The sequence below is a fragment of the Cantharellus anzutake genome, assembly GCF_015039405.1.
Source record: "Cantharellus anzutake strain C23 chromosome Unknown EI90scaffold_112, whole genome shotgun sequence".
Classification (NCBI taxonomy): domain Eukaryota; kingdom Fungi; phylum Basidiomycota; class Agaricomycetes; order Cantharellales; family Hydnaceae; genus Cantharellus; species Cantharellus anzutake.
The window spans coordinates 1-63305 of record NW_024067062.1 but is presented as its reverse complement, the minus strand read 5'-3'; the positions used below and the strand labels follow the sequence as shown (position 1 = coordinate 63305).

The window sequence follows — 63305 nt, the reverse complement described above, 5'->3', positions numbered from 1 at the left end:
AGGGATCAGCAATGACCCTGGACCCTATGCCGGCTGCGCGTATGCGCGTGGGAAGTATGCCGGTAATTCCCGTCTACTCCGCTTACCTAAGCCCCGGTGACCCGGATCATCTCCGGCATTGTTCTGGAACATTCTATGATCACGTGATTCTATCGGCAATCTGTTTGGTTTCCTTATTGCCGGACTCTACATGTATATAGCTGACCCTAAGATGGGGACATCCCTTTCCCCTGGCTTTAATCACAACTAGGTTATCGGAGCACCTTGCGCGAGCACGCGCGTCCCCTGACAGTAACATGAGCCAAGATCAAGCAGCTGGGTGGTGTTTGCCCCGACGCATCGGGGCGCAAGTACAAACAAACCATAATAAAAATCGCCGGTTGTACTTTCTCTCTCCACAATCATCTTGAGAACTCATAAATCGGGTATATGGTGTATATAGTGTATTTCTACAAAACAGACAGAGGAATTTTTATGTATGTCCCTACAAATCAAGATATGGGCAAAATGGACTTGCTTTCTCGATCACAACAAAGCTATTTTTGATTTTCTCAAAAATTCCTCTGTCCGATTTATATTTTAGGTCATTCCGATCAATGTTTACTAGTGAAGCTTCTCTTCATTTGTTGTGTGTGGCAAGAAAGTACACGAGACATTTTGGTGACACTCGACTAATACATTGTCCTTACATAATCAGAACACGGAACTAACCTGGGTTGCCCACCCCCAGTTATGGACATGTAATGAACATGAGGTCATGCACCTCAGGAAGGAAAGACAAACACGTAAGCAAAAGTGGCACAAAAAACGTAATTACGGGAGGTGGAGAGTGACACTGCTGTGCTGGTCTACAATGCAGATGACGTAATGGGATGAGACAGTGCCAACTTACGCAGCCATCTAACGCGTCATCGAGAAGGTTTTTTGCTCCCTCGCGAAACCGACCCCATTGAACTAGTACTACGTGCACGACTCGATGACGCCAGCTTCGACCTGTTCGCAATGGTGCGTGTAGAGATCCCACCGACGATTAGCATTATAGTATAGGGTTCCAGATCATCGGGATCAGGAATGCTCAACCAGTGATGAATGGGAACAAGAAAGCAAATGACTCGGAAGAACGTAAATCGAAGAGTCCTCAAAGTACTACTGCCACCCCATGAAGCGTCAGCTTGAGCAAAAAACATAGAGCATGTGTTCGGCACGATGTGTTACTGACTCAGTGAAGTTACTCATGTCATCATTCCAAGGGTAAATAATTCTGGGTACATCTAAGCGTTTGTGATCGTCATGACTAATGCGGAAAGCATTCAGAAATGTTTCCCCATACCTGGACCCACAAATTCGTGATTAGGTTCTCTTTCCAATCACGCTCGTCATGGTGCGTACACCTGTTGAAGATTTGAATCTCCCCCCGTGCCTGCTCTGTGCCTCTTTGGCTATGGGTTTCTCCTACATGACTCTGACTATGCGGTGGCCGACTTCGTACAGATTCTGGTTGGAATCCTGCGACACTACGTTACCCCCCTCAATTCTCCACCAAAGAAGCAGTCGTTACTTGCCGTTAGGGAGCAGTAAGTATCATCTTGCACCTTTTTCTACTGATCTTGTATGCTTACTCCTTTTTCTTCTACTGCACCCCCACTCGTTACTTCCTGATTGCTCATCGCACAATTACTCGACGGGCCATTTCTTGCTCCCAGATACTTCGAGCCACATCCACGTTCTCCCCTCTTCCACCGCATCTCTATCGCACCATTTCATCACATCTCTACATTGCATTCACCGAAGGAACTTACCTCAAAGACTCTGAATGGTCAGAAGAGGAGAAGAAAGAGAAGGAAGAAAATCCCCCAAATCCACTCGCTGATCCGGGTACCATGGATGGCATGGTGGAAGGGCTGAAGAAGCAAATGGTCATGGGTGCCGCAGATGCTCGTTATGGGATGGATCAATTTCTTCTTTCAGGGTTTCGTTTTGAGTATGTTTCTATCACGCTTTCCCCCTCCCCCGCGCGGAGCGCTCCCTCCCATGGGATGGTCAAGCGGAAGAGTTCTCCTTGTTACTTAGTTAAACTCCCGTTCCCGCTATCTTCTCTTTCATGATATCTTCTCAACTTAATGGACTCATTCGGCTGCTTCTCAGGTCAGAAAATGGTCAGTATATTGATCCGTTCCGATTTTTTTTGTCCGAGCTATTGGCTGAAGGCCCATTGTTTCCTGCCCATTTATGCACTGCCCTTCGTACAGCCGCAGATTCAACGCCAGATATGGCTGCTCAGGCCTCCCCATTCGGCTCCGTGCTGTCCGGAGCTAACGCGCCACCAGTCATTGGACCAGGGGCTCCAGATTACAAGAAACTTTTTGCTCAAGAAAGGATAATCTGCAGTTTGCAGAGGAGCAATATAAGTGGGTTTGCGATGGCGTAGAAACCGGAGTGTTGGAGAAATGGGGCAAGATACGTGCTATAAAGTGACCCTGTAGGTGCATTATTCGGCTGCGGCTCCCCGCGTCTTTCATTTTGCTCCCAAGATAGTAATAACATTTACGCGTGCACATTCCGACAATTGGTGTGCGATGGCGCAAACGCAACTGGTGCTGGAGGCCTAGGCTTACCTTGGGCGTCTGGCTAACAACCTATCACCCATCTTAGTATCTTCCTAGGCAATGGCTGGAGTGCAATAGTCCCCTGGGGTATGAGCGCTTGGTGGTGAAACCCATGCAAAGGCATAGCAGAGTCCCGAACTGAGAGGAGAGGCAATCGCAATGCGACGAACTTCCACCCCATATAGAGAATGGTTTTTGCTCGTTCATGAGGCCGACCTCGTTGAATGACAGGAACAACCCGGCGAGGTTGGTTTCGATGCATCATTGATGCGAAAAGAGATTCCATTAATGATTAGCATCATAGTACGGGATTCCAGACCATTGGGACCAGGAATGCTCAATCAGTAACGAGTGAGGAAAACGAGAAGCAAACAAATCGCCGGGAGAATGCGTATCGAAGAATGCGTATCGCAGAGTGCTCAAGCAGCTGCTTGGTGAGAAGGGGTATATTCTCCTGACACATTTGGGGTTAAGATCGAACTCTGAGCCTTATGTCGTGCTCAACTGAGCCTAGCTGAAGTACTGCCACAAAACCCGCAAAGCGTCAGCTCGAGCTTAGGAAGAGAGCCTGGACGGCTGTTTAACCGACGATCATACGAAAACACGTGGTCGGCGACCCCTGTCGATTTTTCTATTGCAAAAGGTGCAAACTGAGCATATCACTCGAGCATATCACCTGCCTCTGTGCGCGCAGTGGGAGCTTGTAGAGCGGGGAAGATCACATCAACACGCTGGGCGGAGTTAATTCAGACGTTGTAATTCTTGAACAAAGTAAATTGGACGAGACTTGTCCACTCACTGGTGCTGTGCAGTAAACCCACCACATCCAGCTTCTTTCTACAGAAGCATTTCATATGCATCATGTGGGCGCAGCGATTGAGCTGTCTTCCGTTCACTCTTCCACACGGGCATCCTCCCCATGATTACATACGCTCGCAGTGACCGGCCAGACCGCGCTTTCTAGTGACAGCAGTCCGAAGAAATCAGATCTCTTATGGCTTGTGTATTTAGGAGGGCACGTAGGAGACTGAGGCCTGATCGCAGCAAGCCTGATACTCCCAATCTCGTTGGATCCGCTAATGATGTGGCGCCACCCTCATTTTCCCTCGCTCCTGAGGGAAGCATTGACAATCCTCGGGGAACATCCAGTTCATATGCCAACGCCATCAGCCAGCTCAGGCAGTGATCGAAAGAAGGAATCATCGGCGCTACGAGACTAATTCTCCAAAATGGAGCCTCCGCTCTTAAATGTCCCGATTCCGAATCTTCATGGAATCCTAGATTTGCTACTGACTTGGCTCAAACCAGATGAAAGCGTCCGAACCTTATGAGGCCTGAGCCGTCGCCACTGGTGTGAAAGTGCCTGATGGAGGCCCAGGCACGCTCTTGTTCACAGAAATATGAATATACCTAGGTTAACACGCGGGGCCCCTGATATTGCATTGACGCTTGCAGCCCATCGGAAGGTCCAAAACCCAAATCTAACATAGTCTCACAACCATATCGTGCCCCGGGCCGCCCCGACTCTGGTGGGATGTTTTGTCACGTCGGCGCAACTTGCGTGGAGTGAACATGTCGCCGAGTAAAACTGCAATCAAACCCCCCCATCCGAAGTGCACGACGAGATTGTGGATGAACGAACAGCACCCAGGATACCTAAAGAGAAATATACTGCACTTGAGGCAGCATCCCCAGAGCATTCATTGAGAACGAAGAGTACGCCCTAAGATGAATTATCGACTCCCAACAGCTCATTCGCTGAATCCAAACCGATGAGCAAATTATCCAGAAGGCGTTAACCCAAAGGATGAACGAGGGTTTGTTGAATAAGTGGACGCTTCGGGAAAACCACTGGCAGCTGTGCACCCGCTCCATTGGAGAGCAGTGTCAAAGCCGAAAACGTATCAGATTCGGCAGGAGCATGCAGAGTGACCATTGCACTGTAATTATTTGGAGTGGCCAAAAATGCGACGATGAGATTTCCAGTAAGCGCGATAACCGTGCTCAATCAGTTCATGGTTCCAGAATGTATGAATGGTGATAAATATTAGGACGATTGGACAGAAATTTTGTTTGATTGGCGCTAACCATGACGGGGTTGAGGGACTCCTGCGATTGGCAAATGCTTCGTTAACTGAGCAAAGAAATCTGAGGGTGTTGAAGGGCGAGCATATCGTCACTAGGAGCTCGTGTTCGGGCGAAATATGAATCCCAGGGGCCAATGAGGGATGAATGACGCAATGGGGTGAGTCACAGGGTCATCTAGCTCGTTACTGAGAGGGGCTTTCTCCTCACTCGCAAAATCAGCCTTGCATACCAGACTCGTACCCAGTCGGAGGAGCTCCGTGGACGCGCAAAATAATAGCTCTTTACATAAATAGACGTTCTCACGTTCTGTACTCAATGGGAACGTTTATTTACATTGCGTAAAGAGCTATTTTCCAACGACGATGCCAAGCTTGCTGTGTGCGGGTTCGCATAGCTGCGGCCTGCCTTCAATTTCAAGCCTCTAAGTTTCTGCGCTTATCCGGTGAACTTCGGCACAGTAAAATCTGTGGAGAGAAAAAACGTGGATAAACATGGCAAGTAAGAATTTCTAACACTGCAATTTCCAACCTATACAATAGTGCTACTTAACTAGGTACTGCCCCTTCAAATAATGTCGCATATGCATCATGTGCGCGCGGCGATTGAGCTATTCCCCGTTCACTCCACGCGGGCATCCCCCTTACTACCCCAGTGCAATGCCTAGAAAAAATCCGTTCAAAATCATCCCCCAACGTAACAAAGGAAGTCATTCCGCCCCCGGCTCATCTTCACAACCACCGCTCCCCTCGACCTCCTCCGAGTCCCCTCATGTTCCCCAGATCAATATCACTAGTCCCCAGATACCCCGAGATCATGACAACACTCACAGCGATCGACACGGGTTGCCGACGGAGCCTTATCCTGAACCCGAAGTGACCGGCCAGGCCCTGCCTTCTATTGAAAGAGCTTCAAAGAAATCGGAATCTCTTATGGGTCATGTATTCGGGTGGGCCCGTAGGAAATTGAGCCCTAATCGCAGCAGGCCTAGTACTCCCAATCTCGTTGAACCATCCAGACCAGCCACGCCTCTCCAGCTGTCCGCTAATGATGCAGTACTTCCTTCATTTCCCCTCGCCCGTGGGGAAAATATCGATAATCTTCGTGAAACATCTGGCTCGTATGCCACACATGACAATGGCCTGAGCCTTCATGCACAATTGGAACGCGAAGGTATCAACATGCCCTCCTTATTGGAACCCACGATCACACGATCGGCCAGCTCAAGCAGTGATCGGGGGATGTAATCATCGGCGCTACTAGACTCATTCTCCAAAATGCGGCCTCCGCCCTTAAGTTTGCCCCGATTCCGAATCTTGATGCAATCCCGGACTTGCTTTTGAAGTGGCTCGACGTCTACGAGGTGAGATCATCCTTCCGCTTCCGGGGTCGATGAGGATGCTTTTGTTTACTCTCCCAATGTTTGTGACATGATTTGGACAGACTGTCGGTGGAAACGACGAAAGTCTTAAAGGACTGGACGATGACATCCGAAAAGCCTACGACACCATTTTACAGCCACTCGCGCTGTCGACTGACCGTATACCCGATGAAGTGATTTTTTTCATTAAGGGGTTTCACTCGTACGTCCACCTGCCTCCTTTGCCACGCGTTTGATCCAATGTTCCTGCTGACAGGGCCCTGGAAGCACAAATTAAGGAGGTTAATGCGCTCAACAATCAAGGTTCCGTGAAGAGGACGATCTTAGCCACCGAAATCGCCACGAGGATAAACGATGTCAAGGCATGTATAAATGATGCCATTAACAACTTCTCGGTTCGTTTCCATTATGTAGGTTCCCAAATACTCTACGCACTGACTGATTGCGTGCCAACAGACCCAGGCAACTACTTTAACGCTGCTTCGTACAATCGAAGCATCGGTGCAATGTACGTTTCCAAGCTCATTCTTAGGGTCTTTCATCAACCCTTCCTTTAGCTGAACTTAAACGGCTTGGGGAAGTCGCGGCCGAGCACACTTACGTGAAAAGCAAGTCAGAATGCCTTCCAAGCACACGGGACAACATACGGGAATCGATTCTTGGTCATCTGAAAGATGCCAGGAACCGATTTGTCTGGCTACGTGGATCCCCCGGTACCGGGAAGACGGCGATAAGTATGAGCATTGCATCTATGCTTGAGGGGGAAAGCGCTCTCGCAGCCTCATTCTTCTGGGACAAAAACCAAAAGGGAACAGGCCTCGATTCTTTAGAGTTGTTCCCTTGTACCCTTGCACGCCAACTTGCGCTCTTCAGTCCGGACTTCAAGGTGTCACTCGTCAAATGCCTTCGGCGGCCAGACATGAGATTGTTTCTGAAGCTTTCTCTGGAGAAGCAGATGCGGACCCTGATCATTGAACCGATGAATGGTCTTAAGGGAGCGTTGTCTGAAGGTAGCCAACGCTTTTCTATCATCTTGGATGGCTTGGATGAGTGCGGGGGTCCTGAGGAACTTGACTCCCTGATGGAGCTCGTGCTTCTACTTCGCGAGCTGCCCTCGCCCTTTGCTGTACTTGTTAGCTGCCGGCCGGAGTTCACAGTCCTTTCGGCTTGGACCAGAGTGCGAGATCAGGGTCTTATGGTCCCCTTTGAAGATGTGGATCAGATTGAACGGGACACTTTCCACACCATCCGTTGCATGGTGGACGAAGGATTTCACAAATTTATCGAAAACTCCCTATGGAAACCATCTGACGAAGATCTTGATGTCTTTGCGAGAGGTTGCCGTGGATTGCCTATTATGGCTTCAACCCGAATACGTGATGCAAAGGTTCAGATTCGGTACTGCGGTTCGGCTCTTAAATCGGAGTTCGAATATTTCCGTAATCTTATTGAAGTACCTATGGATCTGAAGTCGGAGTACTTGCGGATCATGCGACGAGCCTGCATGCCGAATTCATCCAGTGTCCGTCCACATGTGGCCAAGACCTATCGCGAAGTAGTTGGGATACTTGTTGCCGCAAGTTGGAGTGGTCTTGGCACTAACGACATATCGCAACTCCTAGGAATTGCTGAAGATGAAGTGCACTCAATACTAAAACCCATTAGCTCGATCGTTGATCCTATCGGTGAGAAACAAGATGAAGTATTGTGATGTCAAGGGGTGTAGTATTGGATTACGACTTCTTCGATTTGTAAATGATGTCATTCAGAAGAACGAGTTTGGCATCGGTACTGGGCCTGTTGGTGTGGACCTATCCACTGGTCGGGGTGTAGGCGTAACGAGCCTCTTCCAGGCTCGCTATCAGGAGGGCAGACCAGTATGTACGTGAGCGTGAGAGTAGCAAGTATTTGCTGCGTTAGATGCCCACTGAACTTCCTTTGGGAGATAGAAAGAAGTGGGCTCGCCCAGTTCTTCTTTCACTTGGACCTTTTTGCACAAGAAAATAATGAATTGCAACGAGAATATGAACAATTCCTTGCAAAAAACATCCTCTTACCCTTGTCATGGCCCCGGGATGACCTGGAGCCGGAGTTAACGATATTTGAGAAATGGAAGTCGAGGGCACATGTGGGTTCTAAATTAATTGTATTCGTGTATCTCAATTATATGACATCAGTCTTTGCATCAGAAACCCAAATCACTAGCGCTGGTAGGGTGGGGTCCCAACACCGATCCTTGGCATGTTTACCGATCGGATCCAAATACATCTCATGTTTGTTAGAGCGTTCCCCCCAAACTGGACGGCCGAGCTTGCAGGACCTTCGGTGCTGTGCTGCAAGCCCAGCCATCCAGTTTGGGGGGATCCCTCATAACAAAAGCAGCCTGGTTAGCATCTCCTTTCAGCGTCATTTTTTATCACCTGTACATCACCTTCCCTTTGGCCACCTGTATATTGTAGAGACTGAAGTTTCAGCCTAGCGCAGCCTCGCTGTTACTATATGGCCGCGTAATACAGATGTCGACAACGGCATTATATAGGGCTAGCATACCATACAGCAAAGGTGCAAGGAATCAGGCTATTGACCCCCTAATATACTCGTGAGTGTGTGGCCGCATTTCCCTCGGCTCCGGACCCGACGTACCTACCACTCCCCGATTAAGACCTCAGCCTCTCGCCACGACTCCTGTTCCTCTGGCCAATGCTATTGTATTCCCCTGCGATACTTATATTACTATGTCTCCTTACGCGTTGGAATACGGGTCACCTTCAGAATCAAGGGGTAAGTGCGAGTTTGCAGGATTCTTCTCAGCAACTCAGCTAAACAGCGCAAGGTGGATCACACCCAACCTAGTGGGATTGAGTACGTCCCACGGTCCACTGGTACCATACGCTATTTTCCGATGCTCGCTAAGTCCAGAGCATAATTGTAACTGATGGATGTCCTTTTGATTGCAGGCTTCAACGACCACATGGTTATCTTTGTTCATGCGGTCCACCACACGTGAGTTCACAAGGCTGCAACTGCTATTCTCAGGATCAACCCACCTCTATGATGTTTCAATCAAGATGCTAGCATTAACCCTGAACACTTCCGGCCAGCATCTCTATCACCAGTTTGCGACGACACTCCGAGCCCAGAACCATTCTGCCTTCGCGCTACGGTCAGAGGTGTGCTGAAAGCACAAGTCCTGTGGCTGCGCAATCGACAAAAACCCCGGGACTCCTAGCATGAACCCATCGGATAGCGTAGCTCTTCGTGTCGACCTAAGCGCCCACCTCAGTCTCTGAAAGAGGAAAAGTGTGTAAACAACGGGTAACTTTTGCAATTCCGTGAATCTTGTTGGAAGTTTAGGTGGTCACAAGACCTAAAAGTCTGGACGTTCTGGGAATCGAAGCGCAGAACTCCGCATTGGTCCAAGCTGGTGTGTTACCATTACACCAAACGCCCACTATAGGCCGAGGTGGTTTCCAACAAATCTGACAGCACTGCTTGATTAGGTGTTGTCCCATCGAGCTTCTCTATACAGGCATTCTCATATACATCCCATACGCACGGGGATTGGACTGGCTTCTGTTCACTCTTCTACGTAGCCTCAGGCCCTATCTACACTAGTGTAATGTTTGGGAAAGACGGTGCCTCCCTTCAACGCCCCAACGCTCCTGGAACGTCTTCCAGTCTTTCGAAATCCTCACTCCCGCTTGTCCCCCTATCCAGCGCTCCGCAGGCCCACACCACTAGCCCCCAAATACCCCCACATCCCAACAACACTCACCATGGTCAACGTGAAGAGCCAACGGGACCGTTGACCTCTCAGAATGTACCCCCTGGTGACCGTGGCCGTCTAAAGAAATGGGCATCTTTCTTCAAACGTGCATTTGGGTGGATCCGCAGAAAGCTAAGCCTTGGTCGCAGTAGGCTCAGCGCCCAAGATCTGACCGAACCAGCCAGGCCAACCAGGCTTCCCCAATTGCCACCCGGCAATGTAGTACCACCCGAATCCTCTGTCACCCCTGGAGGAAATATTGATAATCCTCGTGAACCATCCACAACGCACACCAATCGCGAGAATGGCCTGAGCATCGACGCACAATTGGAGCGCGAGGGCATCAATGTACCTCGCTCATCAGGACCCACGGTCACGTCATCGGACAGTCCAGACAGTAATCGAAAGGAAGTAACCATCGGCGCTACTAGATTCATTCTCCAAAATGCGGCCTCCGCCCTTAAGTTTGCCCCGATTCCGAATCTTGATGCAATCCCAGACTTGCTTTTGAAGTGGCTCGACGTCTACGAGGTAAGTTCATCTGGGATCAATGAGGATATTGTGTTCACTCTCCCAATGTTTGTGTGGCATGATTTGCACAGACCGTCGGTGGAAACGACCAAAGTCTTAAAGGATTGGACGATGACATCCGAAAGGCCTACGACACCGTTTTGGAGCCACTCGTGCTATCGACTGACCCTATACCCGATGAAGTCGTTGTTTTAATTGAGCGGTTCCACTCGTGCGTCCACCTGGCTCCTTTGCCACGCATATGATTCAATATTCCTGCTGACAGGGCCCTGGAAGAACAAAAAAAAAGGATCGACGCACTCAACAATCAAGGTTCCGTGAAGAGGACGATCTTAGCACCCGAAATCAGCACGAGGATAAGTGATGTGAAGGCGTGCATAAATGACGCTGTTAACAACTTCTCGGTCCGTTCCCATGGGGGTCCCAAGTGCTCTATGTACTGACTGAGTATGTGCCAACAGACCCAGACAGGTACATTAACGCTGCTTCTTACAATCAAAGCATCGGTGCAATGTACGTTTCCAAATCATTCTTGGGGTTTTTCGTCAACTCTTCCTTTTAGCTGAACTTAAACGACTTGGGGAAGTCGCGGCCGAGCACACCTACGTGACGAGCAAGTCAGAATGCCTTCCAAGCACACGGGACGGCATACGGGAATCGATTCTCAATCACCTCAAAGATGCTAAAAACCGGTTTGTCTGGCTTCGCGGATCTCCTGGGACCGGAAAGACGGCGATCAGTTTGAGTATCGCATCCACACTCAAGGCCGAAGGCACTCTTGCAGCCTCCTTCTTTTGGGACAAAAACCAAATGGGGACGGGCCTAGATTCTTTGGGGCAGTTCCCTTCTACCCTTGCTCGCCAACTTGCGCTCTTCAGTGCGGACTTCAAGGTATCACTTGTCAAATGTCTTCGGCGGCCAGAAATGGGATTATTCCTGAAGCTTTCCCTGGAGGAGCAGATGCGGATTCTGGTCATTGAGCCAATGGGTGGTCTCAAGGGTGTGTTTTCCGGTGGTGACAAACGTTTTGCTATTATCTTAGATGGCTTGGATGAGTGCGGGGGTCCAGAGGAGCTTGACTCCCTGACGAAGCTCATGCTTCTACTTCGCGAGCTGCCTTCGCCTTTTGCTGTGTTCTTTAGCTGTCGGCCGGAGTCTACAGTTCTTTCGGCTAGGACTAGAGCGCAAGATCAGGGTCTTGTGATCCCCTGTGAAGATGTGGATCAGATTGAACAGGACACTCTCCGCACCATCCGTTGCATGGTGGACAAAGGATTTCACGATTTTATCAAGGACTCCCCAGCGTGGAAACCATCTGACAAAGATCTTGAAGTCTTTGCGAGAGGTTGCCGTGGATTGCCTATTATGGCTTCAATCCGAATACGTGAAGCGCAGTCCGAGATTCGGTACCACGGTTCTTCTCTTAAATCGGAGTTTGAATATTTCCGTAAACTTAGAGAACTACCCGAGGATCTGAACTGGGAGTACTTGCGAATCATGCGACGAGCCTACATGCGGAATTCCTCCAGTATTCGTCAACATGTGGTCAAGAATTATCGCGAAGTAGTCGGGATACTTGTTGCCGCAAGCTGGAGTGATCTTGGCACAGACGACATATCACAACTCCTGGGAATTGCTGAGGATGAAGTACGCTCAACACTCAAACCCATCAGCTCGATAGTTCATCTTCCCTCCGACATTGAGCAGAGCGTCAAGTTCTACCACGCGACGGCAAAGGAGTTCATTATAGGAAATCCCATCGGCGAGAAACAAGATGAAGTATTCTTTATTCATGATGACAAGGGGAAGGGGTATAGCATTGGATTACGACTTCTTCGAATTGTAAATGATGTCCTTCAGAAGAATGAGTTTGGCATCCCCACCGAACTTCCCTTGGGAGATAGGAAGAAGTGGGAGCTCTTTCAGAGCAAGCAGAAACCTAGAGTTGTCGAAAATGTGCTCAGGCGCTTGTTCTCTCACTTGGACCCTTCGCTGCTCTTTTCACCGGAATTCAATGAATTGCAAAGAGAGTTTGAACAATTCTTTTCAAAAAACCTACTCTCATTCTTGTCATGGCCCCGCTTGAAAGGGACACTTAATATATGGTCAAAATGGAAGTCGAGTGCACATGTGGGTTCTAAATCGATTGTACTTCGTGTATCTCAATTATAACCATTCTCTGCATTACAGAATCACAAATCAATAGCGCTGGTAGAGGAGACATATGATCTGATACGGAAGTTGGGTTTCTACTTCTACCCTTGGGGTCTTTATCGATCAGGCCTTCCATTCACTCCATCGTCATCACGCCTCTATCAACTCTATGGCCATCTCTCAGATCCCGTTCGAGTCTTCAGTGTATCTGGCGAGTTTTCCGGTGGTTTTATTCCTTTGAGCGAGGATGCACGGGTGGCTCAAGAGGTCATGAAGGCAAAACAGACTGAACTGCCAAAGAAGTTGAATGAACACGGCAGGGAAGAAACTAATTACGAAGCCGAGTTCGCTGAACATGATGTTCGCAACGGAATCGTGACCTGTGCAGCGATCTCTCAAAATGGTTCTCATGTTGCCCTTGGCTTTGGAAACGGTGTCATTGAGGTTGCTGACATCGACCACCAGCATATAATTTCTCGATTTCAATGCAATCCTCCCAAGCCTCCCGTTTGGATCGAGTTTATCTTTGGTGGCAGTGTTCAGATTGCCACTGAGGATGCTGATGGAAACATCACTATTCTTGGTCCTGGAACGAGTTCGGCCACGCTTGGTACTCTCCCCAGTGGTTGTTTCCCTGCTGTAACTGCAGTGTCGAACGATGGATCTTTCATCATACGAGCCCCACAAAATTTCGGCCAGGCTTGGTACAAGAACATGGCACTCATACGTTTTTCCGGCGAGCCATCCGTTCAGCTCCTTGCATCTCCTTCCACCCCCTCTCCTACTCAGTCTACCCAATCTCACTCTGATCTGTCCATTCCTCAACGTCACACAGTTCGATTCTCTCCAAGGGGCCGATATGTCGGTGCTTACGACACAAACCGTGCGTTCGTCTGGTCAACAGATTCACACAACTTGTGCATTGCTCAATATCGCGTGCAAAATTTTAAGACTTGGATTTTCAACATTGGTCTTGAACCCCCTTTCCTGCATGACATCCCTATGCCCGTACTTCGTAACCCCACCTTGCCTTTGATTCCAGGAGATGGTGCAACTCATCCACCAAGTACCGAGCCAGATTTAGGGCACGATGCGGATGAATCCTGGTTGAAGCGCCCTTTTTACGACCTCTCACCCAGCATAAAAACTAGCGAAGACCGCGTTATTAAAGTCTATTCCTTCGCAATGGGAAGGATTCCATTAGCTGCTACCACCCACAGCGGGCTACGCATTTGGTTCAATGGTGAAGTCGAACTCATTGTCTCATTCGACTACTCACCGACCGTACGATCCGGAAATTCTTTCAGTGAGAAAGATCCTTGGTACGGCGATGTGATGCTCAAGGGTGGTGATGGTGAGATAGACTCGGACAGCATATATTTTCCTCGGGCAAGCAAGGATGGAACTCGATTCCTGCTCCAAGGTGGGCTGAAAGCCCCAGTGGTCATCGATATTAGCCAAGTTGTTTAATAATTATATGTATGTTTAATATTGATGTCATTTTCAAAGTTATTACAAGCTTCTAGCATCCTGTTTATAAAATGAATGGAAGTTAAGAGGATATCGATTAAAGAGCTCTAGCATTTTGGTTGGATGAAAATTCCGCAGTCTTTGTGGACAAAATTTCAGTACAAAACAGCGCAGCGGGTTGCCCTCAAATAAAAGACATAAGAATGTGTAGCCAAGCAGCAAAAACGACACATGCGAGAGGTATAAGTATACGGAGCATTGGAGGTTTGTCGTATTCCCTTGAAGAACTTCGGAAACATTAATGATCATCATGAATTATGAACTGAGACCTCACACTTGGATTCGGAGCACGAATAGGATGACCTAAGGGATCGTGCACACGAAAATCTGCGACTCAACACCGTTCGCCCCGCCGTCTACTGAGGAGCTGCAACGCGGATCCGGATTCCTGAAGTGTTTGCATTCTTTGCCCAATTGTTCGCAGTTGTCTTAGAAACCGTGAAATAGACTGGGTCGCATTTGGTTCCAACCATCACCGCTGGGTTGGTGCTCAAGCCTTATTCCGCTCCTGGTTGCATCTCGCTCCTCCCGACTTCCCCACATCCATATCACGAATCCTCGGATCACGACAAACCCCGCAATCGACATGGAGTGTTAACTGCTCAGACTGCATTTTCATATCATTCGAACGACGTTATGCGGCGGTGAGGTGGTGCCTCACTTGTAGGGCAAGCGTATTGATGGCTGAAGTAAGAGATACAATGTTGCCACAATTAAACTTGTCTGCGTCCGGCAGGTTAGGAACTTGGTGGTGGTTCCTTGCTCTGGACGTGAGGTTTTCGACCACAGCCTCCGTCGATTTGACTAGCTCATTGGCCGTAGATAATGGGTCGTTGGAGGCCGGCAACGTGCTGTCTGGGGATTGACGAGGGGTGCAGGTATAGCAGTGTTGACCTGGTTGTGGAAACAGAGACGTTGCGCAGGGTCATGGTTGCACAGAACGTTTAGGGGGCACATCTGGGGAGGCTGGATGGTTGGATCTAGAGGCGGTGTCTCAGTCTCTCCAGCGCTAGTACTTCTTGATATTCTTGCTACCAAGCATCTGCAGTGGTGGGTGGGATTGGCAGCTTGAAGTCTGCACATATTTGTTAGAAGGTGGCCGTAGACGTGCTGATAAGACTAGGGAAAGCCTGCCTCTCGTGAGACAATCGCGAACATACCATATGTAACTTGTAGGAAAGGAGAGCTGTAATACATATGTTGAATCAAGGACTGGCGATAGTGTTGTACCCACAAATTGCGGCTTCGTGAGATACGGCTCAAAGCTGAGAGTTGGGTAGGTTTGACAATGATGACTGAAGAATAGTGGAGAGCTTGGAGACGTGTCATGTTCAGCGGGGCCCGAGAGCGGTGTTGCATTATAATCACCCGAGCGATCCAAAATGTTGTGGATCGATTATGGGATTGCCAAGAAAGTACAACAGTCGTGCCCTGCCAGACAAAGAACACAGATTGTGACGAGATCTGCTTGAAAGTCGCAGGTCATGGTTCAGGGTGTACGAATAGTGGTAGATATTGGAACAATGGGAGATGCGATCAGAAAGGGACCTAGTCTGGTCAGCGCTCACCACGACGGGCTCGAAATACTGGCGGCAGGACCTGAAGTCAACACTGGCCTCCCCACCAAACCGATATCGGTCAATCCAATTCGTCCAAGATTAGCTTCAATCAGCCCGAGCAGAAGAGAGAGGGCCTCGTTTGGTGGCAAGATCGACGGAACAGAATTCCTCGCGCCCGCCTAAGGGACCTAGAAACTGTTGCTTGAAGGTAGGCCCACCTGACCGATCTTCGAGTGAATCTCTACAATCGGATGATGCTTTTCAATTATCCTCGAGAATGTCAGACGCTGGTCCAGGATGCAGATGATGTAATGCGGTGAGATAGAGTGCCAACTCACGCAGCCATCCAACCCGTTATCGAGAGGGTTTTTGCTCCTGCACGAAATCAGCCTCATTGAACTAGATGCACGACTCGGCGTTGCTAGCTTGGACCTGTTTGCAATGGTACGCGTAGAGATCCCACCGACGATCAGCATTATAGTATGAAATTCCAGACCATCGGGATCAGGAACGCTCAACCGGTGATGAATGGGAACAAGAAAGCAAATGATTCGGAAGAGCGCGGAGAACGTAAATCGAAGAATCCTCGAGGGGTGTTCTCCTTAATATTATATATAGACGCGTTCAAGTCGCATTGACTCTGAGCCTCGACGTGTTCTAGCTGAAGTACTACTGCCACGAATGGGTAGGCAGGTTCCCAGCCTCTACTAAAGTAGAACGAATGGTGTGCTATGTCGTTCAGTCCGATTGCGGCTGGCTTACGGATCCAAACATTTTGGTCACGAGTTCAAACCATACATTTGTCGGAAAATCCCGTATATCGTTTAAACGTGACTGCGGAAAGTGCCATTCCAGTGGCCGTTCCAGTCAATCCCCACAGCCGGAAAGGTTTCAAGCCCGGTCTACATATAGGACATATTAACATGTGGCCCTGTATCATCGGCGCTTTGGATTCAACGTCTCTGAGAAACTCACGAAGGCGTGCCCCGATTCACACCCCCTAATAACAAATAACAACTATGAAGATATGGTTCATAACGAGAATCTTACGCCACTGGAGGAGGTTAAGAATTATAGAATCTGCGGACAACCGTCTATATGTTAGATGATAAGACAAAGGGATGAGTGGCGTAAGGACAAAGTTGGGAGGCAAAAAGCGTCGGGGCACAATCCCCAACGCGACAAGGGGGGCGCAAAAGGAGTGGCCAGAATGGGAAAGGTGCCACCCGGCTAAGCGGGACCGGGACCGGATTGAGTCCTTTGAGCGGGTGCATGTTAATGTTTCAACAAGAATCGCGTGGGTTGTTCTTATGTGCGTTTCCTCATTTTTTAATGCAGAGGAATCCTTCGCATTAAACAATTAAAAACTTTCTACTTCTGTGGGTAGCCAAGATCCTCTTTCCCACTTCTCCGACCAAACGTTCGATGTGCTCACAATCTCGCTGTTCAAGCCAGGGATGCGGATAACATTCGTTGGAGTCACATTGATTATGTGGACATCGCTGACGATGGGTTATTTGGAGGAAGGTATCTCTATTTAATTTTATCATACTTAATCCCGCCGTCGCTCACACCCTCACCAATCCAGGGCACCAGTTCTAGTCATTGCGACTGACCGCGGCTTGACGCTCCGATTCTTCAAAATTGGAGCTCCTTCACGGATGAAAAGCCCAGAAGAAATGCGCCACTTTATCATCAGTCGTGAATGGGAGCTAACTGCTCCCTGGTCAATGCCATGGAGCCCCCGAGGAAGTCGGTGAGTTGCGCTTCACATTCGCTGACCCAATTAATTTTTAAAAAAAAGTTCTCAGCTAACGGACACAGTGCCGCCTTCCTTGCCAAATATGCAGAGATATCTACAGTGATTTGCTCCTATGTACTTGAACTCTATGCCCCATTGGCTGCGGCTCCTAGTGACCGCAACGACTGCATCTGCTCTCATGCCGTTGTTACTTGCTAATGATGCCGAAGATGCGAAGGGAAGATCGCCGGCTAGCGTGGTGAAGAATGGCCCGACTGACGAAGAGAAAGGGGAGGAAATAAATATTCATGGTTCTGCACACTACTTGAAGCCTACTTTCCTTCTTGTGAATGGGTTGTTCAACGTGAGACTACAAACAAACGCTTCTGATGCACCCCCTGATATTGCATCACCAGCGCTTGCAGCCTATTGGAAGGTCCGAAACCGAAACCTAAGTACACTATCATAGCCCCACAACCATATCGAAGTTGTTACCGCTGTACCCATCAATCTTTGACAGAAGGCGAATCTTAACGGACGCAAGGATAATCGGGTTGTAAACATCCAGAGCACGCAGTGTATTCCCCGACCCTGGTAGGATGTTTTGTCCCGTCACTATCATTTGCGTTGAGTGAATATGTCGCCGAGTAAAACTGGAGTTAAACCCCCTCATCCAAAGTGCACGACAATACTGTGAATGCCCACTCAACGGACAGCACCCAAGATACGTGAAGTGAGGTTACTGCACTTGAGACAGCATTCCCAGAGCAAATGTGTAGCTTCAATGAGAACGAAGAGGATGCCCTAGGATGAATTATCGACTCCCAACATCCTCAACGGCTCATTCGCTAAATCCCAACTGATGAGCAGATTATCCAGAAGGCGTTAACCCGAGGGGTGGACGAAGGGTTGTTGAATAAGTGGACGCTTTGGGTAAGCCACTGACTCCGTTGGAGAGTGGTGTCAAAGTTGAAAACGTATCAGATTCAGCAGGAGCACACAGAGTGACCATTGCACTGTAATCACTTGGGTGGCCAAGAATGCTATAGATCGACGATGAGATTGCCAGTAGGTGCGATAACCGTGCTCAATCAAACCAAGAACACGATCGAGGTGAGAGTCGTTTGATAGCTGCAGTTCATGGTTCCAGGACGTATGAATAGTGATAAATATTGGACGGAAACTTTGTTTGGTTCCCGAGTTGAGGGACTCCTGCGATTGGCTAATGCTTCGATCTAAAACTGAGCAAAGAAAACCAGAGGACGTTGAAGGGCGAGCATATCGTCACTAGGAGCCCATGTTCGGGCGAAATATGAATCCCAGGGGCGAGTGAGGGATGAATAACGCAATGCGGTGAGACACCGGTCATCCAGCTCATTATTGGGAGGGGTTCTCTCGTCACTCGCAAAACCAGCCTTGCATGCTATGTAACAGGATGGTGTTCTCCCAAGACGTATTGGAGCTTAGAATGACTCTGGCGTGTCCCACTTGAGCCATGGCGGGTTTAACCGAAACACGACGCTCCACAGATCCTACTTGGCCTAGCTGCCACTCGCTCGGCTGCATGCATGCACGTACGGCCTCTGTGTTATATTCACTGCTTGCTTCATTGCCGTTTCTTCCAATGATAATCTCAAGCTTGCTGTGTGCGGGTTCACATAGCTGCGGCCTGCCTTCAATTTCAAGCCACCTCGGAGTTTTTGCTTATCCGGTAATCTGAGCGATTCTTACAGTCTCAACTAGGTACTGCCCCTTCAAATGATGTTCCGTACGCATCATGTGCGTGGCAACTGAGAGACTATCTCCCGTTCACTCCACGCGGACATCCCCCTCATCACTTACTACCCCATGCAATGTCTAGAAAAAATCCGTTCAAAATCTTCCCCCAACGTAACAAAGGAAATCATTCCGCTCCCAGCTCATCTTTACATCAGCCGCTCCCCTCGAGCTCCTCCGAGTCACCTCGTGTTCCCCAGATCAATATCACTGACCCCCCGATACCCCGAGATCACGACAACACTCACAGCGATCGACACGGGACGACCGGCCAGGCCGTTCCCTCTATTGACAGAGATTCGGAATCTCTTATGGGTCGTGTATTCGAGAGGGCCCGTCGGAAATTGAGCCCTAATCGCAGCAGGCCTAGTACCCCCAATCTCGTTGAACCATCCAGGCCAGCCAGGCCTCTCCAGCTGTCCGCTAATGATGCAATACTTCCTTCATTTCCCCTCGCCCGTGGGGAAAATATTGATAATTCTCATGAAACATCTCCCTCGTATGCCACACATGACAATGGCCTCAGCGTTCATGCACAATTGGAACGTGAGGATACCAGTGTGCCCCCCTTATCGGAACACACGGTAACACCATCGGCCAGCTCAGGCAGTGATCGAAAGAATGTAATCATCGGCGCTACTAGACTCGTTCTCCAAAATGCGGCCTCCGCCCTTAAGTTTGCCCCGTTTCCGAATCTTGATGCAATCCCGAACTTGCTTTTGAAGTGGCTCGATGTCTACGAGGTGAGATCATCTTTCCGTTTCTGGGGTCGATGAGGATACTTTGTTCACTCTCCCAATGTTTGTGACATGATTTGGACAGACTGTCGGTGGAAACGACGAAAGTCTTAAAGGATTGGACGATGACATCCGAAAGGCCTACGACACTGTTTTGGAGCCACTCGCGCTGTCGACTGAGCCTATACCCGATGAAGTAGTTGTTTTAATTAAGCGGTTCCACTCGTGCGTCCACTTGGCTCCTTTGCCACGCGTTTGATTCAATATTCCTGCTGTCAGGGCCCTGGAAGAACAAAAACAAAGGATCGACGCACTCAATAATCAAGGTTCCGTGAAGAGGACGATCTTAGCACCCGAAATCAGCACGAGGATAAGTGATGTGAAGGCGTGTATAAATGATGCTGTTAACAACTTCTCGGTCCGTTCCCATGGGGCTCCCAAGTGCTCTATGTACTGACTGAGTGTGTGCCAACAGACCCAGACGAGTACTTTAACGCTGCTGCTTACAATCAAAGCATCGGTGCGATGTACGTTTCCGAACTCATTCTTGGATCTTTCGTCAACTCTTCCTTTTAGCTGAACTTAAACGACTTGGAGGGGTCGCAGCCGGGCACACCTACGTGAAGAGCAAGTCGGAATGTCTTCCGAGCACCCGGGACAGCATACAGAAATTGATTCTCAATCACCTCAGAGATGCCAACAACCAGTTTGTCTGGCTTCGCGGATCTCCCGGGACCGGGAAGACCGCGATAAGTTTAAGTATTGCATCTACACTCAAAGCCGAAGGCACTCTTGCAGCCTCCTTCTTTTGGGACAAAAACCAAAAGGGAACAGGCCTAGATTCTTTGAAGTTGTTCCCTTCTACCCTTGCACGCCAACTTGCGCTCTTCAGTGCAAACTTCAAGGTGTCACTTATCAAATCCCTTCGGCGGCCAGAAATGGAATTGTTCCTGGAGCTTTCCCTGGAGGAGCAGATGCGGACTCTGATCATTGAGCCGATGAGTGATCTCAAGGGGGTGTTGTCTGGTGGTGACAAACGCTTTGCTATCATCTTAGATGGCTTGGATGAGTGCGGGGGTCTAGAGGAGCTTGACTCCCTGATGAAGCTCATGCTTCTACTTCGCGAGCTGCCTTCGCCTTTTGCCGTGCTCTTTAGCTGTCGGCCGGAGTCTATAGTTCTTTCGGCTTGGACTAGAGCACAAGATCAGGGTCTTGTGATCCCCTATGAAGATGTGGATCGGATTGAACTGGACACTCTCCGCACCATCCGTTGCATGGTGGATGAAGGGTTTCACGATTTTATCAAGGACTCCCCAGCGTGGAAACCATCTGATGAAGATCTTGATGTCTTTGCGAGAGGTTGCCGTGGATTGCCTATCATGGCTTCAACCCGAATACGTGAAGCGCAGTCTCAGATTCGGTACTACGGTTCTTCTCTTAAATTAGAGTTTGAATATCTCCGTAATCTTAACGAAATACCTATGGATCTGAAGTCGGAGTACTTGCGAATCATGCGACGAGCCTACATGCGGAATTCCTCCAGTATTCGTCAACAGGTGGCCAAGAACTATCGCAAAGTAGTCGGCATACTTGTTGCTGCAAGCTGGAGTGATCTTGGCACTGACGACATATCGCAACTCCTAGGAATTGCCGAGGATGAAGTGCGCTCAACACTAAGACCCATCAGCTCGATCGTCGATCTTCCTTCAGACAACAAGCAGACTGTCAAGTTCTACCATGCGACGGCAAAGGAGTTCATTACAGGAAATCCCATCGGCGAGAAACAAGATGAAGTATTTTTTATTCATGATGTCAAGGGGCATAGCATTGGATTACGACTTCTTCAATTTATAAATGATGTCATTCAGACGAATGAGTTTGGCATCCCCACCGAACTCCCTTTGGGAGATAGAAAGAAGTGGGAGCTCTTTCAGAGCAAGCAGAAACCTAGAGTTGTCGAAAATGTGTTCTCTCACTTGTTCTCTCACTTGGATCCTTCGCTGCTCTTTTCACAAGAATCAAATGAATTGCAAAGAGGGTTTGAACGATTCCTTTCAAATAACTTACTCTTATTCTACTCATGGCCCCAGAACACGCGGGTGGTGATGTGGTCGGTTCGTGTATGGGTGGAATGGAATTCGAGTGCACATGTGGGTTCTAAATCAATCGTGTTCCATGTATATGACATCATTCTTTGCGTTGCAGAACCACAAATCAATGGCGCTGGTCAGGGAGGCAATCAATCTTATAGGGAGGTTGGGTCTCAACGCTGATCCTTGGCATGTTTATCGATCGGGCCTTCCATTCACCCCATTGTCATCACCCCTCTATGAAATCTATGGCCATCTCTCAGATTCTGTTCGAGTCTTCAGTGTATCCGGCGAGTTTTCCGGTGGATTTATTCCTTTGAGCGAGGGTGCACGTGTGGCTCAAGAGATCATGAAGGCAAAACAGACTGAACTGCCAAAGAAGTTGAATGAACACGATGGGGAAGAAACTAATTACGAAGCAGAGTTCGCTGAACATGGTGTTCGCAACGGAATCGTGACCTCTGCAGCAATCTCTCAAAATGGTTCCTATGTCGCCCTTGGCTTTGGAAACGGGGTCATTGAGGTTGCTAATATAGACGATCAGCACATAATTTCTCGATTCCAATGCAATCCTCCCAAGCATCCAGTTTGGATCGAGTTTATCCACGGCGACAACGTTCAGATTGCCACTGAGGATACTGATGGAAACATCATGATTCTCGGTCCTGGAACAAGTATGACAAAGCTTGGCACCCTTCCCAGCGGTTGTTTCCCTGCTGTAACTGCAGTGTCGAACAATGGATCTTTCATCATACGAGTCCCACAAAATCTCGGCCAGGCTTGGTACGAGAACATGGCACTCATCCGTTTTTCGGGCAAGCCATCCATTCAGCTCCTTGCATCTCCTTCCACCCCTTCCCCTGTTCAGTCTCCCCAATCCCACTCTGATCTATCCATTCCTCAACGTCACACAGTTCGATTCTCTCCAGGGGGCCGATATGTCGGCGCTTACGACAGAAACTGTGCGTTCATCTGGTCAACAGATTCACACAACTTGTGGATTGCTCAATATCGTGTGCAAAATTTTAAGACTTGGATTTTCAACATGGGTCTTGAACCTCCTTGCCTGCATGACATCCCTATGCCTGTACTTCGTAATCCCACGTTGCCTTTGATTCTAGAAGATGGTGCAACTCATCCACCAAGTACCGAGCCAGATTTAGGGCACAATGCGGATGAATCCTGGTTGAAGCACCCTTTTTACGACCTCTCACCCAGCATAAAAAGTAGCGAGGATCGCGTTATTGAATTCTATTCCTCCGCAATGGGAAGGATCCCATTAACTGTTACGCCCCCATGCATTTGGTTCAATGGGGAAGTCGAACTTGTTGTCCCATTTAACTACAGATCAATTGAACGAACCGAAAATTCTTTCAGCGAGAAAGAAGCCTGGTACGGTGATGTGATACTCAAGGGTGGTGATGGTGGGATAGACTCGCACAGCGTATATTTTCCTCGGGCAAGCAAGGATGGAACTCGATTCCTGCTCCAGGGCAAGCTGAAAGCCCCAGTGGTCGTCGATATTAGCCAAGTCGTTTAGTGCGTCTCCAATCATTTCTCTGGTTCCTCTACCAGTCTTTTCCCTTTTCAATGCATTGGATCGGGACTTTTTGTAATTATATGTACGTTTAATATTGATCTCATTTTCAAAGTTTTACAAGCTTCTAGCATCCTGTTTGTGAAATGATAGAACTTAAGAGGATATCGATCAAAGAGCTCTAGCGTTTTGGTGGGGTGAAATTCCGCAGTCTTTGTGGACAAAACCTCAGTACTAAAACATACTAACGGCGCGGCATATTGCCCTCAAATAAAAGTGTAGGAACGTGTGCCAAGCAGCAGAAACGACACATGCGAGATATAAGTATACACGACAGGACAGAGCATTGGAGGTTTGTCCTATTCCCTTGAAGAACTTCGGAAACACTGACGATCATCATGAACTATGAACCGACGTCTCGCACTTGGATTCGGAGCGCAAATAGGATGACCTAAGGGATCATGCATGCGAAAATCTTCGGCTCGACACCGTTCACCCCACTGTCTAATGAGAGAGCTGCAACGTGGATCCGGATTCCTGAAGTGTTTGCATTCCTTTCCCAATTGCTGGCAGTTGAAACTGTGGAACAGCATTTGGCTCCAACCAACACCACTGGGTTGGTGCTCAAGCCTTATTCCACTCCTAGTGCATCTCGCTCCTCCCGACTTCCCCACATCCATATCACGAATCCTCGGATCATGACAAACCCCCCAATCAACACGGAGTGCTAACTGCTCAGACTGCATCTTCTCAGCTTTCTATATCATTCGAACGACGTTCTACGGCGGTGAGGTGATGGCTTACTTGTAGGGAAAGCGTATTGATGGCTGAAGTAATGGAGGACAGAGATACGATGTTGCCACAATTAATCTTGGCCGCATCCGCCAGGTTAGGAACTTGGTGGTTGTTCCTCGCTCTGGGCGTGAAGTTTTCGAGCATAGCCTCCATCAATTTGACTAGCTCGTAGGCCGTAGTGGGTCATTGGAGGCCGGCAGTGTGGTGTCTGGGGATTGACGAGGGATGCAGGCATAGGTAACAGTGTTGACCTGGTTGTAGAGACAGAGACGTTGCGTTGGGTCATGTTCGCGCAGAACGTTTAGGGGGCACGTCTGGGGAGGCAGGATGGTTGGATCTAGAGGCGGTGTCTCAGTCTCTCCAGCGCTAGTACTTCTTGGTATTCTTGCTACCAAGCATTTTCAGTGGGGGGAGGGATTGGCAGTTTGCAGTCTGCGCATATTTGTTAGAACGGGAATGGGAGTGGCCGTAGATGTGCTGACAAGACTAGGGAAAGCCTGCCTCTCGTGAGACAATCGCGAACATACCAGATGTAACTCGTAGGAAAGGAGAGCTGTAATACAGACGTTGAATCAAGGACTGGAAATGGCTGAATGGGTTGTGGGATCACAGATCTAATTGTCACTCTCGGAAGGAAGCAACATCTTGTACTTCGGTGCCGCGTACAGTATTAAGGTGTCTGCTCCCGGTGTCGATGTGGAACGATGACGCAATGTGGTGAGAGTGCCACCCGACACATGCATTTAACTCATTACTGGGAGGGGCATTCTGCACTCACAAACTTACTGGCCTTCCATATTGTGTAACAAGGACAACATGGTGACGTTAGCTTGAATAGCATGTGGAGATCCCACTGATCGATAATCAGCATAGCTAGCTGGACTTGACAAATGTAGCATTATAGTATGGAATCCCTGATCATTGAGCTCAAGAATGCCCACCAGCTTAGGCAGGATACCAGCTTACAACCAGCTTTGGATTAGAAGAATGAGAAGCAATGGAAGCGCCGAGGCGCGGAGGCTGGAAAGCGTCCTCACTGGCACGTGGGCAGAATAAGCGGTGTTCCTCTGTGGAGCTTAGAATATTGGTCGCTTTGGCTCGGAGCCTCAATGACGTGTCCCATCCAATCTTTCCAGAGTACAGGCTACAAGCTATCGACTTGGACTTGAGTTGACAGTCACACTGGTGGGTTTAACCGATGTTTCACTGACAGGGGATTGAATCGACGTCGCTGGTTTCATATGCCTGAATAGGAGGCTGTCACGATCATTCACCTTTGTTCTGTCCCCCGCCACAGGGGCCACTCTATCCACCGTCCGATTCTGTTTGACCCCCCATACTCCCTGACCCCTGTTCTCACCCCACAGGGCTAGCGACAGCTTTATTGACTCTGGAACACTTTCAGATGTGACTGCAACCTAAGCTGATATTAATGGCTTGATGCTATCATGCTCTATCGACCAGCCGGATCATTGTGCACTCACTCAGAAAGCGAGTGTCCCTTCAATTGTCCATCCCACGAATTGAATCCTTCGGTACTCGTCATAACGCACTCTCGATCCCAAATCCACGCTCCCAAATGCCTCCCTGAGTATGCTCCACCAAATGACGTCTATGGAACCACTCTTCCGTCGGAATAGCACTGGGACCATCGCGGCATTAACCAAGCACTGCTTCCTTCCGAATTGTAAACATGCCGCAGCTCGTTCACGATACGAGTGACACAATCTCCAATCGTCACTCACCCATGTAGGCGTGCAAGCGGATTCCACCCCCACTTCTCACTTCAAATCCAGACTGCATGTCATCCCAATATTATCAGGATTAGCGTTGGCAACCGGTCCTCTAAAGTGCGTTGCTAGCTTTCGCCCCGGCCCTGGCTACGCAGCTCATAGGCCTTCCTTCAATGCCACCCAGGTGGCTCCGAACGTACCCTATTGCTCCCCTGTTAGATTGTATACCGGAGGCTAACTTTCCCTTTAGCGGACCGAAGGTCATAGCAGGCGCAATAAGTCCTATGTGTAAGGTTCAGGTTTAGAGACATTACTTATCTTAGCCTCGGACGCGCCAGTTTCGTGACCCTTCTCTCACGCTCTGTTGTAATTAGTGCGTTCTCGCAAACGCACCACCCCTCCCGCACATTCACTCTGCGCCTTCGGTTGAAGAGATTCAAGCAACTGTCTCCCCGACAAAGAATTCTTGTTGTGAAGAGGATGATCAAGTTCTTCTTACTCTTCTCGCCCACCCTTGATCACCGAGCAATGTGACTTTCAGCCAATGATGGCAGCCGTGCAAATCGATGACCAAGTAGACACCATCTCCACTGTGGAAAGTACTATTCGAACTGACCTGAAAGTCGCAGCAGTGAGCTCTCGCAGCCGGAAGGAATCCAAGTTCAGTCCACAAGAAATACTCACATCTGATGCTACGTCTTTGTGCAATAGTTGGCCGAGAAAGCGTACCGCCCGATTTGCGCATGAGATACCTCTGGTAATGATGGGGACATAGTTCGCTATGGGAACTATCACACAAAAAGAGGGCTATTCTTGTGTGTTTCCTTCTATTTTGGGTCCAGAGAATTGTCACAACCACGAAACTAGAAGCCAGCAACGGCGATATGATACCACTCAAGGATGGAACTCGATTTCTGCTCCAGGACAGGCTGAAAGCCCCAGTCTTCATCGACATTAGCCAAGTCGTTTATTGCGTCCAGCGCATGTCTAATCACACCTCCAATTACTCAGCAGCTATTTTTATTTTTCGGTGCATTGGACCGGGAATTACATGGCCTTGTTGTAATTATATCAGAAATAGTGTAACGTTAGGATTGGTATCGCTTGAAAAGTTTCATGAGCCTCTAGCATCCTTCTCGTGAAAAGAATACAGCTTAAAAGGACACCGATTAGGGAGTTCTAGTGTTTTGGCGCATGCGATCTGGTCTTCGAACGGAATTCCGTGATGACAGATCCTTACAAGCAGAAGGTGCTAAGCACAGATTTAAAAAGGTATCAGATTCAGCAGGAGCACGCAGAGTCACCATTTGCACTGTAATTACTTGGGTGGCTAAAAATGCTATAGATCGACGATGAAATTGCCAGTAGGTGCGATAACGGTGCCCAATCAAACGAAGAACACGATCGGGGCGAGAGTCATTCGATAGCTGCAGTTCAAGGTTCCAGAACTTATGAATATTGGACGGGAACTTTGTTTGGTTAGCGCTAACCACGACAGGGTTGAGGGAGTCCTGCGATAGGCTAATGCTTCGATGTAAAACTGAGCAAAGAAAATCCGAGGACGATGAAGGGCGAGCATGTTGTCACTAGGAGCTCGTGTTCGGGCGAAATATGAATCCCAGGGGTCGGTGAGGGATGAATGACGCAATGTGACGAGACACACGGTCATCTAGCTCGTTATTGGGAGGGGCTTTCTCCTCGCTCGCAAAACCAGCCTTGCATGCGGTGTAACAGGAACAACACAGTGGTGTTCTCCGGCCCGAGACGCATTGGAGCGTAGAATGGTTGCGTTGACTATGGGCTTCCATGGTGTGTCCTGCTGGAGCCATGGCGGGTTCAACCGAAACACATGATCGGCATTCATGCCGACACTCCACGAGACTCTCGGGACCCTGACATCTACTAGCTTGGCCTAGCTGCCACTCGCTCGGCTGCAATGGCCTCTGTGTTATATTTACTGCTTGCTTCATTGCCCTTTCTTCCAATGATAATGCCAAGTTTGCTGTGTGCGGGTTCACGCAACTGCGGCCCTGCCTTCAATTTCAAGCCACCTCGGAATTTCTGCGCTTATCCGGTGAACTTCGGAACAGTAAAGTCTGTGGAGAGAGCAAGTCAACGTTGCAATTTCCAATCTGAGTGAATCTTACAATAGTACTGCCCCTTCAAGTGATTCATTTCATACGCATCATGTGCGCGTGGCGACTGAGGTATTCCCCATTCACTCCTCCACGCGGGCATCCCCCTCATCACTTGCTACGCCAGCGCAATGTCTAGAAAAAATCCGTTCAAAATCCTCCCCCAACGTAGTAAAGGAAGTGATTCCGCTTCCGGCTCATCTTCACAACCGCCGCTCTCCTCGACCTCCTCCGAGTCATCCCATGTTCCCCAGATCAATATCACTGGTCCCCAGGTGCCCCGAGATCACGAAAACACTCACAGCGATCGACACGGGTTGCCGACGGAGTCTTATCCTGAGCTCACAGTGACCGGCCAGGCCATGCCTTCTATGAACAGAGATTCGAAGAAATCGGGGTCTCTTATGGGACGTGTATTCGGGAGGGCCCGTAGGAAATTGAGTCCTAACCGCAGCAGGCCTAGTACTCCCAATCTCGTTGAACCATCCACGCTAGCCACGCCACTCCAGCCGTCCGCCAGTGATGCAGTACTTCCTTCATTTCCCTCCGCCCGCGGGGAAAATATTGATAATCTTCGTGAAACATCTGGCTCGTATGTCACACACGACACCGGCCTGAGCGTTCATGCACAATTGGAACGCACAGGTATCAACGTGCCCTCCTTATCAGAACCCACGATCACACGATCGGCCAGCTCAGGCAGCGATCGAAAGGATGTAATCATCGGCGCTACTAGACTCATTCTCCAAAATGCGGCTTCCGCCCTTAAGTTTGCCCCGATTCCGAATCTTGATGCAATCCCGGACTTGCTTTTGAAGTGGCTCGATGTCTACGAGGTGAGATCATCTTTCCGTTTCTGGGATCGATGAGGATATTTTGTTCACTCTCCCAATGTTTGTGTGGCATGATTTGCACAGACCGTTGGTGGAAACGACGAAAGTCTTAAAGGATTGGACGATGACATCCTAAAGGCCTACGACACCGTTTTGGAGCCACTCGCGCTATCGACTGACCCTATACCCGATGAAGTCGTTGTTTTAATTAAGCGGTTCCACTCGTGCGTCCACCTGGCTCCTTTGCCACGCGTTTGATTCAATATTCCTGCTGACAGGGCCCTGGAAGTACAAAGACAAAGGATCGACGCACTCAACAATCAAGGTTCCGTGAAGAGGACGATCTTAGCACCCGAAATCAGCATGAGGATAAGTGATGTGAAGGCGTGCATAAATGATGCTGTTAACAACTTCTCGGTCCGTTCCCATAGGGCTCCCAAGTGCTCTATGTACTGACTGAGTATGTAACAACAGACCCAGACAGGTACTTTGACGCTGCTTCTTACAATCAAAGCATCGGTGCGATGTACGTTTCCAAACTCATTCTTGGGGTTTTTCGTCAACTCTTCCTTTTAGCTGAACTTAAACGACTTGGGGAAGTCGCGGCCGAGCACAACTACGTGACAAGCAAGTCAGAATGCCTTCCAAGCACACGGGACAGCATGCGGGAATCGATTCTCAATCACCTCAAAGATGCTAAGAATCAGTTTGTCTGGGTTCGCGGATCACCCGGGACCGGAAAGACGGCGATCAGTTTGAGTATCGCATCCACACTCAAGGCCGAAGGCACTCTTGCAGCCTCCTTCTTTTGGGACAAAAACCAAAAGGGAACAGGCTTAGATTCTTTGGGGCAGTTCCCTTCTACCCTTGCTCGCCAACTTGCGCTCTTTAGTGCGAACTTCAAGGTATCACTCGTCAAATGTCTTCGGCGGCCAGAAATGGGATTGTTCCTGAAGCTTCCCCTGGAGGAGCAGATGCGGGCTCTGATCATTGAGCCGATGAGTGGTCTCAAGGATGTGTTTTCCGGTGGTGACAAACGCTTTGCTATCATCCTAGATGGCTTGGATGAGTGCGGGGGTCCAGAGGAGCTTGACTCCCTAATGAAGCTCATGCTTCTACTTCGCGAGCTGCCTTCGCCTTTTGCCGTGCTCTTTAGCTGTCGGCCGGAGTCTACAGTCGTTTCGGCTTGGACTAAAGCGCAAGATCAGGGTCTTGTGATCCCCTGTGAAGATGTGAATCAAATTGAACGGGACACTTTCCACACCATCCGTTGCATGGTGGACGAAGGATTTCACGATTTTATCAAGGACTCCCTGGCATGGGAACCATCTGATGAAGATCTTGATGTCTTTGCGACAGGCTGCCGTGGATTGCCTATTATGGCTTCAACTCGAATACGTGAAGCACGGTCCCAGATTCAGTACTACGGTTCTTCTCTTAAATCGGAGTTTGAATATTTCCGTAATCTTAACGAAGTACCTATGGATCTGAAGTCGGAGTACTTGCGAATAATGCGACGAGCCTACATGCGGAGTTCATCCGGTATTCGTCCACATGTGGCCAAGAACTATCGCGAAGTAGTCGGCATACTTGTTGCCGCAAGCTGGAGTGATCTTGGCACTGACGACATGTCACAACTGCTAGGAATTGCCGAGGATGAAGTACGCTCAACACTAAAACCCATCAGCTCGATCGTCGATCTTCCTTCAGACAACGAGCAGACTGTCAAGTTCTACCATGCAACGGCAAAGGAGTTCATTACAGGAAATCCCATCGGCGAGAAACAAGATGAAGTATTTTTTATTCATGATGTCGAGGGGTATAGCATTGGATTACGACTTGTTCGATTTGTAAATGATGTCATTCAGAAGAACGAGTTTGGCATTCCCACCAAACTTCCTTTGGGAGACAGAAGGAAGTGGGAGCTCTTTCAGAGCAAGCAGAAACCTAGAGTTGTCAGAAATGTGCTCGGGCACTTGTTCTCTCACTTGGACCCTTCACTGCTCTTTTCACAAGAATCTAATGAATTGCAAAGAGAGTTTGAACAATTCCTTTCAAATAACTTACTCTCATTCTTCTCATGGCCCCAGGACAGATGGGCGGCGTCAAGGACAATTCCTTTATTGGAGGAATGGAAGTCGAGTGTACATGTGGGTTCTAAATCAATTGTGTTTCATGTATTTCAATTATATGACATCATTCTTTGCGTTGCAGAACCACAAATCAGTGGCGCTGGTAGAGGAGGCATTCGAGCTTACATCGGATCACCCCAATCCTTGGGATGTTTATCGATCAGGCCTTCCATTCACTCCGTCGTCATCACCCCTCCATGAATTCTATGGCCATATCTCAGATCCTGTTCGAGTCTTCAGTGTATCCGGCGAGTTTTCCGGTGCCTTGATTCCTTTGAGCGAGGATGCACGTGTGGCTCAAAGGGTCATGATGTCAAAACTGGTTGAACTGCCAATGGCGTTCGATGAACATGGCTGGGAAAAAACTAATTACGAAGCCGAGTTCGCTGAACATGATGTTCGCAACGGAATCGTGACCTGTGCAGCAATTTCTCAAAATGGTTCTCATGTTGCCCTTGGCTTTGGAAACGGGGCCATTGAGGTTGCTGACATCCACCATCAGCGAATAATTTCTCGATTCCAATGCAATCCTCCCAAACCTCCGGTTTGGATCGAGTTTATCCACGGTGACAACGTTCAGATTGCCACTGAGGATACTGATGGAAACATCACTATTCTCGGTCCTGGAACAAGTATGGCGAAGCTTGGCACTCTCTCCAGTGGTTGTTTCCCTGCTGTGACTGCGGTGTCGAACGATGGATCTTTCATCATACGAGTCCCACACAATCTCGGCCAGGCTTGGTACGAGAACATGGCACTCATATGTTTTTCGGGCAAACCATCCGTTCAGCTCCTTGCATCCCCTCCTTCCCCTTCTCAGTCTCCCCAATCCCACTCTGGTCTATCCATCCCTCAACGTCACACAGTTCGATTCTCTCCAGGGGGCCGATATGTCGGTGCTTACGATACAAAGTGTGCATTCGTCTGGTCAACAGATTCACACAACTTGTGCATTGCTCAATATCGCGTGCAGAATTTCAAGACTTGGATTTTCAACACTGGTCTTGAACCCCCTTGCCTGCATGACATCCCTATGCCTGTGCTTCGTAACCCCACGTTCCCTTTGATTCCGCAAAATGGTGCAAGTCATCCACGGAGTACTGAGACAGATTTAGGACACGATGCGGAAGAATCCTGGTTGAAGCGCCCTTTTTACGACCTCTCACCCAGCATAAAAAGTAGCAGGGACCGCGCTATTAAAGTCTATTCCTCCGCAATGGGAAGGATCCCATTAACTGCTACCACCGGACGCATTTGGTTCAATGGGGAAGACGAGCTTGTTGTCCCATGGTACTACAGACTAATCGGGCGGGCCGGGAATTCTTTCAGTGAGAAAGAAGCCTGGTACGGTGATGCGATACTCGAGGATGTTGATGGTTGGATAGACTCGCACAGCGTATATTTTCCTCGGGCAAGCAAGGATGGAACTCGATTCCTGCTCCAGGGCGGGCTGGAAGCCCCAGTGGTCATTGATATTAGCCAAGTCGTTTAGTGCATCCAGTACGTGTCCGATAATTTCTCTAGTTCCTCCACCACTGTTTTCACTTTTCGATGCATTGGATCGGGAATTATACGACCTTTCTGTGATTATATGTACGTTTAATATTGATGTCATTTTCAAGCTTCTAGCATCCTGTTTGTGAAATGAATGGAATTTAAGAGGATATTGATCAAAGAGCTCTAGCGTTTTGGTGGAATGGAATTCCGCAGTCTTTCTGGACAGAACCTCAGTACTACTAGAACATGGCGCGGCAAATTGGCCTCAAATAAAAGATATATAAATGGGTGCCAGGAAGCAGAAACGACATGTACATGCGGGAGATACAAGCATACACGAGAGGACAGAGCATTGGAGGTTTGTCGTATTCCCATGGAGGACTTCGGAAACATTCCACCCATCAACAATGATGTATGAACTGACCTCTCAGACTTGAATTCGGAGCATGAATAGGATGGCCTAAGCTAAAATTTGCGACTCGACACCGATTGCCCCACCGAGTTGAACTTCCAGTGAGAGCTGCAAGCGGATCCGGATTCCTGAAGTGATTGCATTCCTTGCCCCAGTTGTCTTAGTAACTCGTGGGGGGAGCTGTTATACAGATGTTGCCAGTGATGGCTGAATGGGTCGCAGGATGTAGATCCAGCTGACACTCTAGTTCCGACGGAAGGAAGCAACATCTAGTACTTTGGTGCCACGTACCATGCTCCATTATTGTACCCACAAGTTCCGGCTACGTCAGATATAGCTCACAGCTGAGAGTTGCGTATTCAACCAGCGCCTGTCCACTGTGTCCAGGAAACCCCAACCTTCGAGGGTGCAGTGTAGCATGTCTTTTTCCCCGGAAAAGTCAACATGCAGAGTCTCTTGCAGAAGTACCGCTCCAAACCCATTGGCCCGGCCACAACAGCCAACGGAAATTCTTACCATTATGACTTTGTCGTTCTAGTGTCGTCGGTGGCTCCTATTCAGTTCTCTCGACCTAAATAACGAACAACAAGTTCAACGCTCCAACAGGGCTCATCAAGAGTGCGTTAGCTACTTCTACGCCGTTAGGGCAATACGTGTCCAATGGAGTGAATGGCACCCAGCAGGCAACGGAAGACATACCACTAACAACTGATGGAGTAAGCCCTCCCCCATCTGAGACAGGAGAGAGTGCGTCTCCCGCTTTTGCAGACTCGTACCATGGACTCCTAGTGGAACCCTTCCTACCAGAAGCTGCTGAAATTCTGATGGCTCCAATTGACCCTCTTGACATTGAAATGAAACCAGGTGCGGGCCGTTTCTCAAGAAGTTACGACTTCAGCGAGCGAATGGTTCATGTCGTTCTGTAGACAGCCTCATTTACCTTTTTGAAATTAAATGTCAAATAAACTCTTCGGTCCCGGAGGTTGGGGTCTGACGTCGGCCCAAAGGTGGTCAGTCGCGAATATGCTCTTTTGTGCTCAAGAAGGTATGCACAAGCCTAAATAACTCCTTGCATTGGAATTGTCTCAGGCTAGTAGCGGTTGCGCGAGGCGAGCAAGAATAATGGCGTTCCCGCCGCCATAGAGGCTTACAAGAGCAACACACTTATGCGCCGTTGCAAAGATCTAGGGTGGCGAGCAAACTTTGGTGAATGGTCCACTCATGACCAAAATTGCGGATGTGTGGAAGTTTTTGTGGAGCATGGCCCGACAAAGCGGAAGTGAGTCTACCATTTCCCCACTTCCACCTAGACCACTAACTTACGAACGTTCAATGGTGCTCACAATCTTGCTGTTCAAGCCAGGGATGCGGATAACATTCTTTGGAGTCGCATCGATTATTTGGACGTCACTGACATCACAACTCGATGGGTTATTTAGAAGTAGGGATCTCTATTTAATTTTATCCCGCCGTCGCTCACGCCTTCACCAATACAGGGCACCAGCCCAGTCATTTCGGCTTGACGGTCCGATTCTTCAAAATCGGGGCTCTTTCGCGGGTGGAAAGCGTGCCACTTTACCATTAGTCTGGCAGCTAACTGCTCCCTGGCCGGGCCATGGAGCCCCCCGGGGGGTTGATGAGTTGCTCTCTTCCTGTGTTCTGCTTCATATTCGCGAATACGATTAACAAAAGTATCCCTGACCAACAAAAGTAGTGCTGTCTTCCTTGCTAAATACGCAATGGTATCTACCGTAAATTTCACCTACCTAAATTTGGTGCCCGTTGCTCCTAGTGACTGCGACGACTGCATCTGCTCTCATCCAGTTCCTGCATGCTAATGACGCGCTGAAGAAGTGAAAGCACGAAGGAAGATTGCTTCCATTGTTACTGTTGCGAAGGAGAAAAACAAGAGGAGGATGCCCAAGATCCGAAAGGGAAGACTAGCGTGGTGAAGACCAACAACCCCCTGACGAAGAGGAAGGGGAGGAAGTAAAGATTCAATGCCGATTCCCTTCTGCACACCGGTCCGGTGCTACTGGGATATTGTTTTGTATCTAGTGTACACATATGTGAGTGTGCCTAGCTTTTGTGTGTATCGCTCGGTGTTATGACACATTTTGGGGAATTTCCTTTATCGGCATCTCAGTATCTTCCCGAAGTTTTTTACGGATAAGCTGGTGCAGGTCAAATTGCATAAGTGTTGAACGCACAACAGGATCCCGGTATGCTACAACTGAACCGACGACAGCGTCCTTGGAATCATTATATTCCTCTGCTTGCCTGTTCGGTTCGTGCGTAACATTTTGCTCAACTTGTTTGGCCCCTGTTGCTTGGTGAAGGATCAAAAGCATGTGCGAGTGTTGGCTGGCCCACAGTCGCAACCAATGGGGTCCTTTCATCTTGACGAGCCTTTTGTTGAGGCTTTGAAATCCTTGCTTGCTCGGGTGCCTCAAGTGCTTCTGGTGAACTACGTCTGCACGGCCTACGCTACATGTCTCGCTGCCCTTGCCAAGGTCTCGGTCTCGCCATGGTATGAGAGCTATAGGATGTTTCCTTGCTGCTGGTAATGCGGCTCTTGCGGCGGCACATACCCTTTCTTAGTCCCATCCGGTTGTTGCAGGGTCTCGGCCATGACAGTGTTAGCCACATGTATTTAGATTTTATGGTGGCCTCGTTCCACAGCTGTCAAAGTCGTTGCTTTGTTGTGGAGCATTTGGCAGATCCCAGCTGATTGTGCGGTGGCATAAAAACTAGGCTGAGCTGACACTTGGTGACTTTTCCCATTTCTTGGAGTGTACGAGTATGGACGCTGACAAGCAACCGCTCCAAGTAGGCATTTTTCACTTCTTGTTTATGCCTCTCTGACTGGTGATAGCAGGAAAACCTGGTGGGTGTCCCGTTGGCATGTCCTGCGCCCGTATGGCCAATAGGCATTCAACATGCGCTGGTACTGACACCTGGATTTTCAGTCGTGCTCACACGGAAGTGGCAAGAGGTCGTCAATGAGTTCCTAGATCACGACAGATCCATCCTCCATAGCTGGCTGGGTGCACTGAATAGGTAGCTCGGCTACTCTCCAATGTCACTTCCACGGACGTCGGCTCTGAAGTTGGCGTTTCGGGAGGCGATTTCACCCATTGACTACCGCCATCGTAGTGAAACCCTTATGGTATTCTTCCCTCAGCATTACACTCAGCTCTACTGATATCTTGATGCTCGCTAAATAATGGCCGGAGACATCAGGAATGAGTTTGAAGTTCTTGAACTAAAGGGGACAAACACCAAGCATCTCTTGTGGCATATCGGAGCGCAGGGCTGTCACGGTGGGTTGTTCCTGGAATCATCGGGGGGCTTCCTATTTCATTGCACATCGCGCTGCTTCTCTTCGCAGGTGGACTCATTGGTTACCTCTGGAAAGTGGATCGAGATATTTCGACACTTGGCATTGTTTGCACCGTGCTCGAGGTATGCCCGCAACGTCACTAGTTCCCAAGCTGCCCATACAGAACTCCCATCTCTCATCTCTTTTCGAACATCGAAGGTGCGGTCCTAGTCTTTAGTGTACCGAAGTGGAGACTTTTAGGGATTCTTCCTTCGTTGAACGACACGATATTACTCCTTCCATCGATATTATCTCACACACTTCGTGCAAGGTGAACGCCGCCGTGTATGGGACAGCCTGTCGTTGTATCACAAGGAAGGATACCAGGCAGAGCAAAATGTGGAGTATTGGCAAATCGAGTTTCTCACACTGTTCAAGGAAAGGACAAGACGTCCAGCGATGCGCGAATGGGCCTTGAAGACCGGAGGCATAATTTGGAGCTTCAAACCACCACACTCCAAGACCACTCAATCTTCACTCGTACCTAATGTCGCGGTTACAAGTGCATGATAAGCATCCCGTCCAGAGCGCTTGGCATATTCGGGGTGACTTGGCGATGGGCTACTCAGACACTACACACTCGGGGGACCGGCAATATCCACAGGATCCAGGACTAATCTTCGACACCCGCCTCTTGTATAAATGGATGCACCTAATATTACTTGGAATCCGGCTGTGGGATAATGTTTTTCTTCTTTTTATAGGCTTCACGGCACCACCTGTCCTCAGCTGAACTAGTTAGTATCTCCTTTCAGCGTCATTTTTTTATAACCTGTACATCACCTTCGATCCCTTTGGCCACCTGTATATTATAGAGACTGAAGTTTCAGCCTAGCGCAGCCTTGCTATATGATCGCGTAATACAGGTGTCGACAACGGCATTATATAGGGCTAGCATACCATACAGCAAAGGTGCAAGAGATCAGGCTATTGACTCCCTAATATACTCATGAGTGTGTGGCCGTATTTCCCTCGGCTCCGAACCCAACGTACTCCCAAAGCCTCAGCCTCTCGCCACGACTCCTGTTGCTCTGGCCACTTATCTATTGTATTCCGACCTACGATACTTATATTACTATGTCTCCTTCCGCGTTGAAATGCGGGTCACCTTCAGAATTGAGGAGTAAGTGCGAGTTTGCAGGATTCTTCTCAGCAACTCAGCTAAACAGTGCAAGGTGGATTATATCTAACCTGGTGGGGTTGAGTACGTCCCACGGTCCACTGGCACCATGCGCTATTTTTCGATGCTCGCTAAGCCCAGAGCTTAATTGTAACTGATGGATGTCCTTTTGGTTGCAGCTGCTATTCTCAAGATCAACGATGTTTTAATCAAGACGCTAGCATTATTTAACCCTGAACACTTCCGGCCTAGCATCTCCATCGCCGGTTTGCGACGACACTCCGTTTCAGCTCAGAACCCCCCGAATTCTGCCTTCGCGGGCATTTATCGTTACGGTCGGAGGTGCGCAAGTCCTGTGGCTGCGCAATCGACAAGAACTCGGGCTTTGTTGAGCGAATGTTCAATACGTATCATCCTTGGACTTTATTAGCATGAACCCATCGGATAGCATAGCTCGTCGTGTCGACCTAAGCGCCCACCTCAGTCTCTGAAAGAGGGAAAGTGGGAAGTGTGTAAACAACAGGTAACTTTCAGAGGTTCCAATTTCGTGAATCTAAACAGCACTACTTGATTAGGCATAGTCTTATCGGACAATCAATCTCCTTCCCTATACAGGCATTCTCATATACATCCCATACGCGCGGGGATTGGACTGGCTTCTGTTCACTCTCCTACGTAGCCTCAGGCCCTATCGACAACTAGTGCAATGTTTGGGAAAGCCGGTGCCTCCCTTCAACGCCCCAGTGCTCCTGGAACGTCTTCCAGTCTTTCGAAATCCCCACTCCCGCTTGTCCCCCTATCCAGCGCTCCGCAGGCCCACACCACTAGCCCCCAAATACCCCCACATCCCGACAACATCCACCATGGTCAACATGAAGAGCCAACGGGACCGTTGACCGCTCAGAATGTACCCCCTGGTGACCGTGGCGGTCTAAACAAATGGGCATCTTTCTTAAAACGTGTATTTGGGTGGATCCGCAGAAAGCTAAGCCTTGGTCGCAGTAGGCTCAGCGCCCAAGATCCGACCGAACCAGCCAGGCCAACCACGCCTCCCCAACTGCCACCCGGCAATGCAGTACCACCCGAATCCTCCGTCACCTCGGGAGGAAATATTGATAATCCTCGTGAACCACCCACAACGCACACCAATCGCGAGAACGGCCTGAGCATCGACGCACAATTGGAGCTCGAGGGCATCAATGTACCTCGCTCATCAGGACCCACGGTCACGTCATCGGACAGTCCAGACAGTAATCGAAAGGAAGTAACCATCGGCGCTACTAGATTCATTCTCCAAAATGCAGCCTCCGCGCTTAAGTTTGCTCCGATTCCGAATCTTGATGCAATCCCAGACTTGCTTTTGAAGTGGCTCGACGTCTACGAGGTGTGTTTATCTTTCCATTTCTGGGATCGATGAGGATATTTTGTTCACTCTCCCAATGTTTGTGTGGCATGATTTGCACAGACCGTCGGTGGAAACGACGAAAGTCTTAAAGGATTGGGCGATGATATCTTAAAGGCCTACGACACCGTTTTGGAGCCACTCGCGCTGTCGACCGACCCTATACCCGATGAAGTAGTTGTTTTAATTAGGCGGTTCCACTCGTGCGTCCACTTGGCTCCTTTGCTACGCGTTTGATTCAATATTCCTACTGACAGGGCCCTGGAAGAACAAAAACAAGGGATCGACGCCCTCAACAATCAAGGTTCTGTGAAGAGGACGATCTTAGCACCCGAAATCAGCACGAGGATAAGTGATGTGAAGGCGTGCATAAATGATGCTGTTAACAACTTCTCGGTCCGTTCCCATAGGGCTCCCAAGTGCTCCATGTACTGACCGAGTATGTGACAACAGACCCAGACAGGTACTTTAACGCTGCTTCTTACAATCAAAGCATCGGTGCGATGTACGTTTCCAAACTCATTCTTGGGGTTTTTCGTCAACTCTTCCCTTTAGCTGAACTTAAACGACTTGGGGAAGTCGCGGCCGAGCACAACTACGTGACAAGCAAGTCAGAATGCCTTCCAAGCACACGGGACAGCATGCGGGAATCGATTCTCAATCACCTCAAAGATGCTAAGAATCAGTTTGTCTGGGTTCGCGGATCACCCGGGACCGGAAAGACGGCGATCAGTTTGAGTATCGCATCCACACTCAAGGCCGAAGGCACTCTTGCAGCCTCCTTCTTTTGGGACAAAAACCAAAAGGGAACAGGCTTAGATTCTTTGGGACAGTTCCCTTCTACCCTTGCTCGCCAACTTGCGCTCTTCAGTGCGAACTTCAAGGTATCACTCGTCAAATGTCTTCGGCGGCCAGAAATGGGATTGTTCCTGAAGCTTCCCCTGGAGGAGCAGATGCGGGCTCTGATCATTGAGCCGATGAGTGGTCTCAAGGATGTGTTTTCCGGTGGTGACAAACGCTTTGCTATCATCCTAGATGGCTTGGATGAGTGCGGGGGTCCAGAGGAGCTTGACTCCCTAATGAAGCTCATGCTTCTACTTCGCGAGCTGCCTTCGCCTTTTTCCGTGCTCTTTAGCTGTCGGCCGGAGTCTACAGTCGTTTCGGCTTGGACTAAAGCGCAAGATCAGGGTCTTGTGATCCCCTGTGAAGATGTGAATCAAATTGAACTGGACACTTTCCACACCATCCGTTGCATGGTGGGCGAAGGATTTTCCGATTTTATCAAGGACTCGGGATGGAAACCATCTGATGAAGATCTTGATGTCTTTGCGAGAGGTTGCCGTGGATTGCCTATTATGGCTTCAACCCGAATACGTGAAGTGCAGTCCCAGATTCGGTACTACGGTTCTTCTCTTAAAACAGAGTTTGCATATTTCCGTAATCTTAATGAAGTGCCTATGGATCTGAAGTCGGAGTACTTGCGAATCATGCGACGAGCCTACATGCGGAATTCCTCCAGTATTCGTGAACAGGTGGCCAAGAACTATCGCGAAGTAGTCGGGATACTTGTTGCCGCAAGCTGGAGTAATCTCGGCACTGACGACATATCACAACTCCTAGGAATTGACGAGTATGAAGTACGCTTAACACTAAGTCCCATCAGCTCGATCGTCGATCTTCCTTCAGACAACAAGCAGACTGTCAAGTTCTACCATGCGACGGCAAAGGAGTTCATTACAGGAGATCCTATCGGCAAGAAAAAAGACAAAGTATTTTTTATTCATGATGACAAGGGGTATAGCATTGGATTACGACTTCTTCGATTTGTCAATGATGTCATTCAGAAGAATGAGTTTGGCATCCCCACCGAACTCCCTTTGGGAGATAGAAAGAAGTGGGAGCTCTTTCAGAGCAAGCAGAAACCTAGAGTTGTCGAAAATGTGCTCGGGCACTTGTTCTCTCACTTGGATCCTTCGCTGCTCTTTGCACAAGAATCTAATGAATTGCAAGGAGAATTCAAACAGTTTCTTACAAGAAACTTCCTCTCATCCTTGTCATGGAATGATGGTCGAGAGGGTTTTCAACAACCTCGGACCTCACGCTTACTCTCAGAATGGAGGTTGAATGCACATGTGGGTTCTAAATCAATTGTTTTTCGGTGATATGACATCATTCTTCACGTTACAGAATCACAAATTAATGGTGCTGGTAGAGGAGGCAGACAGTTTTATAGATAGGTTGTTTGCCATCCCCGATCCTTGGGATCATTATCGATCAAGCCTTCCATTCACTCCGTCGTCATCACCCCTCTATGAATTCTATGGCCATCTCTCAGATCCCGTTCAAGTCTTCAGTGTATCCGGCAAGTTTTCCGGTAGCTTGAGTGAGGATAGACGTGTGGGTCAAGAGCTCTTGAGAGCAAAACTGCCGAAGATTTTGGATAAATATGACGTGGCCTGTGCGGCAATATCCCAAGATGGTCGTCAAGTCGCCCTTGCCTTTGGAAGCGGGGTCATTGAGGTTGCCGACATTGACCATCAGCGTATAATTTCTAGATTCCAATGCAGTCCTCCCAAGCCTCCGGTCTGGATCGAGTTTATCCACAGTGGCAATGCCCAGATTGCCACTGAGGATGCTGACGGACACATCACTATTCTTGGTCTCGGAACAAGTTTGGTGAAGCTTGGCACTCTCCCCAGTGGTTATTTCCCTGCTGTAACTGCGGTGTCGAACGATGGATCTTTCATCATACGAGTCCCACAAATCCTTGGCCAGACTTGGTACGAGAACATGGCCCTCATATCTTTTTCGGGCAAACCATCCGTTCAGCTCCTTGCATCCCCTCCTACTCCTTCCCCTTCTCAGTCTCCCCAATCCCACTCTGGTCCATCCATCACGAGGCCGCGGGGTAATAAGAGAGATTTATCATCATCATCATCTGGTCTATCCATCCCTCAACGTCACACAGTTCGATTCTCTCCAGGGGGCCGATATGTCGGTGCTTACGACACAAACCATGCGTTCATTTGGTCAACAGATTCATACAAGTGGATTGCTCAATATCGCGTGCAAAATTTCAAGACTTGGATTTTCAACACTGGTCTTGAACCCCCTTACCCGCATGACATTCCTATGCCTGTACTTCGTAACCCCCTCCTGCCTTTGATTCCAGAAGATGGTGCAACTCGTCCACCAAGTACCGAGCCAGATTTAGGGCATGATGCGGATGAATCTTGGTCGAAGCGCCCTTTTTACGACCTCTCACCCGGCATAGAAACCAGCAAATACTCTGTTATGAAGGTCTATTCTTCCACAATGGGAAGGATACCATTATTACATACAGACGGCAAGTCCATTTGGTTCAATGGGGAAACGGAACTCCATGTCCCATTCCACTACGCCCCACCCCGCTGGACCCTGACCGCACAATCCGGAAATTCTTTCGGTGAGGAGGGAGCCTGGTACGGCGATGTGATGCTCGAAGGTGATGTTATGGATTGGGACATCATATATTTTCCTCGGGCGAGCAAGGGTGGAACTCGATTCCTGCTCCAGGGCCTGCTGAAAGCCCCAGTGGTCGTCGATATTAGCCAAGTCGTTTAGTGCGTCTCCAATCATTCCTCTGGTTCCTCTAGCAGTGTGTTCCCTTTTCAATGCATTGGATCGGGACTTATTGTAATTATATGTACGTTTAATATTGATCTCATTTTCAAAGTTTTACAAGCTTCTGGCATCCTGTTCGTAAAATGATAGAATATCGATCAAAGAGCTCTAGCGTTTTGGTGGGATGAAATTCCGCAGTCATTGTGGACAAAACCTCAGTACTAAAACATACTAACGGCGCGGCATATTGCCCCCAAATAAAAGATATAGGAACGTATGCCAAGCAGCAGAAACGACACATGCGAGAGATATAAGTATACACGACGGACAGAGCATTGGAGGTTTGTCCTATTCCCTTGAAGAACTTCGGAAACACTAACGATCATCATGAACTATGAACCGATGCCTCGCACTTGGATTCGGAGCGCGAATAGGATGACCTAAGGGATCATGCATGCGAAAATCTTCGGCTCGACACCGTTCACCCCACTGGCTAGTGAGAGGGCTGCAAGGCGGATCCGGATTCCTGAAGTATTTGCATTCCTTTCTCAATTGCTGGCAGTTGAAACTGTGGAATAGACCGGGTTACATTTGGCTCCAACCAACACCGCCGGGTTGGTGCTCAAGCCTTATTCCGCTCCTAGTGCATCTCGCTCCTCCCGATTTCCCCGCATCGATATCACGAATCCTCGGATCACGACAAACCCTGCAATCAACACGGAGTGCTAACTGCTCAGACTGCATCTTCTCAGCTTTCCAGATCATTCGAACGACGTTCTACGGCGGTGAGGTGATGGCTTACTTATAGAATAAGCGTATTGATGGCTATGGTAATGGAGGACAGAGATACGATGTTGCCACAGTTAATCTTGGCGACATCCGCCAGGTTAGGAACTTGGAGATGGTTCCTCGCTCTGGGCGTGAGGGTTTCGAGCATTGCCTCCGTCAATTTGACTAGCTCGTCGGCCGTAAATAGTGGGCCGTTAGAGGCGTGCTGTCTGGGGATTGACGGGGGGTGCGGTTATAGGTGGCAGTGTTGACCTGGTTGTGGAGACGGGAGCGTTGCGCGAGGAACATTTGGGGGCACGTCTCGGGAGGCAGGACGGTTGAATCTAGAGGCGGCATCCTCAGTCTCTCCAGTTTTTGGTATTCTTGCTACCGAGCTTGTGCAGTGGGGTGGTCCTGGGTGGAATTGGTCCAAAATTGCAGCTTGAAGTCTTCCCATAGTTGTGGGAAGGGGAAGGGGAGTGGCCGTAGACGTGCTGATAAGACTAGGGAAAGCCTGCCTCTCGTGAGACGATCACGAACATGCCGCGTACAATGCTCCAGTATTGTGCCCACAAATTGCGGCTTCGTGAGATACAGCTTAGCTGAGAGTTGGGTATTCAACCAGCGCCTGTCCAGGATACCCCGAATTAAGGCGTCTGCTCCCTGTAGGGTAGTCTGAGCCTGAGCCATAGCCGGGTACCGTAAAGCAATCGATGGAAGGTTTAGGTTGTGCTTTGCGAGCCAAGCATGTAGGAAAAACTCTGGCTTTTCTCCAGGAAAGTCAACATGCAGAGTCTCTGATGTTGCATCGGCAGAAGCACCGCTCCGAACTCATTGGCTCAGCCGCAACAGCCAACGTAAGTTCTTACCGTTATGACTTGGTAGGTCGTGGCTCCCATTCAGTTCCCTCGACCTAAACAATGAACAATAGCTCCGCAATGGCAGGACGGGGCTCGGTCAAAAGTGCACTGCGCTTGTTCTACACGCCTGCCATTTCAAGGACAGTGCGTGTTCGAGCTGCACGAGCTCGCCCTGCAAGCGTTAGCTACCACCTATCTACGCCGTTAAGGCAATACGTGTCCAATGGAGTGAATGGCGCGAATGGCACCCAGGCAACGGGAGACGTATCACCAACAACCGATGGAGTAAGCCCTCCCCCATCTGAGACGAACGCCACAGGAGAAAGCGCGTCTCCCGCTTTTTCAGACTCGTTGCCTGCTCCTGATGGGAATGGAACGAACTGGTCAACCTCCTACCATGGACTTTCGGTGGAACCCTTCCCGCCAGAAGCTGCTGAAATCCTGATGGCTCCAATTGATCCTCTTGACATCGAAATGAAGCCAGGTGCGAGCCGCTTCTCAAGAAGTTACGACTTCAGCGAGCGAATGGGTCACGTCGTTCCGTAGACGGTCTCATTTACCTTCCCGAAATTAAATATCGCCGAATATTAAATAAAGCTTTCGGACCTGGAGGTTGGGGTCTAGCTCCTCGCGGTCCAACTCACGTCGGCCCAAAGGTGGTTAGTCGCGAATATGCTCTCGTGTGCTTAGGAAGGTTCGCATAAGCCTAAATAGTTCCCAATAACTCCTTACATTGGGATTATCTCAGACTAGTAGCGGTTGCGCGAGGCGAGCAAGAATATTTCGATAAAAATGGCATCCCCACCGCCACAGAGGCTTGCAAAAGCAACGCACTTATGCGCTGTTGTAAAGATCTAGGGGTGGCGAGCGAACTTTGGTGAATGGTCCACTCATAACCAAAACTTCGGACGCTCACCCTAATTGTGATCTAGGGATCCTCGCTTCATCCGAGATTTCAAAGCAAAACATTGTGTTGAAGTTTTTGTGGAGCATATTCCGACAAAGCGGAAGTGAGTCTGCCATTCCCCTACTTTCATCCAGACCACTAACTCATCTGGTAGGAGGAAACTGTGGAGAAGAAGGGATGCGAAATTCGACTACCCGTACAAGGAATAAATGTTGGGACGGTACCTTTCCTCGACCTACAGTAACAAGTATAACGCGAATACAATTACGCCCAGATTGAAATAGGAAGAATTGGGTAGAGATATGTCTAAATCTTTAGCTCCATGTCCATTTCATCGTCATCATCCCCAACATCAAATATCGCTTCCCTCGGTGTTACATTATCATCATGAACGACCTTTGCCTTCCCCTTATTGAGCGGAACCCCCTGGCCGTTGACCTCTTGGGTGCTGACAGGGATATAGTCGTCTATCTCGCCTCCGATATTACGGCTGAGAGGTATCGATTCCTCTTCATCCCGCGCGAGAGCCACACCGGTCTTCGAACCGTTACGCCGTTTCATACGGAAGTAGAAGAAGAGTCCCAGTGCGAGAGCAATCAAAACTAGGACGAGTGCAGCAGAGCCTGCATTATAGTAGGCTAAATATTGCAAGATCGAGATCGAGTGAGTGACACGCCCTTGAATCTCATCCCTTCAACACGTACCTTGCCATAATGCCGGATCATCTTGCGATGGAAGCTTAACATGTTCGTCTCCGTCGCCTTTGTCCAGTGAAGGCTGGATGATTGGTTTAACAGTACCCCCTACCTCGCTCGGGATCGTCGCTGAGCCCTTGAGTAGTGATGTGAAGTCGACCCCCATGAACCTTAATATCATGTCATGTGCCACATGCGGGAGATCAAAGCCAACCATGTGAGAGGCGCCATAAACCTGCCATCATTGACGTCAAGAGTTCGACACTTTCAGGTGAACCATAACAATACTTACCTTCACATACGTCAGGTTTCTATCGGAAGTCCATTCTCCTACTTCTGTGCCATTAAACTTCCATGACTGAGGCTTTGTCGTGTTCTGCAAGGCGAATTTCAACCGGAAGTCAAAAAAGGGCTGATCCTCTCACTCACACTGAATCCCCTCGCCCCATTCCACGTCAAGGCTTCGATTAATCTCTCGGCACCGAGATAATTACAAATCAAATCCTGGTCGCCATGAAAAAGCAGAACAGGAATCCTCTCAAGAATCCCCGGCATAAGACGAATAGAGGGTGGTGACTTCTTCATATAGAGATTACTGCTGACGGTGCCACGACATTCTGTCCATCCCTCCGATGAGCCAGACGCGTGGAATGCGGTTTTGACATCATCACGATGCAAATAAGGCTTGATAAAAGTAAGGTCTGGGGGCCAGTTCATGCCGCAGGCTGGATACGTATCAGACAGTCGAATGTCATATATGTTTAAACATGTCGTTACTCCGTTGACACTGGTCGATGCATGACAGATTATTGCCATGATCAAGGCTAGAAATTCACTTGTAATACTCACGTCTGGTCAAGATGCCGAACCGTCGCTCCCATTACTAACTCACATTCACCATAGTTAGGAGTCGCTTGCTCAGTGCCATTCATTCGTTTTTTACACTGGTCAAGCGCCTGAAGCGCACGTTCGTACTCCTGGAAGTTTCAACCTGTCATCGACAAATACGATGCGATCAGGGTGAAGAAATAATCACCTTTGTCCCTGTTTTGAGAAGCTTTTCCTTTATAGCAAAGTCGACATATGCCGGATACTGTGAAAATGGATCAATCCAGCCATTTCCAATAGCAGCACCCCTAAGGCGGGTCGGAAGCCGAGCGGTTTTCAGTATGGCATCCGCTAAAGAACCCAGCATGTCAGGGCCTAGCATGGTGGATCAAGCTGGGAACCACTGACCAATATATGGAATGTATTGGCCAGCAAAACTCTCGCCAGCGAGGTATGTCTTGGATAGATTAATTAGTATAACATAAATGTGATGGGCCCCTTCACGCTCACATCCATATCTTTATATTCCGGGAACACTTCATACCAATTTTTAAGGAATTCAACGACGTGATTGGCGGCCTGGGGAATGAAATATTACAGCATTGAAGACACCGACCGACAGCCACTGCCTACTTCGTCAAGCTCGTGCACGTATTTGTTAGTGCTGGCATAGGAAAACCCAGTGCCGGGCGGTTGATCCACTGAGAGGTTGAGGCAAGGTCACCGCCATGCAGTTGAAGTCCAGGAAATGAACACATACAGTATAGAACATTAGCATATTCTTCCCAGCCGCCTTCTTTCTGCCGTAGTGAGTCCTTCTTATTCATTCTCCATGGACCTATTTCCATCATAAGTCCATCAAATGATGAACAACCCGGACCTCCCTAGAAAGAAGATTCAATACAAAAAATCATCATATCAGAGAACGTAACTTACATTGAACCATATTATTAGCCTCTCTCTATCGGCAATTCGTCGAGCCTTTGTTAACACAAAGAATATGTGTGCAGAGACCTCATTTGTGGGTTCAGGTTTAGCATTGGGATCAGAATTGAGGTTCCCTGCCCAAACATGCAATGAACTATTTGGATCTCTGGAAAGATTGGGGATATTTGGGACGTAAAAGCTCGCAGCAGAAAGAGGTTTGGATGGCTTTTGACGAGAATCAATAACTGTCGCGGAAACGCCAGTCAAGAGGACCAGAAGCGTAAGGCGAGTCCACATCGCGAAAAGGAGCGGAGTACCCAGTGAAGCTAAAATGACCAACTATTGGTCCCTAGCCAGATTCTGAGCAGTCTATGATGGCGAGCGTAGAGTGTGCACTGGCCACTTGGCCATCAATGCATGGGGTCACCTGACAATGATGGACTGAATTAAAATTTTTGACGCTTGGAGAATGCAAGCAAAATCATCGTTCTTTTTGGGCGAACCGTTGGCCCTTTCGACATTCGCACTACCTAGTGCCTCAAAAGCTGGCTATTCTTCACACGTTTTGGGCTCCTACACAAATGTTCCACGAAATGAAGACGGCTGGCTGACATTGACCTGTCAAGGCGACGGCGTTCATATAGTGGATGTAAGGACCAAGAATTCTCTCATCGTATTTGGAGGTGATGAGGAATATTCCTAGTTATCCACCAATCGGCGCTTTGCCTCCTTTACCCTTGGTCCCTCTACGACCTTTGCGTGCCCTTCCATCACAACTGTGGTGGAGGATCAAGGAATGTTATCAAGGACAACTTATGCGGTCGTCGAAACTTCCCCAAACATAGATTCAGACGGACGGGGTCGTACAATATGGATGTGGCAAGAAACCCATTCTGGAAAATCGCCCAACTTATCGGCTCCCAAACGAATCGACGCCACAGTGCGTTATCGTTTATTCTTCCACCCACATTTCCAGAAAACTGAGCCAATCTGACTTTAGGTAGAACATCGCATATGCTCAATGCATTATGTCCAATCTTCAAATTTATTCATACTCTTTTCGGATGAAAATGAGATTTTGACGGTTGACTCTGGATTCAAACGGTTATACGCCACCAAGCTAGAAATTGAAGACAGTTATGCGGTGTTGCAACGTTGGGTACTTCACGATGTCACATTCATAACATCGCCGGATGCTATGCAGAACTCCATAATTGCGCAGGCAATGCATAACCCTGATGGTCAACCTCTATTGCTGCTCTACTCCTGTGGTCCAGACGGATCACTCACATTTTTAGAGAAGTTACCAATCGATACTAATGCCAAGGTATCTCCTTTAATCGCAATATTGTGTTTGGTGACCCCCCCCCTTATTGTCGTCCACGTAGGAACTTGCGTACTGCACACTCTCACAATCTGGGGATTTCTCAGTGTTATGTAAGATACCTAGCGCCAAGGCCTCCTATTCCGCCTCACTGATTCATTGCTATTAGCCCGACAAGGACAATGGTATCACTATAGACTGCGCCTAGCCCACGATTCATGGAGCTTGACTCAATCCTCGACGCCATTCAGGCTGAAGTCACTTACCCTCTTCGGTTCAACATCAGCTTCTTCCCCAACCACACTTCTGTCCCTCACCGCCTCTCATGTTTTTCTTGCATCAGTTTCGTCCACCTCAGAACTCGTTTTGCAAATATGGGATCTCAAATATTCTCTGTTGATGAGCATTGCAACAGCGCCGATATCCGGTCTCAGCGGCGAGTGGCGGCTACGATTAATTGGTGCCTCTAAGTCCCAGGTTTTCCTCACGGTATCTCCTCCACTTGATGAAACGTCCAAACCTGCCGTGAAAGCTCGGCGTTCGACCGTCTTTTCCGTACCATACGCCGTTCCCCCCTTTTCGACAATCGCGAATGCTATCTGTCAATCCCAGAAAGTCGACCAAGCTCCATGGGCTTACTCCAATAGCACCGTCACACCTACATCTCCAGAGGCATCAGCCCAAAAAGCCGTGGCCACGAACCTACGCCACGTCATGCCTACCGCTTACGGTCCGTCTTCCTGGGCCCTGATACAAGAACAGTCCGAGGCCCGCCATCGCGATTTCGTTGATAAATTCACTTTGGCGCTCAATGATGAAAATTACAGTGGGGCCGCAGCAGCTTTCACAAGCTGGGAGAAAGATGACGCGGGGACAGGGGACGAAGTAGAAGGGTCCCACAAAGAAAAAATGGTATCGATTATAGCGTGGCAAATAGATCATGCTAGGGTGGCTCATTAGTTTTCTCCTAGCCCTACCAATTTGCCGCCACCTTTATCAAAGCGATCCTGAGCCTGCCCAGAATTAACAAGAAACTTTGGACGGTCACACAGACCCTCCTTTCCTCCCGTTCAGTGTTCAACAACATGCTACCTTCCGAGGGTGGGATATTCCGTCGGCTGATGGAACTCGAGGAATGGGTATGTAATTTCTTGCCATTCCGTACTGCCCTCATGACCACCGCTTCTGCAGACTTTTGTGCTACGCTCACTCGAAGTCCTTCCCGACATACCAGAAGATGAACTCGCGCGTGGCCTGAAAACTGTTGTTGATCTAACCCTGAAGGTGCAATCTAAACGCATTACAGCGGTAGGACCAGACGAAGGGGAGGCTACGGAGCCAAATTTAACCCTGCACACCTTACTACCGTCATATCTTGCGCGCATGATCGCTTATCCTTACGCCCCTGCGCTACTTCGAACTGCCTTCCGGAAGCATGTGAATGATCCCAAGCACCTTGTCCACATTCTGCCGATGCTTTCGCAATGGGCACGCACTTACTTGAAACAGGATGACGTCGTTTTTCTGAAGCCGCAGCCCACCGCTTTGATATTCTATCCCTCGTCACCCGAAGCTAATACCCCTCCGATGCCGTCATTCGAGACTGTCAGTATTTTTCTATGCCATTTTACTGTGGACATGATGTTCATTCTTTAACCGCCCGTAGTTATTACTATTCCTCGAGAACTTCCTCGATTCTTCATTCGTCTCTTTGGTCCAGTACGAGGCTGCGCATTCACATCTCGTCGATATTGCGAACAGTATTCGGTTAACAACTAAGCTGTTTGTAGAGTTGGATACGTTGAAGGGTCCCTTGGAGCCCTTTAGCGAGACCGGAAGCTACCGTATAGACAACCTTCCACAGACTACTGCGAGATACACAGTCCAGCGCATCGTATTGTAATTTGACTGGCTAACTTTGTTTGCATTGCGCGCGTGAAGGCGTGATTATTCAATTTCTCGGCAGCGGGACGCTGTCAACATGCCGTTATAGTATACCACAGATGCCAATTATTAATTCCCAACATTGCATTTCGCGGCTAGCTGTGGGAGCCGTGAACCACTCGCCGGTCTGTGAGACACAGCGAGGTGTACGTACTAAAGACAACATCGATCATGCCCCATCGAGATTGAATCGGCGAATCCTAGACTCAATAGACTGACATTCCGTTGTCAAGGTCGGAGGAATTGGACGGTGCCCTTAGCCATTCGAACAGCGGAGCCAAGAAGCGAATACATGTTGTTATGCAGCAGACACGAAAACCATCAGCCTAGCAACAAACAGGAGAGCAGGAACTGGCCGAGGATGGAGATATCCTTGACCCACGTCTCGATCGGGACGTGCGATGTCGTAGAGGAGCTAGTGCGAAGCTACCCGTTGCCAACTCCGGGAACTAGTCCGCGCCAGATTATACATTCCACGGTGTCCAGATGCCCGCGTACGTCACAAGTGTGAGAATTGCACCAGAAAATGCCAAGGGACTGGAACACCATCTTACCAAACCCACATGTGCATCCAAAACAATACGACGAACAAAGGGGGGCTTGGAATGTACTAATCACTTAGCGACGTGCACATGGACTAGCGAGAGCTTCTTGATGAAGAATTTTAGAAGGAAATGAAGTCCAGCTCTAAGCTTGATGCGAGATCGATCATATCAGACGTGACTCGCGAAGAATGTGAGGCTGTGGATCTAATGATCTAATCAAAATTACTTATGTAATACCTGTTCCGAGATTTAGGTTGTTCCTGCACTAGTGCACCGAGTCCCTTTGATTTGTATCTGGCTTCTTTGTTCCTCACGAATTGCGGCCGGAACTAACCGTGACGTGCCGGTTTTCACAAGAGCTCCTGGTTCAGGAACAAATCATATTTAGCCAAGCGTGTCAACGACTTTACCTTTGATTGATCGGGTTCTAGCTGCTGATAGTGGATACGTTAGAGTGATGCCTGAAACAACATATGGTGTGGGGGAGCCAACATTGTGAGCCATGAGCCGGCCACGTATTAACACTCAGAATGAGAATGAAATTCAGTCACTTCACTGCAATGCAGCTCAGGCGTAACTTACAAAGGGGCCAGAAAAAAGGAAGAAGCCAAAAAATTCTTTTCTTTTCCTTCCCCCCTCTTCCTCTCCCACTGTTTCCCCTCTTTTTTCTTTATTCAATGTTAAAATATTCAAAGGTAAGACGAACCCTGATGAATGAAACATGGATACCACACGCGTCCCAACGCAGACACAGTGCGAGAAGACAACGATGGGAAGTGGCGACGACGGATGAATGGCGCATGTCTCAAATACCATATATTCAAACTATGCGGCTAGGCCTACGGAGACGAAGCTGAAAGCAAAGTACGGACGAGACCCAGAATCACAGTACGACCAACGACGGAACGTCATCCAACAACAAAATCACCTGAAAATTGACAGAATGAGAAGAGATTATCATGGGACTCCACAGCCCAACGACCAAAAGCGACAGCGAGCTGATGTCGCGAGCACTCTGCTGACCCATCCGAGGGAAAAATTGAACACAACCGGAACAGTTGGCATTCGTTCATATGGAAAAGAGAGGCAGGGAAACGCTGACATTCCACGCAACCATCGGCGTGGCCTCCAGAGCAGGCGTTTTCGCCGTCTTCTCAGCAAACCGAGAGGACAGGAACGACAGGAAACGGCCAAAAAGACAATTCGCCATGAGTGAAAGCACGAAAAATGTGGGGCATTGGGGACTGAGGCATCAACAGGAGAGTCACAGGAAGCCTCCGTAGTTCGCAAGCCAATGTCAGCAGCGAGCGGATCCGACAAATGGCCAATGGAGCAAAGAAACTTCACAGAGGCTCCAGAAGTGACAGGAGAAAAATGTCATGGAGCCAACGCCATGATTGGTCCTCGATGCGTTTGGAGCGCGCCTTCAGTGCAGTAACAGAATATGCACGCGATATTGATCGGATCGATGACAGGCTCAGCGATGAGAAATCTGGGATCCCAGAGCTTCCTAACAATCCAGAGGGACCGACGACACCAATGGCAATGATGGGTTACACATTATTAGTGCGGACTTACTATATGATGGTGCGACCTTGTCGGTCGTGCCTCAAGCCGCGTACCAGAACCATCATTCCCTAAGTCCCGTGAGGACGTCGAAATCCCCAGCAAATCTGAAGCGATCGCCACGTTACTCCAGCCATCAGTTATAAGAGGCCGGACCAATGAGGAGAGAGCCAACGCAAGAAGATCTCGCCCCGCCTCCTGGCCATCACTCAATTCGACGTGCAGGCTATTTGGAACTGGAGTTGACAGACAAACCACGAAGCCCCTTACACGTCGGGGTGCGCAGCCCGGTCAAAAACCAAGATCAGGCAGTCCAGGGAGAATGCATTGAGGGCGTTAGGGGTGCGGATACAAGAGCGGAGACAGGCAGAGCAGCCAAAAAGACGCAAACGCGAGAAAGCAAGAGGCATATGGTCTTGCGGCACATGGAAGCGATTCACAGATTGGGCGGTGCAGCGCAAATGATGCATGGGTAGCTTCGAATGACACTCTACTGGCAGGAAGAATGGCGAGGAAACTATTAAGCATGACGGTTGGAAGATGGATTTCTTCCGGAAGACGGAGAAGCAAGCAGCCCGATGCCGCATGAGAAAGTGAGGAGGAATGGGCAGTGGCATGTGTAATGTTGGGAGGCAGTGTAGAGGCAAATAGCTTGTCATCGGAGACACCACAAAATTGACAAAGCCTCGCACAGAACCCTAGGAGCGAAAAGCTTGCGGAATGCGGGCACCACAGGTTCACGGCAGATCGCTCGTGTGTCAATTTTTCATGGTGAACGTCGATGGTTGAGGATGACGTAAGACTCACTGACCTCTCCAAAGAATGAATTGTCAGGTTCGTGTCAAGGTGTCGGCGATCCCTTGCGTGTGTGTCGCAGCCAGTGGAAATCACCGCGTAACTGTAAGTTGTGGTTATTCCCAACACAGTATTGACGCGATTAAGCGCCGCTATACCTATACCATTCTTTCAATTTGACTGATGGGAGTTCATTGTCGGCTTGACCTATACCCGCGCGCTGTCACAGACGAAGCTTTCCGTGACTTTCCCCCCTCACTCATTTCCGAGGTCCTATTTCTCATCCAGCGTTTGTGTCGTAATTGTATTTGATTCTATCCAGGCACGTGCCTGCACAGCATAGTCGAAGCGAACGAATAATCGGTCCCTACATCAAATAGACAAATAGGCGAATAAATTCATCAAAAATAATTCCAGCAGGGTTTGTCACCTGGCTTTCTGTAAGTTGAAGCGAGACCGCATCTTTTCTGGTGTCTCAATGCAGTTTAGCGCTAACCCACAACGCCAACCACACCTTACAGGGAAAATTAGCTGTTTTAGTGCGATATTTGTCCCGGCATCTTCGGTGCTCAGACTCACCAATGTCCGAGACATCCAATTCACGCTATGGCACTCGGATTTTCCCATATGAATGTTATCATCAAACCGCCCCGGAAATTCTCTCTCTGTTGCCACCGTACTGGGGAATCAACAACAAGCCACATGGCCTAGATGAGTTACCGAAAAGTACAGAAGCTTTCGACAGTCTCTATCAGAACGGAGTGTAGACACTTGCCGACACCGCACGGTACTAGTTACCAAAGGTGCACTTTGAAACTTGAGAAATGACACGGTCGAAAAATGACTCCAATTATTGCTGTCAAATTTTGCCAAAAATCAGGAACGTTCAGCCTTTTTTTGAAGGCCGTTGGGAAGCTTGATTTCGGAGACAAAGCTACGCTGTAGGCTCAATATCTTCAAGATGATTCTGCCATATACATTCCGGGGGCTCCTGCGTTCGCCTTGCCCCATATCTTTAACACCTTTGGTGTTCAGCCAAGACGATTGTGTGTCCAATGCCTCATTCTCCAACCAAACCATAGTATGTGTCATGGATTCATATTTCCGCGAGCCAGCGAAGCGGAGACCCCAGTTAGGACGTTCGTGGCTCAAGAACATTCATGACCTCCAAAAAGGGACAAAGGCGTTGGGTTCCCCATGAAAGGGATAATTATTAAACTCATTTTTCTCCATTCAGCCATTCCGAGTTGCCATGCGCTTCCACTATTCTCTGCAATTTCATAAATCGTGATGATAACCATGTGTCGCCTACATTTCCCTGGTATGATCGACTCAATTTTCATTTGAGTACTCATTGATTACTCGCTATCGCATGCATCTGCACAGCAAAATACTAGCCGCGAAGTTGATGACGACTAAACACCGCTGGCTCACAGCCCTTGTGAGGGATGTTGAATACTATTCAATTCAAACCAAAACGGGAAATTTGGTTGGCTGACAGTTGTGCCCGAACTTTGTTGTTACTAGACTTCAAGACTTTAGCCAAACATAAGTCATCCAGTGTCGGGTCTCGCGGCGTCCTAAAACCCCAACCTCACTTTCCTGATCGGGCCCGTTGCGCGCGGAGTCGATCGAGCTTCGCGCAATCGGTGGTGGTCCGCAGTTCAACCAAGTGCGGCCCAACAACTCTTCTCCGAGTGCGAGGCGAATACTGGTTTAGGCAGGATCCTAGCCTCTACTAAAGTCGAATACTAGTTCCTGAGATCGGCGCATCATTGCCACGGTTCCCAAGTCCCGGCACAAGACCAAATGGTAGCACCTCCACCAGCTCTAACATCACAGTTCAGATTGGATTGGATTGGAACCTCAGGTGCACTTTGAAACCTAAGGTGGTTACTTGTTTTCTGTAATGGGGACACACCGCAGTCCTGAGTCACAGTTTGCCCTGGTGATTCCTTCCTCGTCCACTCCTTCCCGATCCGAAAACTTCCCCTTAGTATTGGATCCTTTATCCACGGTCCCGGGAGTCACAACAGTTCCCGCAGGGATGGGCGCTTATAACGGGCATCCATATCCTCCCGGTCCAAAGGAAGGACGGCTTGTTTTGAGGCACAATCATCTCGTTCTCAAGTCAATGATCCCCGCCGTTTATTTCGACCTCTCCGACTCACCTGGCGGCTTCTTGGACGCAAGCACACTTAACTATCCTTCTTCCCGCACGTACACAGTTTAAGGGTTTCGATGTGGTATTCAATGTGCACCTGTTCTAAGAAAACTCTAACATTATGTTGGAAGTATAACCATAATCAAATTAACCCCTTGTTTCATTTCTTTTGTATATTGTTGGTTTGTCGATAAATGCGGCCCGCGACGAATATTCCCTTCAAGCCCTCAAGCACCAATGCCTGCCTCGACCCCGAAGGTTCCTAGAAAACGTCAGGACTTGCTTGAATCAGGGCTTGCGTGCCTGGTGTGCCGCCAGAGGAAAACTGTGAGGCACAACGCCTTCATGATTACACACCCAAAATCTTACCACTCATATTAGAAATGCGACGGCGTAAGGCCGACGTGTGGACGATGTCTTAGACTTGGGAAGCCATGCCAGTATGCGGGAACTCCTAGGGCCAGGGTTAAAAAGCTCGAAGAAACGATACAGAGCTTGGAGAGCGAGATAGCCGCACTCAGAACTAACTCATCTCCTCCTATTCACGACGCGGGGCCCACTGAAACCTATTCCAGCTCACGGATCCCTCGATTGGCCATTTTACCACAGCTTGAGATAGTGCAGGAGCTGTATACGACCAAGGCATTCCATGTCCCCGAGACCATACCCATATTTCCCATATCAACTCTTTTCTCTGACACTTCCTTCGCATCTGCAGAAGAGCAGCCATCCTCTCATCCAGGAGAGGCTTACCCAAAAGTTATTACTCGTGTCACGGTGGAACGTGCTCTGGCGAACTGGGACGTCCGGACAGAAATACCACCCCAACTTAAAGATTATCTGTATGTGTACTCCCGTTCAGGTCGCACTTTCCCTCCGGGTCTGACTGTACTGAATATTAAGTCTTCGTATCTTCCTCGCCCATCGTTTCCAATTCCATTCTGGACCGCTTGTTGCAAGGCTGTTCGAAGGCACACGTTCTTCTACCGATGACAGGGCTCTTCACCCCTCCCTTATGAATTCAATGTACCTTCTTGCTTGCCACGTCGGTGGGGGCTCTATGTCTTCCTATGAATCCTTTTTTGTGGCTCGGACCCGCGCGGATCTGGACGCATCATTGGCTTTCGTTGATCGTCTTGTGGACTTCCTTCTTGCTTCGGCTCTACTTGGAGTCTACTTTACTCGCACTCGTCGATATCCCGAAGCCTACACGACCTTATCCGGTGCCATTCGATTCGCTATCGCTTGTGGACTGCAACCATTGACTGCTGCCCAGCATCAAGGCAGCGCAGGCTTGCTGCCTCTCCCCAGAAATGATCTCGAGATGATTGAACAAAGGCACATCTGGTCCGCATTGAATGTGGCGGATCGCATTCTCACAAGAGAATCAGGATTTCCCAGCTCATTGCCCGAGGATGTGGGTGGCCCAATTCTAAGGGATCGTTATAATCTGACGCCGGTTATTTTCACGCAGGCGCTTGCTGAAATTTATAGATCTGCATGTGGCATCAGCTTTCAGGATCCCACAGATGTCTTGGGTGTCTCCAACTCCGATTGGACCCATCGCCTGGCCTCGCCCAATGCATTTCTCAATCCTGGCATATTCGACGTCAGTAGAGAATTCGATCATGTCTGTCTCAGAGCCAGGATAGAGTTGCTTTATGAAAGCATACGACTCTTCCGTGCGCGCAATAGGGGTATGTTTACACTGAAACGTCTTGTACACTCTGACTCATTATTGGCTAGGAGACGCTGAAATTAACTTCGTGGGGTGCTCGAGCGTTCCATTCTGGCAAACATTCAACTTTCTCGAAACATCTCTCTTCGAATGTCAAAAATTAATGTCATCGTTGGATAGTACATTTGAGCTAGGAGATGGCGACTGCGGTGAACCCTGGTTTGACTGCCCAATTCCTCAAACTCAAAATCTCGACGGAGCGACAATTTTTACCCACAGACCTATACCAGCTCTTTTTTCGGCAAAGGTGATGATGTTTGCGGCGGTGATCAGCTTGCAAAATTCTCTGCTCGAATCCCCTTATGTCGCGGACATATCTGGAGAGGGAATTGTCACCGAGGCACGCCGAAATGCTGTGCAGGCGGCGAAAGGGATGGCCGCTTTGCTCAAGTCGGTAATGTCTCCGTCTGCGACCATGGCGCTCCGGAGACAAGCGGGGGCCGTCTACTCCCCTATGTCCACGGTCTACAGGGATCTCTCGCTCTTGGTGGGTGTCCCCAAAAGACCTTGGCATTTCATTATCTTTACGCTGAGCTTTCCAGCCCCATGTCTTGGACGCCTCTGTCGTGATGGCTCACGAGATCCAAAGGTCCCCATTTCACACACCAACGGAGTCGAGCTCGACAGGCAAATAGGGGACGTTGACATCTTCCGGACTCTGGTGACTGCATTGCGGGACTTAGGGGCATCCGATCCATCAATGTCAATGGGTGAGTCGTGCAACGTCGTCTTTCTGCAGATGTTCATGAACCACCAACAGACAAGGAAGTGCAAACACTCATTGGGATTCTCGCTGATGGCATTCGTGCATTATCGGATTTGTCGTCACCTGTCAGCAAGGAGCAGGCTGAGCCACATGTACAATCCCGCGTAGTATACCCATCGCCTCTATAATCTTTATATCCTATAGTATTTCCGGTTGTTCAGGCAGTGGAGCTGAGAATTGAAGAAGATCGCGGCTGAGCAGGTGCGAAAGTCTTTGGCCGGAAATTACAGAAGAACAGGAGTTGGGACCGGCCATAGCGGAGGTTCTGAGCAAACGTGTTGTAGAACAGGGCCTGAGGCCCAGCTCCGGAACTCTGTTAAAGGGAGGCTGGTCACCTGCCTAGGGAATGGCACACGGGCTTTTTGAACAAACACGTTGGTCAGAGGCGATGCAAACTTCTTCTAGACTGTGAGCCCTCAGTCGTGCATAGTTCTCCGTAATTGTGCGAGGTGTGGTTCCCCTGAACGAGTCTGCGAAATGTGTTGCAGTACACACAAACAATCATAAACAGAACGTTACAACCCCTCCCAGACAACAACTAGGCAGATGACCAGCCTTGGTATGACAACAACATCATGGATATGGATGATAGATGATTCCCTCTTGTATGCACGGTGACGTATAGAGTAGTTACAGTGGTCGTCGATCGATGCATATGACACCGACGTCACTCACGAAGAATTTGAATTTGGGGCTCCGATCCAAATATTCGCGCCGAGTCTGTTTAATTTGTATTGCTTCTGACGCCAAAGGCATGTGTCCCTCGTACAACTTCACCCAAGAGGCGAAACTTATTTTGCCACTGGTAATTTGTTGATCAGGGTGGATACATACGCCAGGTTGAAGCCTGGAATAGCATACTTATTGTGTGTAGGAGCAAACATTATGAGCCATGAGCCGACCATATATTAAATACTTGCGTAATGGGAAATGGATAAAATACAAACTGAGGTTGGAAGATGTCCCCTTGGGCATTATCCTTACTCGGAATGATAGGGCAAAGCGGCCAACAGAAAAACCGTCACATGAATGAAAGTATTAAGGGGGCGGGACGAGAGAGTCACGGCCTCCGGTCACTGGGACGCCAAAGGGACAGGGCGGAAATGGGTTTCGATCTGTTCACAGAGCTAATGTAGTGGTAAGTCCTCAATGCGTTTGAAGGGCGTCTTCGGTGCAGCAACGTAATAGCACAGAATACGTGCACTACCATAGTGATTGGGATCAATGATAGACTCGACGATGAGAACGCGCGAGTCCCAGAACTTCCTAACGATCTAGAGGAGTGATAACTCCAATGAAACGAAAAGCAACATGAGTCTTGTACAAAGTCGCACACAGGCAGGCAAAAAACTCAAACATGGCCCTACCCTACGATAGTGCCGCCTTGTGAGTGGTACCTGGAACCAAGTCAAGCCTGTACCAGCGGTTCAGAACCTTCCTCTTCTTAAAGTTTCATGAGATCTGAAGCGATCACCACGTTAGCCCCTCCTCTACTTAGAAGAAGGCGAATCGACGAGAGGAGAAACAATGCGTAAGGACCTCACCCTGCCTCCCGGCCATCGACGTGCGGACCATTTGGGCGCCAGAGTTAACAGACAAATCACGAAGCTCTTTCCACGTCGGGATGTACAATCCAGCCAAAAGACAGTGATTGGAGAGATCAGACAGTCCAGGGAGAATGCATCGACGGCATTAGGTTGTCGGCATAAGAGCGGAGACAGGCAGAACAGCCAACAAAATGCAAATGCGAGAAAGTAAGACATGGAGGCGATTCACAGATTGAGCGGTTGCGCCACAAACGATGCATGGGTGGCTTTGAATGACGTTCCAACGGCAAAAGATGAGACTCAGCGAGGCAATTGTTGCTGGGAGGTGGATACATTCTGGGGACGGAGAAGCAAGCAGCCCGACGCCCTATGAGGGAGTGGGAGGAATGGGCAGTGGCTTGTGCAACTCTGGGAAGCAGTGCAGAAACGAATGAGAGACACTAAAAAAACGCGATGAAGCCCTACACGGAACTTGGGAACGAAAGCTTGGGGAATATAGATGTCGCAGCCTCACAGCAGATCGCTAAGTCGTGCATAAATTTTCCATAATGAGCATCCTAGATGGTTGACGATGACGCAAGCCTCGCGGACCTCTTCAAAGAATGAACCGTTAGGTTCATATCAAAATGTCGGCGATCCCTTGCGCGTGTCTCGGTTGCAGCTGGTGGAAATACGTAATTCTGGTCGCGATTATTTCCAACACGGCACTGACGCGATCAAGACGCGATTAAGTACCGCCGGTACCATTGTCTCTATTTGACTGATGGATATTCGTTGTCGGCTTCGATACCCGCACACTGTCACGAAAGGTGAAGCTTTGAGTGCCTGTTTTTTCCTTCACTTCTTCATTTCCGAGGGCTGAGCAACTTGTCGTTGTATTTCATCCATACGGCACGTGCTAGCACAGCATGACTTAAACGGATTTGACGGTCATTATATTCCCGAAGGGAAAGAAATGGTTGCTACCATGGCTTTGCGTAAGATACAGTAAGACCGCACCTTTGCGGTGTTTCAATGCAATTTAGCGCTAATCTGCCCTACAAAATCAGGTGTAATATTGGATATGGCATGATTCTGTGCGAATTGACCTTCCAACCGCCCCGGCATTTTCTCTGTTGTCACCGTACTACCCTATCGACAACCTCCACCAATACGGAGTACAGACACTCGCCGACACCGCACCGCACTAATGCTTTGAAAAATGCCACGGGGGAAAACGACCCCAATTGTTGCTGTCAAAATCCGACTCTTTCGGCATCCCCAAGGCTACCGGGAAGCTTGGTTTTGGAGACAAAGTTATGTCGTAGGCTCTAAGCTTGGCATATTCCAAAAGTGACGGCTTCCACACTCGCCTTGACCCATATCTTCGGCGCGGACGATAGCAGAACAGAGAAGGGGAACAAAGGGAACGATTTCGTTGTGGAGATCTCAGCATAGGGTGTTCGTGGCTCAAGGACATTCATGATTACGAAAGGGGACAAAAACGTTGGGTTCGCCGTGAAACGACTAATTATTGGACTCATTTTTTCTCCTTCCAAGTTGTCTTACGCCTCAGTAATTTCATGGATCATGGTGTTTTCTCCTATGAGTACTCATTGATTACTCTAACATTATCGCATGCACCTGCACAGCAAAATACTAGCCACGTAGTTGATGACACCAACACCGCCGGCTCACAGCCTTTGAGAGTCTATTTGATTCAAACCAAAAAAAGGAAAATTGGTTTGCTGACAGTTGTGGCGAACTCAACTTCAAGACTTTGGCCAGACAGGTGTCGGGCTTCTTCGCGGTGTCCTACATCTCCAACCTAGTTTTCCTAATCGGCCCGACCCACGCGGAGTCGATCGAACTTCGCGCGATCGGTGGAAGTCCGCAGTTCAACCAAGGTGCGGCCCAAACAGCTCTTCCGAGTGTTAGGCGAATCAAAATACTGGTTCCTGGGATCGGCGCGCATCTCGGCCTTCCAAATTCCGGGCACAGACTAAATGGTAGCATCTCTAAGAGGAACTGTGATTGGTAGACAAGTTCTAACTCCACAGATTGGAGGCACTCTAAAACGCAAGGCTCTACTTGTTTTTGTAATGGGGACGTGCTGCCTCAAGTCACAGTTTACGATGGTGATGCCTTCTTTGCCACTCCTTCTTGACCCGAAAACTTCCCCTCAGCATTGGATTCTCTAGCCGTAGTAGCGGGAGTCATAATAGGTCCTGCAGGGATAGTGGCATCAATCTCCTCTCGGTCTAATAGAAGGGCGGTCATTTTGGAGACACAATCATCTCGTTCCCAAAGTTGATGATCCCGCCCTTTTATTTTGACCCCTCCGACTCGTCTGGCCGCTCCTTGCTCGCGAGCACACCTAACTGCCCTTCCCGCACGTACAGGGTTTAAGGATATTTCATTCTAAGTTGGCATTAAGCCTCCAACATCCGAGCCATGTTTACGGTATGGATATAATCACAATGACTGCTCTTCCATTTCCCATGGTAATGTTTTTATATTGTTCGTTTTGTCGATAAATATAGCCCGCGACGAATATCTCCTCCAAGCCCCAAGCCTCAAGCACCAATGACTGCCTCGCCCCCGAAGATCCCTAGAACACGTCAGGACTTGCTCGAATCAGGGCTCGCATGCTTAGTGTGTCGCCAGAAGAAAAACTGTGAGGCACGAGGTCTTCTTGATTGCACACCCAACTCTGACCACACACTTTATAACACTAGAAATGCGATGGCGTAAGGACCGACGTGTGGACGATGCCTTAGACTGGGAGGCCATGCGAGTATGCGGGAACTCCGAAGTCCAGGGTTAAAAGGCTAGAAGAAAAGATACAAAACTTGGAGAGCGAGATAGCTGCACTCAGATCTAACCCAGCCCCACCTATTCACGATGCGGGGGGCACTGAAGTCTATGAAAACTCACGGATCCCTCGGCTGGCCATTTTGTCTCAGCTTGAGATGGTGCAGGAGCTCTATAACACCAAGGCATTCCACGTCCCCGAGATCATACCCATATTCCCTATATCAGGTCTTTTCTCCAATGTTACCTTTGCATCCGCAGAAGAGCTGCCATTTTCTCACCCAGGAGAGGCTTACCCAAAAGTTATTGCTCGCGTCGCGGTAGAACGCGCTCTAGCAAACTGGGACATTCGGACAGAAATGCCACACCAACTCAAAGATTATCTGTATGTATGCATCGTTTAGGTCGCACTTCCCTTCTGGGTCTGACTGCATTAAATATCAAGTCTTCGCATCTTCCTGGCCCATCGTTTCCAATTCCATTCTGGGCCGCTTGTTGCAAGGTTGCTCGAAGGCACACGTCCTTCTACCGACGATAGGGCCCTTCACCCCTCTTACGAATTCAATGTACCTTCTTGCTTGCCATGTTGGTGGGGGCTCTA

The 63305-nt window shown here is 49.0% G+C and overlaps 25 protein-coding genes and 1 non-coding gene across 26 annotated transcripts; 23 read left to right on the top strand and 3 right to left on the bottom strand.

The window, feature by feature from the left end:
• The first annotated feature begins 1553 nt into the window (after window positions 1-1553).
• On the top strand, window positions 1554-2479 carry EI90DRAFT_3085607 (uncharacterized protein). Its single transcript, XM_039062145.1, has 5 exons — window positions 1554-1574; window positions 1682-1892; window positions 1933-1981; window positions 2208-2326; window positions 2377-2479. Exons 2-5 carry the CDS (start codon window positions 1881-1883, stop codon window positions 2473-2475), a joined length of 279 nt encoding a protein of 92 aa, XP_038909329.1. The 5' UTR covers window positions 1554-1574; window positions 1682-1880; the 3' UTR covers window positions 2476-2479.
• Window positions 2480-4966: 2487 nt separating this feature from the next.
• Window positions 4967-6175, top strand: EI90DRAFT_212728 (uncharacterized protein). Its single transcript, XM_039052620.1, has 3 exons — window positions 4967-5864; window positions 5914-6054; window positions 6135-6175. Exons 1-2 carry the CDS (start codon window positions 5282-5284, stop codon window positions 5952-5954), a joined length of 624 nt encoding a protein of 207 aa, XP_038909328.1. The 5' UTR covers window positions 4967-5281; the 3' UTR covers window positions 5955-6054; window positions 6135-6175.
• A 510-nt stretch (window positions 6176-6685) lies between these two features.
• Window positions 6686-7063, top strand: EI90DRAFT_2867357 (uncharacterized protein; the record flags this gene model as incomplete). The annotated part of the gene is made up of 1 exon (XM_039053836.1): window positions 6686-7063. A coding segment is annotated over one exon (378 nt), but the record flags the coding sequence as incomplete, so codon positions are not given.
• A 2385-nt stretch (window positions 7064-9448) lies between these two features.
• On the bottom strand, window positions 9449-9522 carry EI90DRAFT_t253. The gene has a single exon. It is a non-coding gene; the product is annotated as a tRNA-OTHER (tRNA).
• A 1537-nt stretch (window positions 9523-11059) lies between these two features.
• EI90DRAFT_2875230 (uncharacterized protein) lies at window positions 11060-11428 on the top strand (the record flags this gene model as incomplete). The annotated part of the gene is made up of 1 exon (XM_039053874.1): window positions 11060-11428. A coding segment is annotated over one exon (369 nt), but the record flags the coding sequence as incomplete, so codon positions are not given.
• Window positions 11429-11456: 28 nt separating this feature from the next.
• Window positions 11457-13939, top strand: EI90DRAFT_3085583 (uncharacterized protein). The gene is made up of 3 exons (XM_039062144.1): window positions 11457-12499; window positions 12560-13766; window positions 13831-13939. The coding sequence occupies exons 1-3, from the start codon at window positions 11465-11467 to the stop codon at window positions 13857-13859; spliced, it is 2271 nt and encodes a 756-aa protein (XP_038909325.1). The 5' UTR covers window positions 11457-11464; the 3' UTR covers window positions 13860-13939.
• Window positions 13940-16450: 2511 nt separating this feature from the next.
• On the top strand, window positions 16451-17676 carry EI90DRAFT_3293551 (uncharacterized protein). Its single transcript, XM_039067387.1, has 4 exons — window positions 16451-16924; window positions 17068-17139; window positions 17201-17368; window positions 17417-17676. The coding sequence occupies exons 1-4, from the start codon at window positions 16734-16736 to the stop codon at window positions 17475-17477; spliced, it is 492 nt and encodes a 163-aa protein (XP_038909324.1). The 5' UTR covers window positions 16451-16733; the 3' UTR covers window positions 17478-17676.
• A 1185-nt stretch (window positions 17677-18861) lies between these two features.
• EI90DRAFT_3002750 (uncharacterized protein) lies at window positions 18862-20336 on the top strand. Its single transcript, XM_039056351.1, has 3 exons — window positions 18862-19872; window positions 19952-20091; window positions 20146-20336. Exons 1-3 carry the CDS (start codon window positions 19207-19209, stop codon window positions 20321-20323), a joined length of 984 nt encoding a protein of 327 aa, XP_038909323.1. The 5' UTR covers window positions 18862-19206; the 3' UTR covers window positions 20324-20336.
• A 162-nt stretch (window positions 20337-20498) lies between these two features.
• Window positions 20499-20936, top strand: EI90DRAFT_2869836 (uncharacterized protein; the record flags this gene model as incomplete). Its single annotated transcript, XM_039053845.1, has 1 exon — window positions 20499-20936. A coding segment is annotated over one exon (438 nt), but the record flags the coding sequence as incomplete, so codon positions are not given.
• A 32-nt stretch (window positions 20937-20968) lies between these two features.
• On the top strand, window positions 20969-23442 carry EI90DRAFT_3085576 (uncharacterized protein; the record flags this gene model as incomplete). The annotated part of the gene is given in 5 exon segments (XM_039062143.1): window positions 20969-21961; window positions 21972-21979; window positions 21997-22016; window positions 22072-23246; window positions 23335-23442. Coding segments are annotated over 5 exon segments (2212 nt in total), but the record flags the coding sequence as incomplete, so codon positions are not given.
• Window positions 23443-26482: 3040 nt separating this feature from the next.
• Window positions 26483-27136, bottom strand: EI90DRAFT_3085568 (uncharacterized protein). Its single transcript, XM_039062142.1, has one exon. The coding sequence runs from the start codon at window positions 26974-26976 to the stop codon at window positions 26506-26508; it is 471 nt and encodes a 156-aa protein (XP_038909320.1). The 5' UTR covers window positions 26977-27136; the 3' UTR covers window positions 26483-26505.
• Window positions 27137-29513: 2377 nt separating this feature from the next.
• EI90DRAFT_2943832 (uncharacterized protein) lies at window positions 29514-29999 on the top strand (the record flags this gene model as incomplete). Its single annotated transcript, XM_039055302.1, has 1 exon — window positions 29514-29999. A coding segment is annotated over one exon (486 nt), but the record flags the coding sequence as incomplete, so codon positions are not given.
• A 92-nt stretch (window positions 30000-30091) lies between these two features.
• EI90DRAFT_3085560 (uncharacterized protein) lies at window positions 30092-32367 on the top strand (the record flags this gene model as incomplete). The annotated part of the gene is made up of 3 exons (XM_039062141.1): window positions 30092-31077; window positions 31099-31139; window positions 31264-32367. Coding segments are annotated over exons 1-3 (2124 nt in total), but the record flags the coding sequence as incomplete, so codon positions are not given.
• Window positions 32368-32927: 560 nt separating this feature from the next.
• Window positions 32928-33956, top strand: EI90DRAFT_3021413 (uncharacterized protein; the record flags this gene model as incomplete). The annotated part of the gene is made up of 3 exons (XM_039057651.1): window positions 32928-32976; window positions 33637-33777; window positions 33799-33956. 3 exons carry the CDS (start codon window positions 32928-32930, stop codon window positions 33954-33956), a joined length of 348 nt encoding a protein of 115 aa, XP_038909317.1.
• EI90DRAFT_3293547 (uncharacterized protein) lies at window positions 33799-34807 on the top strand. The gene is made up of 5 exons (XM_039067386.1): window positions 33799-33894; window positions 33957-34075; window positions 34128-34309; window positions 34390-34471; window positions 34527-34807. The coding sequence occupies exons 3-5, from the start codon at window positions 34268-34270 to the stop codon at window positions 34613-34615; spliced, it is 213 nt and encodes a 70-aa protein (XP_038909316.1). The 5' UTR covers window positions 33799-33894; window positions 33957-34075; window positions 34128-34267; the 3' UTR covers window positions 34616-34807.
• A 1449-nt stretch (window positions 34808-36256) lies between these two features.
• On the top strand, window positions 36257-36922 carry EI90DRAFT_3021412 (uncharacterized protein; the record flags this gene model as incomplete). Its single annotated transcript, XM_039057650.1, has 4 exons — window positions 36257-36353; window positions 36422-36495; window positions 36517-36571; window positions 36684-36922. The coding sequence occupies 4 exons, from the start codon at window positions 36257-36259 to the stop codon at window positions 36920-36922; spliced, it is 465 nt and encodes a 154-aa protein (XP_038909315.1).
• Window positions 36923-38126: 1204 nt separating this feature from the next.
• EI90DRAFT_211800 (uncharacterized protein) lies at window positions 38127-39436 on the top strand. The gene is made up of 4 exons (XM_039052604.1): window positions 38127-38916; window positions 38998-39137; window positions 39203-39330; window positions 39388-39436. The coding sequence occupies exons 1-3, from the start codon at window positions 38239-38241 to the stop codon at window positions 39288-39290; spliced, it is 906 nt and encodes a 301-aa protein (XP_038909314.1). The 5' UTR covers window positions 38127-38238; the 3' UTR covers window positions 39291-39330; window positions 39388-39436.
• Window position 39437: 1 nt separating this feature from the next.
• On the top strand, window positions 39438-39923 carry EI90DRAFT_2943775 (uncharacterized protein; the record flags this gene model as incomplete). The annotated part of the gene is made up of 1 exon (XM_039055299.1): window positions 39438-39923. A coding segment is annotated over one exon (486 nt), but the record flags the coding sequence as incomplete, so codon positions are not given.
• A 92-nt stretch (window positions 39924-40015) lies between these two features.
• Window positions 40016-42483, top strand: EI90DRAFT_3085547 (uncharacterized protein). The gene is made up of 4 exons (XM_039062140.1): window positions 40016-41066; window positions 41122-41818; window positions 41855-42293; window positions 42385-42483. Exons 1-4 carry the CDS (start codon window positions 40023-40025, stop codon window positions 42407-42409), a joined length of 2205 nt encoding a protein of 734 aa, XP_038909312.1. The 5' UTR covers window positions 40016-40022; the 3' UTR covers window positions 42410-42483.
• A 1760-nt stretch (window positions 42484-44243) lies between these two features.
• Window positions 44244-45281, top strand: EI90DRAFT_2943795 (mitochondrial genome maintenance MGM101-domain-containing protein; the record flags this gene model as incomplete). The annotated part of the gene is made up of 5 exons (XM_039055301.1): window positions 44244-44649; window positions 44712-44859; window positions 44914-45042; window positions 45098-45175; window positions 45227-45281. The coding sequence occupies 5 exons, from the start codon at window positions 44244-44246 to the stop codon at window positions 45279-45281; spliced, it is 816 nt and encodes a 271-aa protein (XP_038909311.1).
• Window positions 45236-47944, bottom strand: EI90DRAFT_3085541 (alpha/beta-hydrolase). Its single transcript, XM_039062139.1, has 11 exons — window positions 47532-47944; window positions 47356-47479; window positions 47229-47296; window positions 47106-47174; window positions 47004-47052; window positions 46804-46946; window positions 46617-46744; window positions 46197-46554; window positions 46060-46143; window positions 45777-46002; window positions 45236-45710 (listed from the first exon to the last, which is right to left on the bottom strand). The coding sequence occupies exons 1-11, from the start codon at window positions 47817-47819 to the stop codon at window positions 45379-45381; spliced, it is 1869 nt and encodes a 622-aa protein (XP_038909310.1). The 5' UTR covers window positions 47820-47944; the 3' UTR covers window positions 45236-45378.
• A 37-nt stretch (window positions 47945-47981) lies between these two features.
• EI90DRAFT_3085539 (uncharacterized protein) lies at window positions 47982-50782 on the top strand. Its single transcript, XM_039062138.1, has 8 exons — window positions 47982-48171; window positions 48226-48462; window positions 48523-48849; window positions 48911-48959; window positions 49016-49758; window positions 49818-49985; window positions 50038-50451; window positions 50513-50782. The coding sequence occupies exons 1-8, from the start codon at window positions 47992-47994 to the stop codon at window positions 50747-50749; spliced, it is 2355 nt and encodes a 784-aa protein (XP_038909309.1). The 5' UTR covers window positions 47982-47991; the 3' UTR covers window positions 50750-50782.
• A 2277-nt stretch (window positions 50783-53059) lies between these two features.
• On the top strand, window positions 53060-54039 carry EI90DRAFT_3021407 (uncharacterized protein; the record flags this gene model as incomplete). The annotated part of the gene is made up of 5 exons (XM_039057649.1): window positions 53060-53373; window positions 53402-53494; window positions 53596-53654; window positions 53779-53801; window positions 54019-54039. 5 exons carry the CDS (start codon window positions 53060-53062, stop codon window positions 54037-54039), a joined length of 510 nt encoding a protein of 169 aa, XP_038909308.1.
• Window positions 54040-54969: 930 nt separating this feature from the next.
• Window positions 54970-56141, top strand: EI90DRAFT_211587 (uncharacterized protein). The gene is made up of 5 exons (XM_039052603.1): window positions 54970-55017; window positions 55083-55368; window positions 55441-55585; window positions 55694-55951; window positions 56085-56141. The coding sequence occupies exons 2-4, from the start codon at window positions 55145-55147 to the stop codon at window positions 55802-55804; spliced, it is 480 nt and encodes a 159-aa protein (XP_038909307.1). The 5' UTR covers window positions 54970-55017; window positions 55083-55144; the 3' UTR covers window positions 55805-55951; window positions 56085-56141.
• On the top strand, window positions 56098-58492 carry EI90DRAFT_3134021 (uncharacterized protein; the record flags this gene model as incomplete). Its single annotated transcript, XM_039064627.1, has 6 exons — window positions 56098-56187; window positions 56242-56702; window positions 56764-57277; window positions 57335-57557; window positions 57607-58308; window positions 58359-58492. 6 exons carry the CDS (start codon window positions 56098-56100, stop codon window positions 58490-58492), a joined length of 2124 nt encoding a protein of 707 aa, XP_038909306.1.
• Window positions 58493-62670: 4178 nt separating this feature from the next.
• On the top strand, window positions 62671-63236 carry EI90DRAFT_3158768 (uncharacterized protein; the record flags this gene model as incomplete). The annotated part of the gene is made up of 2 exons (XM_039066193.1): window positions 62671-63089; window positions 63150-63236. Coding segments are annotated over exons 1-2 (312 nt in total), but the record flags the coding sequence as incomplete, so codon positions are not given.
• Between the last annotated feature and the right edge of the window lie 69 nt (window positions 63237-63305).

Coding starts and splice junctions, on each gene's coding strand:
- EI90DRAFT_3085607 (XM_039062145.1), top strand. Junction 1,982..2,207: donor CTTTCAGGGTTTCGTTTTGA/GTATGTTTCTAT, acceptor TATTGGCTGAAG/GCCCATTGTTTCCTGCCCAT. Junction 2,327..2,376: donor CCGGAGCTAACGCGCCACCA/GTCATTGGACCA, acceptor TGCTCAAGAAAG/GATAATCTGCAGTTTGCAGA.
- EI90DRAFT_212728 (XM_039052620.1), top strand. CDS start 5,282: ATGTGCGCGCGGCGATTGAGCTATTCCCCGTTCACTCCACGCGGGCAT. Junction 5,865..5,913: donor TGCACAATTGGAACGCGAAG/GTATCAACATGC, acceptor ACGATCGGCCAG/CTCAAGCAGTGATCGGGGGA.
- EI90DRAFT_3085583 (XM_039062144.1), top strand. CDS start 11,465: ATGCTTCTACTTCGCGAGCTGCCTTCGCCTTTTGCTGTGTTCTTTAGC. Junction 12,500..12,559: donor AATGGAAGTCGAGTGCACAT/GTGGGTTCTAAA, acceptor TCTGCATTACAG/AATCACAAATCAATAGCGCT. Junction 13,767..13,830: donor GCTACGCATTTGGTTCAATG/GTGAAGTCGAAC, acceptor AAATTCTTTCAG/TGAGAAAGATCCTTGGTACG.
- EI90DRAFT_3293551 (XM_039067387.1), top strand. CDS start 16,734: ATGAGTGGCGTAAGGACAAAGTTGGGAGGCAAAAAGCGTCGGGGCACA. Junction 16,925..17,067: donor ATCGCGTGGGTTGTTCTTAT/GTGCGTTTCCTC, acceptor TGTTCAAGCCAG/GGATGCGGATAACATTCGTT. Junction 17,140..17,200: donor GATGGGTTATTTGGAGGAAG/GTATCTCTATTT, acceptor TCACCAATCCAG/GGCACCAGTTCTAGTCATTG.
- EI90DRAFT_3002750 (XM_039056351.1), top strand. CDS start 19,207: ATGTCTAGAAAAAATCCGTTCAAAATCTTCCCCCAACGTAACAAAGGA. Junction 19,873..19,951: donor AGTGGCTCGATGTCTACGAG/GTGAGATCATCT, acceptor TGATTTGGACAG/ACTGTCGGTGGAAACGACGA. Junction 20,092..20,145: donor TTAATTAAGCGGTTCCACTC/GTGCGTCCACTT, acceptor TCCTGCTGTCAG/GGCCCTGGAAGAACAAAAAC.
- EI90DRAFT_3085568 (XM_039062142.1), bottom strand. CDS start 26,976: ATGTCGATGAAGACTGGGGCTTTCAGCCTGTCCTGGAGCAGAAATCGA.
- EI90DRAFT_3293547 (XM_039067386.1), top strand. CDS start 34,268: ATGTGTGGAAGTTTTTGTGGAGCATGGCCCGACAAAGCGGAA. Junction 34,310..34,389: donor CATGGCCCGACAAAGCGGAA/GTGAGTCTACCA, acceptor TTGCTGTTCAAG/CCAGGGATGCGGATAACATT. Junction 34,472..34,526: donor ACTCGATGGGTTATTTAGAA/GTAGGGATCTCT, acceptor TCACCAATACAG/GGCACCAGCCCAGTCATTTC.
- EI90DRAFT_211800 (XM_039052604.1), top strand. CDS start 38,239: ATGTTTGGGAAAGCCGGTGCCTCCCTTCAACGCCCCAGTGCTCCTGGA. Junction 38,917..38,997: donor AGTGGCTCGACGTCTACGAG/GTGTGTTTATCT, acceptor TGATTTGCACAG/ACCGTCGGTGGAAACGACGA. Junction 39,138..39,202: donor TTAATTAGGCGGTTCCACTC/GTGCGTCCACTT, acceptor GGGCCCTGGAAG/AACAAAAACAAGGGATCGAC.
- EI90DRAFT_3085547 (XM_039062140.1), top strand. CDS start 40,023: ATGCTTCTACTTCGCGAGCTGCCTTCGCCTTTTTCCGTGCTCTTTAGC. Junction 41,067..41,121: donor AATGGAGGTTGAATGCACAT/GTGGGTTCTAAA, acceptor TTCACGTTACAG/AATCACAAATTAATGGTGCT. Junction 42,294..42,384: donor ACAGACGGCAAGTCCATTTG/GTTCAATGGGGA, acceptor TCTTTCGGTGAG/GAGGGAGCCTGGTACGGCGA.
- EI90DRAFT_3085541 (XM_039062139.1), bottom strand. CDS start 47,819: ATGTGGACTCGCCTTACGCTTCTGGTCCTCTTGACTGGCGTTTCCGCG. Junction 47,175..47,228: donor ACGTGCACGAGCTTGACGAA/GTAGGCAGTGGC, acceptor TTCATTCCCCAG/GCCGCCAATCACGTCGTTGA. Junction 45,711..45,776: donor TGATCCGGCATTATGGCAAG/GTACGTGTTGAA, acceptor TGCAATATTTAG/CCTACTATAATGCAGGCTCT.
- EI90DRAFT_3085539 (XM_039062138.1), top strand. CDS start 47,992: ATGCAAGCAAAATCATCGTTCTTTTTGGGCGAACCGTTGGCCCTTTCG. Junction 48,172..48,225: donor ACGGCGTTCATATAGTGGAT/GTAAGGACCAAG, acceptor GAATATTCCTAG/TTATCCACCAATCGGCGCTT. Junction 48,850..48,910: donor CAATCGATACTAATGCCAAG/GTATCTCCTTTA, acceptor TCGTCCACGTAG/GAACTTGCGTACTGCACACT.
- EI90DRAFT_211587 (XM_039052603.1), top strand. CDS start 55,145: ATGTTGAATACTATTCAATTCAAACCAAAACGGGAAATTTGGTTGGCT. Junction 55,369..55,440: donor GTGGTCCGCAGTTCAACCAA/GTGCGGCCCAAC, acceptor CCTCTACTAAAG/TCGAATACTAGTTCCTGAGA. Junction 55,586..55,693: donor GGTGCACTTTGAAACCTAAG/GTGGTTACTTGT, acceptor ACTTCCCCTTAG/TATTGGATCCTTTATCCACG.